Source organism: Scyliorhinus torazame, chromosome 10 (genome assembly GCF_047496885.1).
Source record: "Scyliorhinus torazame isolate Kashiwa2021f chromosome 10, sScyTor2.1, whole genome shotgun sequence".
In the NCBI taxonomy this organism is placed as follows: Eukaryota; Metazoa; Chordata; class Chondrichthyes; order Carcharhiniformes; family Scyliorhinidae; genus Scyliorhinus; species Scyliorhinus torazame.
The window spans coordinates 196,151,633-196,223,313 of NC_092716.1; the positions used below are offsets into that span (position 1 = coordinate 196,151,633).

The 71,681-nt window shown below is 50.9% G+C and overlaps 1 protein-coding gene and 1 long non-coding RNA gene across 2 annotated transcripts; one reads left to right on the forward strand and one right to left on the reverse strand.

Annotated features, from left to right (window-relative positions):
• Positions 1-29,910: 29,910 nt before the first annotated feature.
• LOC140430279 (uncharacterized) lies at positions 29,911-55,185 on the reverse strand. The gene is made up of 5 exons (XM_072517700.1): positions 55,080-55,185; positions 48,242-54,471; positions 45,249-45,407; positions 42,943-43,137; positions 29,911-31,961 (listed from the first exon to the last, which is right to left on the reverse strand). Exons 1-5 carry the CDS (start codon positions 55,183-55,185, stop codon positions 31,839-31,841), a joined length of 6,813 nt encoding a protein of 2,270 aa, XP_072373801.1. The 3' UTR covers positions 29,911-31,838.
• LOC140384913 (uncharacterized) lies at positions 43,947-45,077 on the forward strand. The gene is made up of 2 exons (XR_011933212.1): positions 43,947-44,186; positions 44,794-45,077. It is a non-coding gene; the product is annotated as an uncharacterized lncRNA (long non-coding RNA).
• Positions 55,186-71,681: the final 16,496 nt, after the last annotated feature.

Here is a 71,681-nt window from a genome sequence, read left to right on the forward strand (position 1 = left end):
CTCCTCATAGCTAATGCCCTCCATACCAGGCAACATTCGATAAATCTCTTCTTCACCCTCGCTAAAGCCTCTGGTAGTGTGGCGACCAGAATTGAACACTATACTCCGAGTGTGGCCTAACTCAGGTTCTATACAGACCTGCAATCAACCTGACGAACAACCACGACTCACATCCATGGTAACCGACCAGTCCAGACCACACACTCTGACCAACGCATCCACCAGCGTGAAAGTCAACGGCCACGTGACCTCCTGCCTACTGGACTCCGGGAGCACCGAGAGCTTTATACATCCAAATACAGTAAGGCACTGCTCCCTTAAGGTACACCCTACCAATCAAAATATCTCCCTAGCCTCTGGATCCCATCGCGTAGCGATCCGGGGGTATTGCACGGTCACGCTCACAGTCCAAGGCGTAGAGTTCCACGGTTTTCGCCTCTACGTCCTCCCTAACCTCTGCGCTGCACTTATCCTTGGCCTGGATTTTCAGTGCAACCTCCAGAGCCTGACCCTTAAATTCGGCGGGCCCTTACCACCCCTCACTGTGTGCGGCCTCGCGACCCTAAAGGTCGATCCGCCTTCCCTCTTTGCCAGTCTAACTCCAGATTGCAAACCTGTCGCCACCAGGAGCAGACGGTACAGCACCCAGGATAAGGCCTTCATCAGGTCCGAGGTCCAGCTGTTGCTTCAGGAGGGAGTCATCGAGGCCAGCAACAGCCCGTGGAGAGCTCAAGTGGTAGTGGTTAAGTCTGGGGAGAAAAATCGAATGGTCGTGGACTACAGCCAGACCATCAACAGGTACACGCAGCTCGACGGGTACCCCCTCCCACGCATATCTGCCATGGTTAACCAGATTGCGCAGTACCGGGTCTTCTCAACGGTGGACCAGAAATCAGCTTACCACCAGCTCCCCATCCGTAAATCGGACCGGCCATACACCGCCTTCGAGGCAGATGGCCGGCTATACCACTTCCTTAGGGTCCCCTTCGGCGTCACCAATGGGGTTTCGGTCTTCCAAAGGGAAATGGACTGAATGGTCGACCGGCACGGCTTGCAGGCCACGTTTCCATACCTAGACAATGTGACCACCTGCGGCCATGATCAGCAGGACCACGACGTCAACCTCGCTAAATTTCTCCGCACCGCCACTCTCCTCAACCTCACGTACAACAAGGGGAAGTCTGTGTTCCGTACAAACTGCTTAGCCATCCTCAGCTACATGGTCCAGAACGGAGTTCTGGGGCCCGAACCCGACCGCATGCGCCCCCTCATGGAGCTCCCCCTCCCCCACTGCCCCAAGGCCCTCAAACGCTGCATGGGGTTCTTCTCGTATTACGCTCAGTCCCAAACTATGCAGACAAGGCCCGCCCACTCATACAGTCCACTCATTTCCCCCTGATGGCAGAGGCCCAACAGGCCTTCGCCCGGATCAGAGCCGATATTGCCAAGGCCACAATGCACGCTGTAGACAAAACACTTCCTTTCCAAGTAGAAAGTGACGCATCGGACATCGCCCTTGCCGCCACCCTCAACCAGGCAGGCAGGCCCGTGGCATTCTTTTCCCGCACCCTCCATGCCTCCGAAATTCGGCACTCATCCATCGAAAAGGAGGCCCAGGCTATCGTTGAGGCTGTGCAACATTGGAGGCATTACCTGGTCGGCAGGAGATTCACTCTCCTCACTGACCAACGGTCGGTAGCCTTCATGTTCAACAACACGCAGCGGGGCAAGATCAAAAATGACAAAATCTTGCGATGGAGAATCGAGCTCTCCACCTAACTACGAGATTAAGTATCGCCCTGGGAAACTCAACGAGCCCCCAGATGCCCTATCCCGAGGTACATGTGCCAGCGCACAGGTAGACCGACTCCGGACCCTGCATGACAGCCTTTGTCACCCAGGGGTCACTCAGCTGTACCACTTCATTAAGGCACGAAATTTGCCCTACTCCGTCGAGGAAGTAAGGACGGTCACTAAGGACTGCCAGGTCTGTGCGGAGTGCAAACCGTACTTCTACCGGCCGGACCGCGCGCACCTGGTGAAGGCCTCCCGCCTCTTTGAACGCCTCAGCGTGGATTTCAAAGGCCCCCTCCCTTCCTCCGACCGACACACGTATTTCCTCAGTGTGATTGATGAATACTCCCGTTTTCCCTTCGCCATCCCATGTCCCGACATAACGTCTGCCACCGTCATTAAAGCCCTAATTCTATCTTCACTCTGTTCGGCTTCTCCGCCTACATCCACAGTGACAGGGGATCCTCATTCATGAGTGATGAGCTACGCCAATTCCTGCTCAGCAGGGGTATCGCCTCCATCAGAACGACGAGCTACAACCCCCGGGGAAACAGACAGGTAGAAAGGGAGAATGGGACGGTATGGAGGGCCGTCCAGCTGGCCCTACGGTCCAGAAATCTCCCGGCCTCCCTGATACACTACATTCCATTCGCTCATTACTTTGCACTGCCACTAACAGTACACCGCATGAACGCCATTTTGCCTTCCCCAGGAAGTCCACATCCGGGGTATCACTCCCAACTTGGCTCACAGCTCCGGGAAACCGTGCTTCTCCGTAAACATATGCGGCTCCACAAGGCGGACCCGTTGGTGGAAAGGGTGCACCTGCTCCACGCAACCCACAATACGCCTACGTGGCGTTCCCCGATGGCCGCCAGGATACCGTCTCCCTCAGGGACCTGGCACCAGCAGGTTCCGCCCCCACACCACCCCCGTCGCTCCCGGCGCCACCCTCCCCTCCCCCGCCGACCCGTCACCCCCCCAGGACCGTCCGTCCTCCCCCTGCCCACCCCCGTTGATGAAGAGGATTTCAGCACGCTCCCGGAGTCAACTTCAACCACGACAGCACCAGCATCGCCGGCTCCACTTCGTCGATCCGAGAGGACGATCAAGGCGCCGGACTGGCTGAACCTCTGACCGGCCCACCGGATGACCAGAGACATTTTTTTTTCACTGTTCTGTAAATATTAAATATTGTATATAGTTATCCACCACCTCTGCCGGACTCAATTTTAACAGGGGGTGAATGTGGTAAACCACTGTGTTCCTATATTGAGGGTTGTACGGTAGAACCTGCACTACAGGTTCACCTGGGCCCCTGCATGCTAGCTCCGCCCAGGAGCCGGGTTATAAATATGCGTGGCTTTCAGCTAGCAGCCATTTCGTCAGCTGCTGTAGGAGGCCACACTTCAGATACCAATAAAGCCTCAGTTTGAATTCAACTTCGTCTCCAGCCAAATTGATCGTACCTCACAGGGCACCCCCATTCTCGATCCCTGGCATGGCAACCTGCCATGGATCCCGCTCATTGAGAGGTGAGATCCAGATCGCGACACCCTTCGAGATCTCAGTAGATCTCACGAGGCATGGGCTGCACGGTGGCGCAGTGGTTAACACTTCTGCCTCCCGGCGCCGAGGATCTGGGTTCTACCCCGGCCCCAGGTCATTGTCCGTTTGTAACATCTGCATGGGTCTCACCCCACAACACAAAAAGATGCGCAGGGCAGGTGGATTGGCCATGCTAAATTGGCTCTTAATTGGCAAAAAATTATTTTAAAAAGGTCTTACGAGGGGTAACGAGTATCGTAAATCTTGCGAGAGGCCTCTCATGAGATTTAACAGCCTCATTGGATCACCGAGTCGAGCGCAATGAGGTCATTCGATCGCACCCTATAAGTAAAAGGCAGGAATGTGGGGCGCGATTCTCCGACCCCCCCACCGGGTCGGAGAATCACCGGGGGCCAGCGTGAATCCCGCCCCCGCCGTGTCCCGAATTCTCCGCCACCGGAGATTCGGCGGGGGCGGGAATCGCGCCACGCCGGTCGGCGGAAGTCATGCCAGTCGGCGAGCCCACCCCCGGCGATTCTCTGGTCCGCGATGGGCCGAAGTCCCGCCGCTGTCAACCCACGGCAGCCGGCGTGGATTGAACCACCTTTCGAACGGCGGGACAAAGCGGCCTGGGTGAGCTCCGGGGTCCTGGGGGGGGCGCGGGGAGATCTGGCCCTGGGGGGTGCCCCCACGGTTGCCTGGCCCACGATCGGGGCCCACGATCCACGGGTGGGCCCCGATCGAGGGAGAATTCCGCACCTTTGGGGCGGAGTGATGCCGGACTGATTCGCGCCGTTTTTGGTGCCGGTCGGCGCACATCGCGCCGATTGCGGAGAATCCCGCCCGTGGTATTTGAGCCAGATCAGCTGATGATAATAATAATCTTTCTTGTCACAATTAACGATGCAATGAAGTTACTGTGAAAAGCCTCGAGTCGCCACATTCCGGCGTCTCTTTGGGTACACTGAGGGAGAATTCAGAGCATCCAATCCACCTAACAGTACGTCTTTCAGGACTGTGGGAGGAAACCGGAGCACCCGGAGGAAACCCACGCAGACACGGGGAGAACGTGCAGACTCCGCACAGACAGTGACCCAAGCCGGGAATCGAACCTGGGACTCTGGCGCTGTGAAGCAACAGTACTAACCACTGTGCTACCATACCAGCCAATTGAATGGTAGAGCAAGCTCGAGGGGTTAAATGGCCTATTGCTGCTCCTGCTCCTTATGCTCTTCTGCAAAACAGATCCAGAGGGAGGAAATCCTCCAATATCGGAGAACTTCAGGAGTCATTGGCTCAAAATCACCTCGTTCATCCTGAGCACACTATACTCACTGTACGTTTTGATTCAAATTCCTCAGACTTGGTTTCAAAATAATATTTTGATTGAAATCAGTGACTGAATCAGCATGAACTGCTGCCACCTGCCCCCTCAGGAGCCTGTTCCAAACGCTGATATCACGCACTCACTGAATTTCCACTGAGGAGTTTTGCAACCCCCTTCGAGCACATTCTCTCATCTGGACGAGGTGAAGTTAGGAAGCACAGGTGCTGCACTCCCTCACTTTATGTGTCACACTGGTGAGCTGATTGGGAGATTGGCCTTTCCATTCTGACACTTGACAGTTTTTTTTAAAACGGGGGGAAAATGATTTGTGGTAAAGAATTTGTAAAAATTATTTTGGGAGCTACAGTAATGGGCCTAAGCAAAGGGTTATGGGAGGGAGGACTATTCACAATGTTAAAACGTTCATCTAATGAAGCATCTCATTTCTGACATGGATGCCTTGTAGTTTAATGTAAGGAACCTGGGGCGACATTCTCCGACCCCCCGCTGGGTCGGAGAATCGCCGGGGTCTGGCGTGAATCCCGCCCCCGGCAGTTGCCGAAGTCTCCGGCACCTGAGATTCGGCGGGGGCGTGAATCGCGCCGCGCCGGTTGGCGGGCCCCCCTCTCGATTCTCCGGCCCGGATGGGCCGAAGTCCCGCCGATAAATTGCCTGTCCCGCCGGCGTAAATTAAATCACCTACCTTACCGGCGGGACAAGGCGGCCTGGGCGGGCTCCGGGGTCCTGCGGGGGTGGGCCGATCTGGCCCCGGGGGGTGCCCCCACGGTGGCCTGGCCCGCGATTGGGGCCCACCGGTCCGCGGGCGGGCCTGTGCCGTGGGGGCACTCTTTCCCTTCCGCCTCCGCCATGGTCTCCACCATGGCAGAGGTGGAAGAGACTCCCTCCACTGCGCATGCGTGGGAAACTGTCAGCGGCCGCTGACGCTCCCGCGCATGTGCCGCCCGGAGATGTCATTTCCGCGCCAGCTGGCGGGGCACCAAAGGCCTTTTCCGCCAGCTGCTGGGGTGGAAATCCCTCCGGCGTCGGCCTAGCCCCTCAATGTTGGGGGTCGGCCCCCAAAGATGCGGAGCATTCTGCACCTTTGGGGCGGCGCGATGCCCGTCTGATTGGCGCCGTTTTGGGCGCCAGTCGGCGGACATCGCGCCGTTTCCGGAGAATTTCCCCCCTGTTATAAATCAGAACTGGAACAATGAACAGTGATAGAGCCCCCTCTTCTGGCAGCTCAGTACTATTGTTGGAATTACTGAATTAAAGAATGAACTTGAATTTATGTAGCATCTTTTATAAGACCATAAGACATAGGAGGATAATTAGGCCACTCGGCCCATCGATTCTGCTCAGCCATTCAATCATGGCTGATATTTTATCATCCCCATTCTCCTGCCTTCTCCCCATAACCCCTGATCCCCTTATTAATCAAGAACCAATCTATCTCTGTCTTAAAGACACTCAGTGATTCGGCCTCCACAGCCTTCTGCAGCAAAGAGTTCCACAGATTCACCACCCTCTGGCCGAAGAAATTCCTCATCTCTGTTTTAAAGGATCGTCCCTTTAGTCTGAGATTTGTTCGTTTGGTTCTGGTTTCTCTTCCAAGTGGAAACATCCTCTCCACATCCACTCTATCCAAGCCTTGCAGTATCCTGTAACTTCATGATGAAGTCCCAAAGCACCATACTGTAACTGAGGTGTAGTTACTGAACTGACCCTGGGCGGAGGCAGGCAATTTTCTGAATGAGAGAAAAAGAGAAAGTGCATACGCTGAAAGAAAGAGTGGGAGGGGAAGAGAGCATGAGGCAAAGAGAGCACGAGGGGAAGAGAGCATGGGGGAGAGAGAGCACGGGGGAGACCACGCAAGAGGGAAGACAGCACAAAGTGGAGAGAGTGCAAGGGGAAGAGAGCTCAGGGAAGAGAGCATGAGGTGAAGAGATTACGGGGGAGATAGGATGAGGCGGTGAGAGTGCGAGTGGGAGTGAACGGGATGGAGATAGAGTGCAAGGGGAGAGAGTGTGAGTTGGAGAGAGTGCAGGGGCAGGAGGTGGAGAGAGCATGTAGGGAACAGAGAGAGAAGGGGGAATGAATGGGAGGGGAGCGGGATGGCAGGGAAGAGACCACAAGGAGACAAGAGCGTAAGGGGGTGAGAGTTCTTGGAAGAGTGCGCGAGGGAGAGTGAGTGTGAGGAGAAGCGAGCATGAGGGGGCGAGAGTGTACTGGGAAGAAAGCATGAAGGGGGAGAGGAGAGGGGAAGAGACTGCGATGGGGGAGAGAGTATAAACGGGAGGGAGTGCATGGGTAAGGGAGAGTGAGAGGGGCCAAGCTTGAGGGGGAGGACAAATACGCAAAAGCATGAGGGGAAGGGAGAGCGAGGGGGAAGAGAGCATGAGGGGGAAGAGAGCATGAGGTGTGTTATGGGAGAGGCGTTTTCAGAACCCCAAAATGTATCATGGAGTTCAACCAACCTCTCCCTTTAATGGATTTGTTGCTTTTCCTAGCACACGGCCTTTTCCCTAGGTGTGATATTACAATTATAGACACGTGGGTTTTAAACACAAAACACTGTTTATTCCATGAACTCAACTTAACATCTTAAATAAACATTGGATCTCTTAACACCCCTTACTTCAAAGATAACTCAGAAAATATTGCAACAGTAAATAATTCCTCAAAATGTTCCTTCAAACTTCCAAGAGACTTAACACCTTTAAACAGTGTCACATCAGGTTAAAGGATATATATATGATATATATATTTTCTGTAGAATGGCAGAGATATATTAGCTTGGTTGATTTCAGCTCCAGCACCTTGTTTTTTTCCTGCAGCTCTCTGGGCACACACAACCTGCTTTCTCCAACTGCAAAACTAAACTGCAAAACTTGCAGCTCTCTCGAAATACACAGACACACACACTGCTTTTTAAACTGCAACTAAAAACCTGCAAAATGGCTGACCTGAGCTGAGCTCCACCCACTCTATGACATCACTGTTTTCTTAAAGGTACATTGCTTAAACATCCAATTCTTAAAGGCACTCTCGCATGGCAGGGGGAAGAGAGCGCGTATGAGGGAATAGAGTGTGAGGGGAATAGAGCATGTGGAGGAAGAGAGTGCAAGGGGGAAGAGAGTGTGAAGGGGAAGAGAGTGTGAGGGGGAAGAGAGTGTGAGGGGGATGAGAATGTGAGGGGGAAGAGAGTGCGAGGGGGAAGAGAGCGTGAGGAAGAAGAGAGTGCGAGGGGGAAGAAAACATGAGGGGAAGAGAATGTGAGGGGGATGAAAGTGTGAATGGAAAGAGAGCGTAAGCTGGAATAGTGAGGGGGAGAGCAAGAAGGAAGAGAGCATTTGGGGAACACCAGCATGCGAGGGAAGAGAGCGTGCGGGGGATGAGAGAGTGAGGGAGAAGAGGGTGTACTGGAGAAGAGAATGTGAGGGGAAGAAAGTATAAGGGGGAAGCGAGCAAGAAGGGGAAGTGAGTGTAAGGGGAAAGAGTTTGGTGGGGGGTGGGGGGGAGTGCACCATGGATACTGAGCAAAAGGGGAAGAAAGTGCCAGGGGAAAGAGAACTAAAGGAAAAGTTCGTGAGTGGAAGAGAGTACATGGGGGAGAGAGAACCAGGGAAAGAGAGCATGAAGGGAAGAGAATGCACGCAGTAGAGAACACGAGGCAGAAAGATGGGCAGGGGAGAAAATGCATGAGGAAGTAGGTGCTAGGAAGTGAAAGGCAGAGAGAGAAAAGTGGGGCAGACAGCTCGAGGGGAAGACATCACCGGTGGTAGAGAGTGTGAGGGGAAGAGAGCATGAGGGGGAAGTGTGAGAGCAGGACAGAGTACGAGGGCAAGACAGCGCAAGGCAAGACAGCGCAGGGGAAGAGAGGGCTAAGGGGTAGACAGCATGTGGGAGAGCGTGCAAGGGGAGGAGAGCACAAGCGGGGGACAGTATGTGGGGAATAGAGCGCAAGGCGGGAAAGTGCAAGATGGGAGAGATGACGAAGGGAAGATAGTACAAGGGGGAGAATGTGTAAGGGGAACAGAGGACCGGAGAAAGAGCGCGAAGGAGAAGAGAGCGTGAGGGGGAGGGAGCATGAGGGGAAGGTAGTAGGGAAAGAGAGTGGCGAGGGAACAGAACATGAGGGGGAGAGAGCATTATGGGAAGAGTGCATGAGGGGCAGTGAGCATGAGGAGAAAAAAGCTTGGGGAATAGAGCTCGATAGGAAGGGAGCTTGAGTGAAATAGCACAAGAGGGAAGAGAGGGTGAGGGGGAAGAGAGGGTGAGGGGGAGAAAGGATGAGGGAGATGAGACCATAAGGGGAAGTCGCACAAGGGGAAGAGTGCACAAAAGGGAGAGAGCGCTAGGGTGAAGAGAGTACAAGGGAGAGCATGTGCGACGGCTAGAGAGCATGGGGAAGAGAGCATGAGGGGACGAGTGCACGAGGGGGAGAAAGAGTAAGCGGAATATAGAGCATGTGGGGAAATGCGTGTGGGGGAGAGAGCTGGAGGGGAAGAGAGCATGAAAGGAGTGAAAGTGTGAGTGGAGGGAGCACGGTAAGAGTCCTTATTTATTTCCTTTGTTCCAATTTCTTTCCTTTTATTATTTTTGGTCCATGGATCCATCATTGGAACTTGCCTTTAAGCAGAAGAGTGCTTGTCAGGACAGTGTGCTCCTAGGTTTTGTATTTTGGAGAGGAGAAAACAGACCCATCGGCGCCAAATGGATCTTAGAACCAGTTTTAGATACTGCCTGTTCGATTGGCTAACTGGCAACTAGAATTCCCTACCTTCTGTGTTAGAATCCATGTTGATTACCAAAGGGTTATGACCACCAGGCAAGCAGCAATAATAGCTGGTGATTATGAGCTGATGCATAAATTTAAACCTTAGTTCCATCACCCCATAATTTTGAAAAAGATACGAAGTGGAAGAGTGAAAGGAAGACAGGTAGCCAAGGTAAGGAATAGATATCTGGGAATGCTCCGAGATCTCCTCCTCAGACCAGGAAGGAAGGTACTGAGGTTGAAGGTGAGGCTTGAAGGTTACCATTACAGTAAAGTTCAGCATGTTGGAAGTTGCGAGGAAAGCCCATGGAGCTTGTTGGGGTTCATAAGGAGGATTCTGAAAAGGGAATGAACATGGAGAATATTACAGGGCCGGCTGTAACTCTAGCGAGAACTAGGAGACCTGAGGAAAACACTGCTGTGGGAGCAGGTGTGACAACTAAGGTAGATGAGAGATATGCAGGGTTTTTGTTGAAGGGAATATCACCCCATTTCCATCCAATGATGTAGCCAAACCCATAACTATTTTAAGAGACGCAAGTGCTATGCAAATTCTCTTACTGAAGAGGGATTTGCTTTTCCCTCCAAAGAGTTCAATGAAAGCTAAGATATTAGTGAATGGGATAAATGGAGATTATATCCCAATTCCATTGTATAAAGTACAGTTAAAGTGTGAGTTATTATCAGGTTCAGTAGTTGTTGGAGTGGTTAAGAAGTTACCAGTAGGTGGAGTAGACTTACTTTTGGGGCACGATTTGGCAGGAGTGAAGGTTGTTGCGTACAAGATTACAGAGTCCGAGGGAAGATAAGGAGACAGAAAAGCTACAGGAACAGTTTCCAGGTATTTTTCCATCATGTGGTGACCAGGGCAATGGTTCAACAAAGTCCACCACCAGAGATTGAAGTCACCACCATCGGATGGTAGAATAGCCAAAGCTATCTTTGAGGATGAGAATAATTCTGAGCAAGTTCTTGAGACTTCATTAATTGAGGTCCAGGAGGCACACCCAGGGTTGCATAGACTAGCGCAGTCAGCTCTCACAGTAGTTGAGGCTGAGGGGGTTCCAGAGTTCTATTATGCTAAGAACGGAGTACTGATGAGGAAGTGGAGACATCCTCATAGATGAGGAATGGACAGTTCTTCATCAGATAGTGGTACCGCCCAAATATCATCCGGAAATACTACGGGTGGCACATGGGATACCAATGGCAGGACATGTGGGAATTCGGAAAACTCAGGCATCAGTCAACAGGCATTTTTCCTGGCCAGAACTGTATAAGGATATAGTGGAATTCTGAAGAACCTGCCATACCTTTCAGGCAATAGGTAAACCACAACATTGATTAGACCAGCACATTTAATACCCATGCCAATGTTTGAAGAACAATTCTTCAAGGTATTGGTATATTACCTAAAACAAAGGCAGAGCATTAGTGCATTCTTACTGTCATGGATATGACCATCCGATTTCCAGAGGCTATACCTTTACAGCTGAGGTAGTAGTGGAAATGTTGACGCAGTTCTTCACACACTATGGCATTGCCTTAGAAGTACAATCTGACCAGGGTTCTAACTTTATGTCTAAAGTTTTCCAGGGCATAATTCATAGTTTAGGTACCAAGCAACTAAAGTCGACTGCCTATCACCACAAACTCAGAGAGCTTTGGAGAGATATCATCAGACTCTCAAAATCATGATTAGGGCCGATTGCCATGATTATCCAAGAGATTAAAACAAAAGATTCTGGGCGTCATTCTCCGACCCCCCAGAGGGTCGGAGAATGGCCGTTGGCCGCCGTGAATCCCGCCCCCGCCGGTTGCCGAAGTCTCCGAAGGGAGAAAAGTCGGCGGGGCGTTAATGTCGCCGCTGCCACGGAGAATGTCACGGGTCTGCGCAAGGTTGCCGATTTTCGGCCTGCCGATATTCTCCCTTCCGGATGGGCCGAAGTCCCGTCGACGTGATGACCGTTCACGTCGACGTAAATTAAACCTCCTTTTCATCGGCGTGACCCTGTGCTTCAGGTTCACGCCGACCAGCGTGGAGGTGAGTGACGGCCTGGGGGGTTGGCTCTGGGCAGGCGATGGCGTGGCCGCAGTCTGAATGCGTGAGGAGAGGTGTGTCTCGGGTTGTGTGTGTGTGTGTGCGGCGGGGGGGGTGGTTAGAGTAGGCTGGGCTCCGGGGGAGTGCCGGGAGGGGGTTCGTGCCGGGGAGGGGGATGAGGGGGGTCCGTGCCAGGGAGGGGGATGGGGGGGGTCCGTGCCGGGGAGGGGGATGGGGGGGGTCCGTGCCGGGGTGGAGGAGGGGGATGGGGGGTCCGTGCCAGGGTGGAAGTTGGGGGGTCCATGCTGGGGAGGAGGTTGGGGGGGGGGTCCGTGCCAGGGTGGAGGTTGGGGGGGGTCCGTGCCGGGGTGGAGGTTGGGGGGGGGTCCGTGCCGGGGTGGAGTTGGGGGGGGGGGTCCGTGCCGGGGAGGGGGATGGGGGGGTCCGTGCCGGGGAGGGGGATGGGGGGTCCGTGCCGGGGTGGAGGAGGGGGATGGGGGGTCCGTGCCGGGGTGGAGGTTGGGGGGTCCATGCCGGGGTGGAGGTTGGGGGGGGGGGTCCGTGCCGGGGTGGAGGTTGGGGGGGGGGTCCGTGCCGGGGTGGAGGTTTGGGGGGGGGTCCGTGCCGGGGTGGAGTTTGGGGGGGGGTCCGTGCCGGGGACGGGCATGGGGGGGTCCGTGCCGGGGAGGGGGATGGGGGGGGTCCGTGCCGGGGTGGAGGAGGGGGATGGGGGGTCCGTGCCGGGGTGGAGGTTGGGGGGTCCGTGCCGGGGTGGAGGTTGGGGGGGGGGGTCCGTGCCGGGGCGGAGGTTGTGGGGGGGGTCCGTGCCGGGGTGGAGGTTGGGGGGGGGGGTCCGTGCCGGGGTGGAGGTTGGGGGGGGGGGTCCGTGCCGGGGAGGGGGATGGGGGTGTCCTTGCCGGGGTGGAGGTTGGGGGGAGGTCCGTGCCGGGGTGGAGGTTGGGTGGGGGTCCGTGCCGGGGTGGAGGTTGGGGGTGGGGTCCGTGCCGGGGTGGAGGTTGGGGGGGGGGGGTCCGTGCCGGGGTGGAGGTTGGGGGGGGTCCGTGCCGGGGTGGAGGTTGGGGGGGGTCCGTGCCGGGGTGGAGGTTGGGGGGGGGTCCGTGCCGGGGAGGGGGATGGGGGGTACCGTGCCGGGGAGGGGGATGGGGGTGGTCCGTGCCGGGGTGGAGGAGGGGGATGAGGGGTCCGTGCCGGGGTGGAGGTTCGGGGGTCCGTGCCAGGGTGGAGGTTGGGGGGGGGGTCCGTGCAGGGGTGGAGGTTGGGGGGTCCGTGCCGGGGTGGAGGTTGGGGGGGTGTCCGTGCCGGGGGGGTCCGTGCCGGGGAGGGGGATGGGGGGGGTGTCCGTGCCGGGGGGTCCCTGCTGGGGAGGGGGATGGGAGGGCAAGTGAGTTGGTCCACCTGGCCAGGTGCCAGCCTCCAACAATTGGACCCATGCGGTCCATGCCACCTGGCTGGGGGGAGGAGGGGATATGGGCAATGATGACATGTCGTCGTTCCCCTCCCCCCACCAGGCCGTCATGTTTTCAGATCATCCAGCGATGTTGGCCGCCGTGGCGGCAGCCGTTCATGTCTATGATGCCCTGGATGAGGAGGAGGAGGAGAAGGAGGAGGAGGAGCGTGCCAGAGAGGCGGCGCAGGCTGCTGCAGAGGGGCAGGCGGCAGCCGCCCAGGCTGGAGGGACACCCGACCAACAGGATGAGGAGGGGGAGGAGGACGTCGCGGACCCACGGCAACGGAGGCACCCGAGGGCGCCCCGTGTGTACCGGCCCAGGCAGTCATTCCAGGACCTCACGGACCGGGAATGCAGGAGGAGACTCCGGATGAGCTGGGAAACCGTGGCACACATCTGCCACCTGCTGGCACACCTGTCACCGCGTGGCACTGGCGGGGGACACCCTCTCCCCATGTCCGTCAAGGTTACGGTGGCACTGAACTTTTATGCAACGGGGTCATTCCAGGCACCGAGTGGGGACCTGTCCGACATATCGCAGACATCGGTGCACCGGTGCATCCGGGCAGTGACAGATGCCCTATATGCCATGGCGCACCGCTACATCCGCTTCCCTGTGGACCGGGCCAGCCAAGATGCCCGGGCCGTGGGCTTCTCTGCCGTGGCCGGGTTCCCCATGGTCCAGGGCGCGATCGATGGGATGCACGTCGCCGTGCGGCCACCTGCAGATAACAGGGCCGTGTTCACTAATAGGAAGGGGACCTATTCGATGAACGTACAGGTGGTCTGCGACCACCGCATGATGATCCTGCACGTCTGCGCCCGTCATCCAGGCAGTGTACACGACTCATTCGTGTTGTCGCGGTCATCCATCCCTGGCATGTACGAGGGACGCCATCCCCGGCTGAGGGGCTGGTTGCTGGGCGACAGGGGCTACCCATTGCGATGGTGGCTGATGACGCCAATACGGAGGCCACGCAATGAGGCGGAGAACCGCTACAATGATGCCCATGTAGCGACAAGGGGAGTGATAGAGAGGTGCTTTGGTGTGCTGAAGATGCGTTTAAGGTGCCTGGACCTCTCTGGGGGCGCCCTCCAGTATCAGTCAGATAGGGTCGGCCGCATCATTGTGGTGTGCTGCGTCCTGCACAACATAGCCCAACAGAGGGGCGATGTGCCGCAGGCAGAGGAAGGCGGAGTGGAGGAGCAGCAGGAAGAGGCGCAGTCCTCCCCAGATGAGGGGGATGGGGGTAACGGTCAGGGCAGACGGGGTAGACACAGGCGGGTGGCTGTCCACCGTTACCGGCTGGCCCAGCGGGCACGGGACAGACTGATAGACGCCCGCTTCACTGACTAGGTGGGCGTGGGAATCGGGTAGTATGGCCACAGACCGCACACCATGGCAACAGCCGACCACCCACACCCCCCACCCATCCACCCACCCAGCACCCTCACCCCCCTCCCCAACCCCACCCACCCCACCCGCATGCACATCACCCCCTCCCATTGCCGATCCACCTGCGGCACAACGGGCCGGGCTCACACAGTTGCGGGTGGACGCGTGTCTATCGCAGGCCATGGAGGATGATGACAACCCGCCCTGCGGTGAGCTCCTGGCTCTACATCGTTGGACTATGTCTGACCCATGGCCACAGTACCACCATCCACCCGGACCATCCCTGCATGCGGCTGTGACACTGCAACGCACGGTCCCGTCCTCTGCCCGGGGGATGTTGATGGCAGCCCAGGGGGAAGGGGGCAGACTCACCTGGGGCTGAAGTAAGACCACCCCTCACACACACACTTGCGCTCAACGTACATGACACCCCCGCACACTTTGGACAGAGCACCAAGGCAGCTTCTGTAGGTGTAACATTGACTTTAATAACCAAAGGAGTTCATGCACGTGCCCTAGCCCCTAAAATTCATCTGTGCCCTGCAACCGTGCCAACTTACTCAGTGTCTAATTGTTTGGCCTTACGTGCCCTTTGACTACGTCTACGTGGTTCCCCAGACGGTACAGCAGAACTGGAGGTGGACTCCTGTGATTCCTGCTCTCTGATACTGGATCGCTTTGGCGGCCGTTTCCTGGGGCGTCCTGGCCTAGATGGGCCAGGCTGCGACCCGGGCGACTGGGATGGCGAGCTGCCAGCCTGTCCTGCCCGTTGCCCACCCGATGCACCTGGGACGGAAGGGGGGGAGTCCGAGGTGTCGCGGTGTACCGGGACCTCCCCTACAGAGGGAGCCGGGACGGACCACACCACCTCCTCCTCCCTCGGGGCGCCCGATGGCCCCCAGGCCTCTACATGGGTGGGGGATGCGAACGGACTGGCCATCCGACGCCCCCCCGACATCTGGCGCTGCCAGTCCTGGAGGCCCGTGCTGGTATCGACAGGGGTCTGCAGGTTTGCAGCCATGGAGCCCAGGGGGTTGGCAAACCCTGTCTGTGACAGTGCGACGCCGGCTCGCACATGGCCACTGGCGCCGATGCCCTCAGCGATGGCCTGCAGAGACTGGGCCATGGCCTGCAGAGACTGGGCCATGGCCTGCTGAGACTGGGCTATGGCGTTGAGCGCCTCTGCCATCTGGCGCTGGCACTGGCCTCATGGCCTCCTGTGAGAGGGCAGCCATTTCCTGGGCCACAGACGCCGCCTGCACGGAAAGCCCCAGGCCTCGCAAACCGTTCCCCATGTCTGACACCGTCGCACCCATTGCCTCCACCGCGGACGCCACCCGTGCGGTGTCGGCCTGGGTGGCACGCATGACCGGCACCACTCCCAGCTCCTGGACGCGGGTGGACTCCTCCACCTGCGACCGCAGCCGCCGCAAGCCGGCCGTCACCCTCTTCGCTCGTCTCCGGGTCGGTGGTTGCATCGGATCGATGTGTGGGTGTGGTAACTCCAGGAACCCGGGATCCATCTGGGCGGCAGATGTTCGCTTGGGCTGGGCTGCCCTCCGACCGCCCGGCCCCTCTGCTGCTCCTACCTCCACCTGCTGTACCGGGACGGCTGTGTTGTGCGCACCAGTGAGTGTACCAGACGCCTCATCACTAAAGTGCCCAACCGAGGTGAGTGTTTCTGCGATGGTGGAGGGTGTTGGTGACAGCAGTGGCGTTGTGTCGTGCTCTTCGTCCCACTCTGAGTCCATGGCACTTTGGGGTGGGGGTTCGTCTCCACCCATCCTCTCTGAGTCACTGTCCGGTATTTCGTCTTCCTGGGTAGTGCTGTCCCGGGTACTGCTGTCCCGGGTAGTGGTGTCCCGGGTAGTGGTGTCCTGGGTAGTGGTGTCCTGGGTAGTGGTGTCCTGGGTAGTGGTGTCCTGGGTAGTGGTGTCCTGGCCCGGATGTGACGGGGGCCTGTGGCTGCCCCCCTCATCGCTGGGTGGTCGCTCCCGCACGTGACGGGGGTGTCGTCTCCCTGTTGCTCCAGGTCTCTCCGTCTCCCGTGGTCTCCGAGGGGCATCCTGCGGACGTTGCATGCCGGAGGGTCCGGGTCTCTCCGTCTCCCGTGGCCTCCGAGGGGCATCCTGCGGGCGGTCTGCATCTGCGGGGATGGGTGCCTGGACGTTTGGTCCTGCGATACACAATGAAGCATGCATGGTTAGACATCAGGCAGTGATCAGGTGATACGGGGGAGGGGGATATAGGGGAGGGGGGATATGGGGACGGGCTGTCGGTGGCTCACTTGCTACTACGCCCCCGACCTCTGCATCAGCAACCTCCCGGTCCTCAGGTCCACCAGCCAGTTTCAGGGCCCTTTCCTGGTGTTCGGTCAGTGGCCTCTCATCAGCGGGGCCTCCTCCAGTCCTCACATGCTCCCTATTGTTGTGTGCGCGCTTCTCCTGTGGGGGGGGGGGGGGGGGTGGCAGGGGTAAAAGGCAACACTGTTAGGCAGGTATATGAATGCACGCCATCGGTTGCGCGTGCATTGCAGAGGTTAAGGTTAGGGCTGGATTCACTTGGGGATATGGGGGAGGGGGGGATATGGGGGAGGGGGGATATGGGGGAGGGGGGATATGGGGAGGGGGGATATGGGGAGGGGGGATATGGGGAGGTGAGATATGGGGAGGGGGGATATGGGGAGGGGGATATGGGGGAGGGGGGATATGGGGGAGGGGGGATATGGGGAGGGGGGATATGGGGGAGGGGGGGATATGGGGAGGGGGATATGGGGGAGGGGGGATATGGGGGAGGGGGGGATATGGGGGAGGGGGGGATATGGGGAGGCTCACCCTGCCTGCTCTGACGAGGTCGTTCACCTTCTTGTGGCACTGGGTGCCTGTCCGTGGTGTCAGGGCCACAGCGGTGACGGCCTCTGCCACTTCCCTCCACAGATGCCGGCTGTGGCGTGGGGCAACTCTGCGGCCGTGCCCGGGATACAGGGCGTCCCTCCTATGCTCCACCGCGTCCAGGAGCGCCTCCACATCGCGTGACTCGAACCTCGGGTCTAAGCGGCGGCCAGCCATCCAGTCGGGTGTTGCGGTCGGGTGTTCCGGTCGGGTGGGGGGGAGCAGCGCGGCATTATGAGCCGTCACGCCGTGCGGCGCGTATGACGCTGCACGGCGTGAACCACTGCGCAAGCGCGGATCCCGTTACGTCGCTGCTAGCCCATTTCGGGCCGGAGACTATCGACCCATTTTTCCGACGTGACGCAAGTCGGATTTGCGGCGTTTTTTGCGCCGATCGGCGGACTTTCCGCCGATAACGGAGAATTTCGCCCTCTATCTTTTACTATTTGTCACAAGGGATTCTCCGAACGGATCTACTGGGTTTAGCCCATTTGAATTGGCCAATGGCCATGAAATACAGAGTCCATTAAAGTTGATGAAACAAAAGTTTCTAAAACAAAGAAACAAATCCGCAACGTTGAATTATGTGCTCACGGTTCTGGAAAGACTCACAGGAGCTTGTCAGAGAGCCAATCAGCATTAAAGGTTTCGGGAGCAAGAATGAAAATGTGGATAGACAACTATATCAGGTCAAGAACATTCCAAGTTGCAGATGAGGTACTAGTATTGTTGCCTTTTCAGGGTGAACCCCTGAAAGGGAATTTCAGTGGCCCCTATAAGGTGGTTAGGAGGGTGAGTAAGGTAACTTACCTAATAGATATTCCAGAACAAAGGGAGAAGGATCGATTGAAAAAATGTCATTGTAGGAAAGAAGATAGGGAGGAACCAGTGTGTCAGGTGGTAGAAGTAACGGAAGAGGACTGAGATAGTCAGAGTGAGGTAGGGGAGGAAGTCAACAGTTCACAGAGTGACCCTCCTGTGGTACGACTAGCAAATACGGTGATACTAGAACAGTTACATACTGAGTTTTGTAAGGAAGGTGTTAAATCGTTGTCTGTTCCATGTTTCTTTTTTTTTAAATTTCGGTCCTGGAACATTGCAGATTTTGTTTTAAACTGCAGAATTTGGTCAAATTGAAAACACCCCTGGTCTAATGTAATGGCCTACACCTCCCCATTGATGCTCTGTGGCGTAGCCACAGTGTCATTTTGATGGACTTGGCAAGCAGCCAATCAATGCCTCTGAGATTCTGGGACATCTTCTGTTCTTGATTGGGATTAGTGGAGCTTTTCAGAAAATTCTGGAAAAATTCAAGCCTGCTCCATTTTGTCTCTCAGTTCTGTACAGATCTGGAAGATCTAGGCACACAGCAAGACTCTCTAGCAGTTAACGGCCTGGTGTTTTAAATGTTTCCAGCCAGCCTGGCAAAGTAACTTCTGCCTTCAGTGTCTCCAGCCAAGTCAGTGAAAGTGTAAAACTCTGTTTGAAAGGCCTGAAGGTTCTCGACCACCATTAGATAATAATAATAATTTTTTATTGTCACAAGTATGAAGTTACTGTGAAAAGCCCCTAGTCGCCACATTCCGGCGCCTGTTCGGGTAAGCTAGTACGGGAATTGAACCTGCACTGCTGGCCTTGTTCTGCATTACAAACCAGCTGTCTAGCCCACTGAGCTAATTAGAAGATCACTGGCTTCAAAGACCGCTACCTCAGCGGTCCCTGTTATTTTCAATCCTTTCCATACCCCTATCTGTCTTGTGTTTATGGGTGGATAGTGGGGCGGTGTTTTGGAAATTGTTAGATTCACAGACCATTGTTCTATTCTTACCATTATATATTCATCTTTTTCCTTTTTATAAATAAACAGTTTTTGATGTTTTACTTACAAATCTGGTGCCTGTGACTCATTGGAGCAGTCAAGGATCAAAGAAAATACACAAATTATTTCTTAATTCTCTCATGTTGGGTCTCCGGGGTCTGTGGGGCTGGGATTGACCACACACACGTCCAGGTGTTGTAACAGTTTAACATACTTAGAAGAAGAGCAATGAAAAGGACTCATAAGGCTATTGCAAAAGCATAAGAAGATTAATAGATACACACCAGGATGCACTACACTAACTGAACATGATGCGGACATAGGTGACTCCAACCCGATAAAACAGCACCCATATCGACTGAACTCACAAAAACGAGCTCAGATATAAGCGGAAATCCAATACATGTTGGAGAATCATTTAATTCAGCTGAGTAAGAGTAGCTGGAGTTTGCCGATTGTGTCAGATCCTAAGCCTGATGAGAAGACCTGATGAGATTGCCGCAAATGTCAATGCCATCACCAAAAACGGATTCCTATCCGATTACCAGGCTGGAGGACTGTATTGATAGAATTTGTAAAAGGGGTATTGGGAGGTTCCTTTAATGCCCAGGGATGAAGAGATATCTGCCTTTGTGACTCCAAAGGGAATGTATCAGTGTAAAGGGATGCCGTTTGGATTTAAAATGCACGGGCTACATTCCAACAACTCATACATCAAGTAGCGGCTAGGTGCCCAATTGCGTGGTCTATTTGGATGACATGGTCATTTACAGTGACATATGGAAGGAGCATGTAGGACACTCAGAGGTTTTATTTAAACAGCTGCAGCTGGCCAACTTAGTCATCAATTTGGCCAAAAGCGAGTTTGCCGAAGCAGAAGTGACCTACCTAGGGCATGTTGTTGGACAAGGATGAGTGGCACCCAGAACGGTCAAGGTAGGAGCGTTAATAAATTATCCCATTTCCAAAATGTAACAGGAGATATGAGGTTCCTAGGCATGTGCAGGTGCTACAGAAAATGTGTACCTAACTTTAGTCCCATAGCGGTCCCTTTCACTAATCTATTGTAGAAACAAGCAACCATGGTGTAGTCTGCAGAAGGCCAAACAGCTTTTGAGAAATTGAGGGCCATATTGGTAATAAACCAGTGATTGGTAATAAACCATCCCTGATTTTTCCAATCTCTTTAAAATGGCCACAGATGCTAATAATCTGGGGGTGGAGGCAGTGTTACTATAGAATGATGAGTGAGGAATAGAGAGGCTGGTGGGATACTTTTCAAAGAAACTAAATCCGTGCCGAAGAAAGTGCTCCACCATTGAAAGGCTACTAGCCCTTCAGCAATTTGAAGTTTATGTCCGGCATGGTAATAAATAAAGCCTAATCTGCTTGCATTTGTGGAAAAATTTAGACCTCAGAATGCAAAATAGTTCCATCGGGGTTTATTGTTGCAACTTTTCAATGAAATATTTGTGCATATTCCTCGAAAGGACAATATTATTGTGGATGCATCATCACGCGTTTAAGTGCTGATAAGTAGTAGATGTAAGAATTGGGAGGACCTTATGCGGGGGGAAAGAAAGGATGAATGGATGTGTGTTTTGTGTTTTCTGCCATATACCTTGTGATGAAGAGTCCTTGCAATGATGTTTTATCCCTCTAAGTGGGGAGGTATATAAGAGTCCTTCCTGTTTATTCACTTTGTTTCCAATTATTTTCTTTTATTTTGTGGTTTTGGTCCGTGAACCCATAACTGGATGTGCATTTAAGCAGAAGACTCAAAATTGAAACAGCCTGCTTGTCAGGACACAGTGTTCCAGGCTTTGTGTTTGGGAGAGATCACTCCTCAGCACTGGGTGGATCTTAGGAACCGGTTTTGGAGAGAATCGATTTGATTGGTTAACTGGCAGCCAGTGAGTTGGTCAGGGACAGTGTTCTCCCTGACAACGGTCAGTAATTGGCATTCTGAGAGAACTGGGCCTTGGAAGGGAAAGGACCGCTCTCGCTCTCTCTCTCTCCTGCTGGCAGAAGTCAAAGAACGGTTCCGAAAGCAGTGAGTGCCTGACATATCCTTTGCTTTAAACCTGTCATGATGCTGAGTCTGCAGAGAAGGTAGACAACCTAGCCAGATGAAAATCATCTCAAGCCTAAAAGGAAGGAAGTACCAAAATGAAAGCCTGAACTTCAGAAGGACATTGACTGGAAGACATCCCAGTGCATCAAAGATTCCTATCCTCTTATTTCTATCAAAGTGTTATTTCCCTTTCCACCACCCTTTCCCACTCTGTGTTTGTCTGTGTGGGTGTGTAGAGAAAGTGGGGCGAGTTTGAAAGGGGTGGGGTGGGGAAAGGGATAGTATCTCCGCATCTTTGGGGGCCGAGCCCCAACCTTAAGGGGCTAGGCCTGCGCCGGAGGAATTTCCGCCCCGCCAGCTGGCGGAAAAGGCCTTTGGTGCCCCGCCAGCTGGCGTGGAAATGACATCTCCGGGCGGCGCATGCGCGGGAGCGGCAGCGGCAGCTGAGGGCATTCCCGTGCATGCGCAGTGGAGGGAGTCTCTTTCGCCTCCGCCATGGTAGAGACCGTGGCGAAGGCGGAAGGGAAAGAATGCTCCCACGGCACAGGCCCGCCCGCGGATCGGTGGGCCCCGATCGCGGGCCAGGCCACCGTGGGGGCACCCCCCAGGGCCAGATCGCCCCGCGCCCCCCCCAGGACCCCGGAACCCGCCGGAGAATCACGGGTGGGGGGGCCCGCCAACCGGCACAGCGCGATTCCCACCCCCGCCGAATATCCGGTGGTGGAGAATTCGGCAACCGGCGTGGGCGGGATTCACGCCCGCCCCCGGCGATTCTCCGACCCGGCGGGGGGTCGGAGAATCTCGCCCCTGGTGACTGCAGTTTTTTGGGCTAAATCAACGACCTTGTGTATTTTAAGTAAAAATCTAATTTCACCTGTGACTCCAGGTCAAGTGGGGCTGGAATTGACCGCACACTAGCGACACCTGCTAGTGGATGAGTACAGGAGCAAGGCAACAATGACCGACATGGAACTTAATAGACTGATTATTGAGAGAGCATTTCTACAAAAGACCAGGCTCACAGACAGTGGGGGCGAAATTCTCCCAAAACGGCGCGATGTCTGCCAACTGGCGCCCAAAACGGCGCCAATCAGATGGTCATCGCGCCGCCCCAAAGGTGCGGAATGCTCCGCATCTTTGGCGGCCGAGCCCCAACATTGAGGGGCTAGGCCGACGCCGGAGGAATTTCCGCCCCGCCAGCTGGCGGAAACGACCTTTGTTGCCCCTCCAGCTGGCGCGGAAATGACATCTCCGGGCGGCCGCTGAAAGTTTCCCGCACATGCGCAGTGGAGGGAGTCTCTTCCGCCTCCGCCATGGTGGAGACCGTGGCGGAGACGGAAGGGAAAGGGTGCCCCCATGGCACAGACCTGACCGCGGATTGTTGGGCCCCGATCGCGGGCCAGGCCACCGTGGGGGCACCCCCCCGGGGTCAGATCGCCCCGGGCCCCCCCCAGGACCCCGGAGCCCGCCCACGCCGCCTTGCCCCGCCAGTAAATAGGTGCTTTAATTTACGCCGGCGGGACATGCAATTTATGGGCGGGACTTCGGCCCATCCGGGCTGGATAATCGAGCGGGGGGACCCGCCAACCGGTGGGGGCGGGATTCACGGCAGACCCCGGCGATTCTCCGACCTGGCGGGGGGTCGGAGAATGACGCCCTGGATCACTGAAAGGAAAGCATTACACAATCAGGGGTGAAATTCTCCCGAAACGGCGCGATGTCCGCCGACTGGCGCCCCAAACGGTGCCAATCAGACGGGCATCGCGCCGCCCGAAAGCATTGAGGGGCTAGGCCGACGCCGGAGGAATTTCCGCCCCGCCAGCTGGCGGAAACTGCCTTTGTTGCCCCGCCAGCTGGCACGGAAATGACGGATATTCGGCGGGGGCGGGAATTGCGTTGCGCCGGTAAGGTAGGTGGTTTAATTTACACCGGCGGGACTGGCATTTTAGCGGCGGGACTTCGGCCCATCCGGGCCAGAGAATCACGCGGGGGGGCCCGCCAACCGGCGCAACGCAATTCCCGCCCCCGCCGAATATCCGGTGCCGGAGACTTCGGCAACTGGCGGGGGCCGCTTTGGGCACCAGTCGGCAGACATTGCGCCGTTTCCGGAGAATTTTGCCCCAGGAGTCACTCACTCTCTCCTGCTAGAGTGCAGTCAAAAGTCTGTTCTTCTGCCCGCTTCGTCAAAACAAAGACCATCGTGGTTTTTGTAGGTATGTTTCTATTAAACTTCTTAGAAATGTATTAGAAATTAATATGAGATACTTTAAGATTTTCCATGTTCAGATATATCCTTCTCTTAGAGAAGTTAGTTTGTTAGCAGATAAGAAAGGACTGTTAACTGATTTATATTTTTAACAGACAACAAAGGACTGTTAATCAATTTATATTTTTAAGGACTTCCGGGTGCGGCTATGCAGAGCTAGGTCGCATATTCGGTAGCTCCTGCTTGGAACGGACTTTTGGGCTCGTTACAGGGCCCCCACGGCATTTGTTTGACATTTCCCGGTGTGGGAAGAAGGCTGCAGCATTCCCCCGACAGTGTCCCCCAGGAATGGTATGTCTCTTGGTTGCCAGACCCGGCAGAAACAGTAAAAGACTTGGCTGCAACAGGATAAACAAAGCCTCTTCCAGCATGCAGGCAGGGGAAGGGCAAGCTTAAAGCTGCAAGCTGACCTGAGGGCCTTTATCAAAGGTGAATTCCAGCAGCAGAGAGAACAACTGTGAAAAGGTCTCACCAAGGCCACTGAAGAAGCGGGGACGAGGCTTCCGGTGGCGGCCATGGAGGAGCAGGTCGCGCATTCGGCAGGTCACGTCTGGAACAGACTCTCAGACCTTTTTCAGGAGTTTCCACAGACATTTTGGGGCAGATTGGTGAAGCGAACACTGCCAAAAGGATTCCCTCTCGAGACTTCCTGTTGCGGCTATGCGGAGCTAAGTCGCACATTCAGCGGCTCCCGCAAAAATGGACTTTTGGGCTCTTTTCAGGGCCCCCAAGGGCACCTTTTCGACGTTTCCCGGTGCGGGAAGGAGTTAATAATAGCTCCCCGTCAGTATATGGCTTTAACTAGGAGCGGGGCGACAAAAAAGGTGATGGTGGACCAGAAGAAGGGAGGGAAGAAGGACAAAATGGCGGTGGGCGGAGACCAGGTAGCGTGGAGGCAGTGGGCGGAGGAGCGACAGGAGGGTATCCAGTGCTGCCTCAGAGAGATTAAAACGGATCTGCTAGAGCCAATGAAGGCTTCTATTGATAAGCTGCTGGAGCCACAGACGGCCCAGGGGGTGGCGATCCGAGAGGCTCGACAAAAGATCTCTGACAATGAGGATGAGATCTTAGGCCTGGCGGTAAAGGTGGAGGCGCACGAGGTGCTCCACAAGAAATGGCAGGAGCGGTTCGAGGAGATGGAGAATCGGTCGAGGCGGAAGAATCTGCGGATTCTGGGCCTCCCGGAGGAGCTGGAGGGGCCGGACGTGGGGGCCTATGTGGTCACCATGTTGAACTCGCTGATGGGAGCGGGGTCCTTCCAGGGGCCCCTGGAGCTGCAAGGGGCCCATAGAGTGTTGGCGAGGAGGCCCAAGGCTAACGAGCCTCCGCTGGTGGTGCCGGTGCGGTTCCATCGGTTCGTCGATCGGGAGTGTGTGCTCAGGTGGGCCAAGAAGGAGAGGAGCAGCAGGTGGGAGAACGCGGAGGTTTGGATATATCAGGACTGGAGTGCGGAGGTGGCGAAGAGGAGGGCCGGGTACAATCGAGCGAAGGCGATCCGGCACAGGAAGGGGGTGAAGTTTGGCATGTTGCAGCCGGTGCGACTGTGGGTCACCTACAAGGACCGGCACCATTACTTTGAGTCTCCGGAGGAGACGTGGGCCTTTGTTCAGGCCGAGAAGCTGGACACAGACTGAGAGTCGGGATGGACGATTGGGGACTGCGATTGATATGTTATGCCTATTTTTGGTTCGGGGGGGGGGGGGCTTTGCATTGTTTTGGGTTTCTTTTTCTGTGTTTTTCTCTTTCGGGTTGGGGAGGGTGGATGGGGCGGGTTGGGCACTGTTTTGGTTGGTGGCGGGCCTGGTAGGTGGAGAGCGCGGGCTTTTTCCCCGTGCCGAAGACTGGGGGGGGGGGCGGGGCCGGGGCGGGGAAGCGAGGATTGTTTCCTGCGCTTAGAACGGAGGGGGGAGGGGGAGAGCCTGTGAATGGGGAGCAGGAGAGGAGGGTGTGCCACACAATGGGAGGAGCCGAAGGGGAGGCGGGAGTGGCCGGGGTCAGCAGGAGTCAGCTGACTTGCGGAAGTGCAATGGGGGGAGTAAACCAGCCAGGATGGGTCCTAGCCGGGGGGGCGTGAGGGGTGGGGGGGAATCGAGTTTCTGCTGCTAAGGTCAAGGAGGAGCTGGAGCGAGTGGGGGGCGGTCGCGACGGGGGTATGCCGCTGTGGGGAACGGGCAGGATGTGGGGTGTGGGGTGCGGGCGCGTGGCTGGCCGAGGAGGGCCCATGGCTAGTCGGCGGGGGAGGGGGGCGGGTAGCCCCCTGATCCGGCTGATAACCTGGAATGTAAGGGGACTGAATGGGCCGGTTAAGCGGGCCCGCGTGTTCGCGCACCTGAAGGGGCTCAAGGCGTATGTGGTTATGCTCCAGGAGACACACCTGAAGGTGGCAGACCAGGTAAGACTGAGGAAAGGGTGGGTAGGTCAGGTGTTTCACTCGAGGCTAGATGCCAAAAATTGAGGTGTGGCGATCTTGGTGGGAAAGAAGGTGTCATTCGAGGCGTCGAGCATTGTGGCAGATAATGGCGGTAGGTACATAATGGTAAGTGGTAAGTTGCAGGGAGAGAGGGTGGTACTGGTCAATGTGTATGCTCCGAACTGGGACGATGCCGATTTTATGCGGCGTATGTTGGGTCGGATCCCAGACTTGGAAGTGGGGGGCCTGATAATGGGGGAGACGTTAACACGGTGTTGGATCCGGCACTGGATCGCTCCAGGTCTAGGATGGGTAGGAAGCCAGCGGCGGCTAGAGAGTTGAGGGGATTTATGGACCAAATGGGAGGGGTGGACCCTTGGAGATTTGCAAGGCGGGGGGCTAGGGAATTTTCATTCTTCTCACATGTCCATAAGGCTTATTCTCGAATCGACTTTTTCATTTTGAGTAGGGCGCTGATAGCGAGAGTAGAGGATACCGAGTATTCGGCAGTAGCCATTTCGGACCACGCCCCGCATTGGGTGGACTTGGAGATGGGGGAGGAGAGGGACCAGCGCCCGCTGTGGCGCTTGTAGGTGGGGCTGTTGGCGGACGAGGAGGTGAGCGAGCGGGTCCAAGGAAGTATAGAGAGGTACTTGGAGACCAACGACAACGGGGAGGTCCGAGTGGGGATGGTATGGGAGGCACTGAAGGCGGTGGTGAGGGGAGAGCTGATCTCCATCAGGGCCCACAAGGAGCGGAGGGAGCAGGGGGAGAGGGAGAGCCTGGTGGGGGAGATGGTGAGGGTAGACAGAAGATATGCGGAAGAGCCTGAGGAAGGATTGTTGAGGAAGAGGCGCAGCCTCCAGGCCAGATTCGACCACCAGGTGACCACCAGGAAGGCGGAGGTGCAGTGGAGGAAGGCCCAGGGGGCGGTCTACGAGTATGGGGAAAAGGCAAGCCGGATGCTGGCGCATCAGCTTCGGAAGCGGGACGCAGCTAGGGAGATCGGGGGAGTTAAGGACAGGGGACGGAGCGTGGTGCGGAGTGGGGTTGGCATCAATGGGGTCTTCAGGGACTTCTATGAGGAATTGTACCGATCCGAGCCCCCACTGGAGGAGGGAGGGATGGGCCGTTTACTGGACCAATTGAGGTTTCCAAAGGTGGAAGAGGGACTGGTGGCGGGACTAGGGGCCCCGATTGGGCTGGAGGAGCTGATCAAAGGGATAGGAAGCATGCAGGTGGGGAAGGCACCGGGGCCGGACGGTTTCCCAGTCGAGTTCTATACAAAATATATGGACATGTTGGGCCCGCTGTTAGTTAGAACCTTCAATGAGGCAAGGGAGGGGGGGGGGCTTTACCCACAACGATGTCCCGGGCACTGATCTCCTTGATCCTGAAGCGGGACAAGGATCTCCTGCAGTGTGGGTCTTACAGACCGATTTCCTTGCTAAATGTAGATGCCAAGGTGCTGGCGAAGGTCTTAGCCAGGAGGATTGAGGATTGTGTGCCGCAGATCATCCATGAAGACCAGACGGGGTTTGTGAAGGGGAGACAGTTGAACGCGAATGTGCGGAGGCTTTTGAACGTTACCATGATGCCGGCGAGGGAGGGGGAGGCGGAGATAGTGGTGGCGATGGACGCTGAGAAAGCCTTCGATAGGGTAGAGTGGGGGTACCTGTGGGAGGTGCTGAAGAGGTTCGGGTTTGGGGAGGCATTTGTCAGGTGGGTTAGGCTGTTGTATGAGGTCCCGATGGCGAGTGTGGCCACAAATAGGAGGAGGTCCGAGTACTTTGAGTTGCACCGAGGGACGAGACAGGGGTGTCCCCTGTCCCCCCTGCTCTTCGCACTGGCGATTGAACCCCTGGCTATGGCACTGAGAGAGTCGAGGGACTGGAGGGGGTTGGTACAGGTAAGGTCGTTTGCCAGATGGCAGGTGGTGGAATTCCCGCGGCTACTGCCACACACAGTACAGGACAGGGTGTTCTCGGGGGGGGCGGAGTGGGGAAGATCTCGGAAACTTACCAGGTGATGCAGGAGGAGGAGGTGGCCTCCGTGGTGGAGTTGAAAGGTAAGTGGGAGGAGGAGTTGGGAGAGGAGATCGAAGAGGGGACGTGGGCAGATGCCCTAGGGAGGGTGAATTCTTCCTCTTTGTGCGTGAGGCTCAGCCTCATACAGTTTAATGTGCTGCACAGGGCACACATGACCGGGACAAGGATAAGCCGGTTCTTTGGGGGTGAGGGCAGGTGTGTTAGGTGCTCAGGGAGCCCAGCAAATCACACCCATATGTTCTGGGCATGCACAGCGCTGGAGGAATTTTGGAAGGGCGTTGCGAGGACGGTGTCAAGGGTGGTAGGATCCAGGGTCAAACCGGGCTGGGGGCTCGCAATATTTGGGGTGGCAGAGGAGCCGGGAGTGCAGGAGGCGAAAGAGGCCGGAATTCTGGCCTTTGCGTCCCTGGTAGCCCGGCGAAGGATTCTCCTTCAGTGGAAAGATGCGAGGCCCCCAAGCGTGGAATCATTCCCCCAGTGTGATAAAATGCAACGATTCTCATTTGGAATCACTTCACACTCCACTCAAGGCATAAAAATGCTAAGGTACAATTTGCCAATATTTCAGCAAGTTAACAGTGAGACAGTTTTACGTGATTTTTAAAAAAACATGTTGGAGAGGGGTGAAGATCAATCACCCTTTCGCCATTCTCAACGGGGTCCTGTGCTGTCAGTACTTTTCAGTGTTTCCGATCGTTTTAGGGTCGTTCAACCTTACTGGTAGCGACTGAACTCATTTACGGTCGAAGGTCTGGATTTACATTTCTAAACCACACTGATGAATGAGGAATAATGCAATCAACACAGGTTATAGGTTTTGAATGATCAGAGTACGCTTATTACATAAAGCAAATCTAAATTTGGCACAACTGATGCAAACCACTCTTATGTGGCTGATGACAAAATGTACTGGGCAGGATTCTCCGCTTGCCGACGCCGATTTCATAGTCGTCGATCAGGTGGAGAATCCCTTTTTACGACTGAATCGGGGGTGCGCCTGTTTTCGGATGCTGCGCCCCCTCCAGAACGGCGTCATTGGGGAGTACGCCGCATGCCTTTGGGACGGCCTCGGGACGATACCTGAAGGCCCTCCCCCAATGCTCCACCCCCGATGGACCGAGGTCACGATGGCGCGGTTCACTTGTGCTCTCAGTTTTCATGAACCTGGCATGGCGGCTGCGGACTGTGTCCAGCACCGCCGCAGTCGCCGGAAGGGGGGGCCGTGCCGCTAGCCGAGGTGGGGCTTCGGCGAGGGGGACCGGTGGGGGGTAGTCTGGGGGTCTCGAGGACCAGGTCCAGGGGGGCACTATCTGGCAGGTCTGGTCCGCACGCGGCTGGCGCCATGTTGTACGGCTCGACTGCTGCAGGTCATCGTTGTGCGCATATGCAGCAAAGACCTGGCAATTCTCCAGCTGTTTATTTCATGAAGGCCGTGTGTTTTACGTGGCACAGCTGCTAGCCCCTCACTGGTCGGAGAATTGGGGCCTCACCAATTTTTTCATCGTACAACTAGACACATTCTCTGGACATAGCCTCAAAATCGGAAAATCCAGACCATTATTTCCCCTTGGACTTTACCAAACGAAACCCCTTCCCTCTGGGAACCACCTTGTCTACCTGCCCTGCCGTCTTCAGGGATCTATGGAAATCCAGGCCAAGGCCCCTCTGATCCACTGTACTCCCTAGTGTCCTGCTATTCATTGTGGATTCCTCTGCTTGTTAGTTCCCTGTCCACTCCACTGCTCTCTGCTGTGGGCTGTCAGTATAGATCATGTCCAGAATCCATGGCTGCGCCACATTAATATTCACGTACACGAATTAAGAAATTCTTTCCTCCATAATGAAAAATCCACCTGAAACCATATTCATATCTTTCAGTGAATTCTCTACCCAACCTCCTACCTAATTCGCCAGATTTGTAGGGTGTTTCCGATGGCGTGAGGGTCGTACAGCTTTAGTGGTCGTAACCAAACTCATTTACGCTCAAAGATCTGGGTTTACTTTTCTAAACCACGCTGATGGATGAGCAATAAGGCAATCGACACAGGTTTCAAGTTTGAATAATCAGAGTATGTTTATTGCGTACAGCAAATTAAATATTCAACAACCAATGCTACCCATTCTTATGTGGCCGATACCAAAACAGATGACTTCCCCTTGGATTTCAACAAACTATGTCCCTCCGGGTTCCTTCAGTTATTAAACCCCCAAAATTACCTAAGGTTTGGTCGGGGAATGAGAGGCGACTCTCCACATTGCTTTGGGCTGAGTATTCTGCAGGCTACAGATGACACGCTCACCCCACCGTGTCCTCCCTGGTCAAACCCCTCAGGGCCGAACTCGTTCCTTGGGATATGCGACTTCCTTCGGTCCTGGCTGTAAAAGAGGGTGGGGCGGGTGGAGCTGAGAGAGGATGTCAGGCTCTGCACTGATATACCGATCTTGTCGCGTTGTCTGCCTCGTGTTTCTTCCTTTCATTTCACACTGCGGCTTGACCCCCTGTTTTTTTCAGAGACTCCCAGTTATATTGTTTTCTGCCTGATCTACCCAGACGAAACAAACCCCAAATTGTATCACTTGGTTGGTTGGACAGAATGTTCGAATGTGTATTGTTTTCCCGCCCCTCGTCTAGCTGGTCTTGTGGAACAAAGGGAACTCCTCACCTAGAATGTGATAGCATGAGTGAACGGCTTTCGAGGGGCTCCATTGTCTCCATGATCACATTAGGCCAGTGGATGTCGTCTCACTACACAATTTGGAGCTGCCGATTAGGTGAACACAGTCTCTCTGTTGGGTGGGTTTGGGTTTGGTTTAGCATTGGAAAAGTTTGCTCTTTCTGGTCTTGGAACCAACACCCTGTGGTTTAAACAGGGTCCCCTTTCCCAAAACTAGGATATTTCCTGGCGAAAACCAGGATTTAAAAATGACCCATACAAGTGTAGACTCCATTCGCAAATTGCAAATGCGTCCTCAGCATATTATCAGTGGCAGGATTGGAATTTATTGTCCATACTTGAGTTGCCCCAAGGTGCTCTTTTTGAACCACGTTGGACTGGAATCACATGTAGACCCAGACTGGATCCCCATTTCAACCCAGTCTTCCCACTCGCCATCCACTGTCTCAACTTCTCAGAAAGGCTTAAAAGCCACCCCCACCACACTAGTCCCCCACTCATCCCTAGCTGATTAAAACCAGTAGAAGCTTTGCAGACATTCCTTTGCTTATTATTCCGAATCTTTGATTATTAGTCCATCAACATAAGCAGGACACGCCCATAACCATAAAATACTTGACAATAAGTGAAGATAAAAATTAATTGCTTGCTAGGTCATAGCAGAACTAATTTGGAATTTTTCAATAACGAAATCTCAACCAGAGATGTAGACAGTAGATTGTATCCCAGAGTCCATTCAAAGAAATATGCATGATCTGCTCATTAATAGAGTCATAGACTCATAACATCACTCAGTACATTCCTACCCTAGCCAAGCTATAACAAATATGCTCATCAGAGCGCATTGCTGCTAAAGAAGGATCCAAATTACAGGGTAATTCAGGCAATTTACACAAATGCATCTAAAGAATGCGTGAGTGTGAAAGGACTAAAACGATATGCTACTGGGGTGAGCTTTGAAGAAGGATGAGAGGAGGCTTGTGTGGTGCTAAAGACCAACAGGAATCAGCACTTGCTGAACTGTACATGCTCGGCAATTCTGCAGAAGAAAGTAGAAATGTGTCTTTATGATTCCCTACGAGAAGGGTAATGGTCAAACTTCAAGTCGATGCGATTGCGTGAGCTGGTCAGAGCGTTAAACAGCCGGCTGATGTGTGGCAAGACAGGCTGCCCACTTGCAGAGTTGATCAGACACTCACCTCCTGATATCTCGGAGATCTCTGCAGCTCTTGCTCAGCGGAACCCCCATCATGTCTGGGGGGGGTGCAGCAGAGGCAGATTCTACTTCCGAGGAGCCAGCTTCAGGCGAGTGTGGTCACAGAGGCTTTAGGGGGTGACCTTCCCTCCAACAGCCCCATCTCGATATCATCAACTCTCTGTTCCCTTTCTTGGAGGTGTATAAGATCCAAGGCTTCTGCTCGCTCCTGCGGCAGTAAGGAGAAGAAAGAGTAAATTTACAGCACAGAAACAGGCCATTTGGCCCAAGGGGTTCACATTAGTGCTTACACTCCATACATGTCTCCTCCATTCTTACTTCATCTCATTCCAGCATCATACCATTCTTTTTCTAACTCCCTCATGGATTTTCCCTCGTGCTCAAACTCTCCGTTTGGTTGCATGTTCCACATTCTCACCACTCTCTGGGTAAAGACCTTCCTCCTGAACTATAGTGGTAGTGTCCTGTCTGGAGATTGGCTGCATTGTGTTGTGTGCTTACTGGTCATCATTAATGATGGTCTCATATTTACAATCTCTGGTTCGGATTCCCCCACATTTCTTATCGGTCAAATGTTCTATGATCAGAGAATCCCAACCATGTTATTTTAATATTATTTTCAGTTTGCTGCAACAAATTCAATCCATCTGAAGCATGAAAGTCACACCACAGTTCCAGTGGGCGATAGCCTGCTTTCCTATTTTGAGAGAGGGAGAGAGCTGAATGGTGGATGATTTGATCTGAGGTTCACCATACCTCAGGCGAGGGCTAAGCTTGGGAAAGTAGGCCCTCCATGGATAGCCTCAGCCAGTACAGGAATTGAACCCACACTCGTTTTTTCAATAAATTTAGAGTACTCAATTAATTTGTTCCAATTAAAGGGCAATTTAGTGTGGCCAATCCACCTACCCTGCACATCTTTGGGTTGTGGGGGCGAAATCCACACCGGCACGAGGAGACTGTGTAAACTCCACACGGCCAGTGACCCAGAGCCAGGATCGAACCTGGGACCTCAGCGCCGTGAGGCAGCAGTGCTACACTGCGCCACCGCTCTGCCCGAACCCACACTCTTGACACCGCTGCACATCATAAACCAACTGAGCTACCCGACCCCCTTATCTGTATAATATCCTTAACTAAATGGAAAAACACATCCCGTATTTAAAAGTGTCTCAGTGACAGGCTTGTTTGTTTCCATGTATTAAGGATGATTAATTGTACTCTGCTTTAAATTCATCTAATTAAGCAGCAGCCCAATCATCAAGTGCTTCAATCTTTAGTCTGAATGTGTATCTACAGCCAGCCTGGAGACTACATCATCTAGAACTCTATTTATATAAATTAGAACGTCCAGTGGAACTCTCACTAATAACTCCCATGTATAAAAATTTGCATTTATATAGCACCTTTCATTGATGTATTAGGCAGGTCGGTTCAATGTGGACTGCACTCGATGCAGGGAAGCTAGAAACTGACGTCTAACACTGGAGAAGATCCAACACTGTTTTACTCAACAATAGAACTGATATACATATTCAGCTGTGGGTCGACACTATACTGACCTGACTGGAGTAGCCTGACCAGACTTATTAGCTACCGCATGGTGTTTGCACTTGCTAGCTCGTGGACTCTGACTGTCTCAGTGGCTGGGTCCCGAGAGAGCGGGAAACCTAGTGCCCTCTGGCTTTATAGTGGTGGTGTCCTGTCTGGAGATTGGCTGCATTGTGTTGTGTGCTTACTGGTCATCCTGTGCGTCAATCACTGCCTGTCCGCATCTCATTATATACATGAGTGGATATTATGACATCTCTCCCCCTTTTTTTTTAGATAAATAAATACTAAGGTGTGCGTGCGTATGCCTGACTATATACAAAAGGTGTCTAAATGAACGTATATACATAGGAAGGTGTCGATAGTGCAGATACATGGTAAACGAAACAATATTTACAGAGGTTAAATCGATGAAGTCGCAAAATGTACAAAAGTTTCAGTCTACAGATTCAGTCTTTGTGGTGGGTGACGAATTCTTCCTGATCGCCACAGAGGTGGATCAGGAGCCGCCTGCACGTGAATAGGCGGGATCGCTGCCATCGTGGTGGTCGCATTGGCCGGCAGGATTGCTGGTAGATCGGTGGCCTCCTGGCAGGGTACGTCCGGAGAAAGCATTGTAGGCGGCAGGGCACTTCAGTCAGGTAGCGGGCGTGGAACTCTTCGCAGTGCCCGTCTGTTGCGCCGTAGCAGGGAGCCATGCGGACAAGGAACTATCTTGGAGCCACTTGTTTGATCACAACAGCTGTGGCTGACCAGCCGCCCTCAGGCAACTGGACACGAACATGATCAGAAGGGGCCAGCTCGGGTAGATCCGTGGCATGAGCATCGTATGTGGCCTTCTGTTGGGCCCGTGACTGCTGCATTTTCTGTAAGACCGTGAGGTGGTCAAGGTCCGGAACATGGATGGCTGGAACTGTGGTCCTCAGAGTGTGATTCATGAGCATCTGTGCTGGGGACAACCCAGTGGACAGTGGGGTTGCCCTGTATGCCAGCATCGCCAGGTTGAAGTCGGAGCCTGAGTCTGCAGCTTTGCACAGCAACCGCTTTACAATATGGACCCCATTCTCAGTCTTCCCGTTTGACTGCGGGTAGTGGGGACTGGAGGTTACGTGACGGAAGTTGTAGAGGACTGTGCAAAATCAGACCATTCCTGGCTGTAAAAGCAAGGACTGTTGTCGCTCATTACCGTGAGCGGAATCCCATGCCTGGCAAACGTTTCTTTGCCGGCTTTGATTACCGCCTTTGACATGAGGTCGGACAGTTTCACCACTTCTGGGTAACTGGAGAAGTAGTCGACCAGGAGTACGTAGTCACGCCCCTTGGCGTGGAAAAGGTCTGCACCTACTTTGGACGACGGAGAGGTCACGATCTTGTGCTGTTGCAGCGTTTCCTTGGGTTGAGGTGGTTGAAACTTCTGACATGTAGGGCAGTTGAGGATTGTGTCGGCAATGTCCTGGCTGATGCCCGGCCAATAGACAGCCTCCCAAGCTCTGCGTCAGCATTTCTCGACCCTAAGGTGACCCTCATGGAGTTGGCCCAGCACCATAGCCCACATGCTCTGAGGAATTATGATCCTGTCGAGTTTCAGAAGGATTCCCTCCACCATCGTCAGGTCATCCTTTACGTTATAGAACTGGGGACATTGTCCCTTCTGCCAGCCATTGGTAAGGTGCTGCATCACACGCTGCAGCAGAGGATCCTTCGCCGTCTCCTCACGAATTTGGACCACCCGTTCGTCAGAGGCCGAAAGGTTGGTGGCACACAACTGCACCTGCGCTTCTATGTGGCAGATGAAGTCACTTTGTTCACACGGTGTGGTAATGGACCTGGATAGGGCATCTGCAACGATCAGCTCTTTGCCTGGCATGTCGACAAGTTCGAAGTTGTAGTGGCGTAGCTTAAGAAGAATTCGCTGTAACCGAGGTGTGTCATTTCAATTCTTCTGGATTATATGGACTAGAGGCCTGTGGTCCGTTTCTACCGTGAATTTTGGCAGGCCGTAAACGTAGTCATGAAACTTGACAATCCCTGTCAGGAGGCCCAGACACTCCTTCTCAATCTGAGCGTACCGTTACTCAGTGGGCGTCATGGCCCTGGAGGCATACGCCACTGGAGCCCAGGACGAGGAGTCATCTCGCCGAAGGAGCACCGCCCCAATGCCTCCTGGCTTGCATCAGTCGATATCTTGGTTTCCTTGGTTGGGTCGAAGAATGCTAGAACTGGGGCTGTGGTGAGCTTTGCTTTCAGCTCACGCCATTCCTCTTCATGCGTGGGCAGCCTCTGGAATTCCGTCGACTTCTTGACGAGATGGCGGAGGGCCGTGGTGTGGGATGCCATATTTGGAATGAATTTCCTGAGGAAGTTGACCATCCCGAGGAAGCGGAGGACCGCCTTCTTGTCCTCCGGGGTCTTCATGGCGTTGATCGCCGAGACCATGTCGGCATCTGGCCGCATACCGTGCCGCGAGATGTGGTCGCCTAGAAGCTTTATATCAGATTGACCAAATGAGCACTTGGCCCTGTTGAGCTGGAGACCATGTTCATGAATTCTCTGAAATACCTTCTTGAGGCGAGCGATGTGTGCCTGGGGCGTTGTGGACCAGATAATTACATTGTCAATGTATACTCGCACCCCCTCGATGCCCTCCATCACCTGCTCCACGATGCGGTGAAATAGTTTGGAGGCAGATATGATCCCAAAAGGCATCCGGTTGTAACAGTAGTGACCGAACGGGGTATTGAACGTGCACAGCGTCCAGCTGTATTTGCCAAAAACCCTTGGAGGTGTCCAGGTTAGTAAAGAATTTGGCATGAACCATCTCACTGGTCAACTCTTTACGTTTTGGTATCGGGTAATGCTCCCGCATGATGTTGCGGTTTAGATCCTTAGGGTCAATGCAAATGCGAAGCTCCCCTGACGGCTTCTTTACGCAGACCATGGAGCTGACCCAGTCTGTGGGCTCTGTGACCTTCGATATGATGCCCTGGTCTTGGAGGTCCTGTAATTGCTTCTTCAGACAATCCTTGAGGGTGCCGGCACCCAGCGTGGTGCATGAATTACAGGGGTGGCGTTCGGCTTGAGCAGGATTTTATATCGATATGGGAGCGTCCCATTCCATCGAATACGCTGTGGTACTGCGTGTTGATGTCATCGATGTCGGCTTGCAAAATTCCATCAGGCGAGGCCGACGCCGGTGATGATGACATGGTGTGGACTCGCTGAACCAGGTTCAGGAGCTTGCAGGCTCGAGCACCGAGCAGGGACGCTCTGTCAGGCCCGACAAATTCAAACCGCAGTGTTGCCTTGATCGCCTTGTTGAATACCCCCTAGTTGACAGGAGCCACTGACAGCTACTGCATTGCCAATGCGGTCAAGGAGCTGGCAGGTTGGTGGAAGAATGCTTGGTCTGGCGCCGATGGTGTCGAGGTCGGATTTTGAGATGAGGTTCGCTGATGCGCCGGTGTCGTTTAAATCGGATGCGAGCCTTGTTAACTGTGAGGACAGCACACCACTCATCATCGGGATCCACATTGAGGATCGAGAGGCGTTGCGTAGGTGTGGTGGAAGGCAGCGCATGTGTAGTTATGATGCCCACCTGGTATGGGGACTTGAGGCACTCAGCAACAGGGTCTGTCGGGATCGGAATCTGGCATGCCTTGTTGTGTTGAGCGGACTCTTCTGCGCCGCAGCTGGGATCGCTGGCTGCTGAGCGATGGAGCAGATCTGCAAAGGGCTGCGTAGTGGCCAACTTGCCACACTGTAGACACCGGCATCCTTTTGCCGGACATTGCCGCTTTAAATGGACGGAGCCACAATTCGGACACATCATGAGGCCGACGTCAGCGCGTTCTGTGCGCCATCGCGCATGCGCAGTGTGGTCGGTCGACGTACGCACCTGTGCAGTCGGGTTGTCGGGCTCGTCGTCCACTCGGTCGTGGCGCGCATGCGCAGGGACCCAGGAAAAGCGCGTGAAACGGCAACTCTCCTCGATGCTCAGGGCCTGCATTTGTGCAATGGTCTGCACCCGTTCCGCCTCGTGGGAGGCCAGCTTTGCAGTCTCTGCCGCCCTGATGTGGGAGTAACGATTCTTAGCATGCTCATGGACAACGCGCGTCTCGATAGCGACAGAGAGGGTCAACTGTTTGACTTTCAGGAGCTGCTGCTGAAGGGAGTCGGAGTGGACCCCAAAAACGATCTGATCCCGGATCATGGAATCAGCCATCGAGTCATACTTACATGACTGCGCTAGGATATGGAGATGGTTCACGAAGGACTGAAAAGGTTCATCCTTATCCTGAAGCCTCTGCTGGAAAATGTACCGTTCAAAGCTCTCATTCACCTCAATGTCGCAGTGGCTGTCAAACTTCAGCAGGACTGTTTTGAATTTTGTTTTGTCTTCGCCGTCAGCGAACGTAAGGGAGTTGTAGATGTGGACGGCGTGGTCCCCGCAGTGGAGAGAAATAGTGCAATCTTCCTGCATCCGATGCTGCTTCGAGGTCGGAGGCCTCGATGTACAAGAGGAACCTTTGCTTGAAGATTTTCCAATTGGCGCCGAGGTTGACGGAGATGCGGAGCTGCGGAGGAGGCTGGATGTTTTCCATTTCACCGGATGGCTGCTTGCTGGTCAATGCTGATTCACTCAAGGTAGGTCCGTCAAGATCAGTATCACTCTGGTACCATGATGTGTTAGGCAGGTAGGTTCGATGTGGACTGCACACGATACAGGGAAGATAGAAACCAACGTCTAACACTGGAGAAGATCCAACACTGATTTATTCAATGATAGAACTGATATACATATTCAGCTGTGGGTCAACACTATACTGAGCTGACTGGAGACCTTGTAGTAGCCTGACCAGATTTACTAGATACCGCATGGTGCTTGCACTTGCTAGCTCGTGGACTCTGACTGTCTCAGTGGCTGGGTCCCGAGAGTGGGAAACCTAGTGCCCTCTGGCTTTATAGTGGTAGTATTCTGTCAGATGATTGGCTGCACTGTGTTGTGTGACTGGTCATCCTGTGTGTCAATGTTATGGGCGAGGTGTTTTCAGAACACCAAAATGTATCCTGGAGTTCAACCAACCTCCCCCTTTAATGTATTTGTTTCTTTTCCTAGCACACGGCTTGTTCCCTAGGGTGGGATTACAATTATGGACACGTGGGTTTTTAAATACAAAACAATGTTTATTCCATGAACTCAACTTAACATCTTAAATAAACATTGGATCTCTTAACACCCCTTACTTCAAAGATAACTCAGAAAATATTGCAACAGTAAATAAGTCCTTAAAATGTTCCTTCAAACTTCCAAGAGACTTAACACCTTTAAACAAAATCACATCAGGTTAAAAGCTTTACTATTATGAGTTTAAATCACCCAAATGATCCAGAGATTGTCTTTCATGGCAGAGATCCAGCTCACTGCAAAACACAGACACTCCCAAGCTCTTTACAAACTGCAAAACTAAACTGCAAAATGGCTGACCTGACCTCAGCTCCACCCACTCGCTGACATCACTGTTTTCTTAAAGGTACATTGCTTAAACATCCATGTCTTAAAGGTACTCTCACATGACAGTCAATCACTGCCTGTCTGCATCTCATTATATACATGAGTGGATATTATGACATTCATGACCTCAGGTTGGCCAAAAACGCTTTACAGCCAATTAGGTGCCTTCTAAAATGCACTCAGTGTTGTATTGTGGGCAACACAGCAGCTAATTTCAGTGCATTCCAGACATTTTCCCTCGTTCTTTCCTTTGCCAATTACTTTAAATCTGTGCCCTCTTGATCTCAATCCCTTCACTATTGTGGGAAAACTTTCTCCCTATCTACTCTATCCAGCGCTCTCGTGATTTTGAATGGCTCTATCAAAACTTCACTCAGCCGTCACTTCTCCAAGGAAAACAACTTCTCCAATCCACATCAGGACTGAATGAAGTTCCTCATCCCTGGAACTATTCTCATGAATCTTTTCTGCACTCTCTCCAATGGCTTTACCTCTTCCCTAAAGTGCCGAGCCCAGAACGGGACACAATACTCCAGGTGAGGCCAAACCAGTGCCGTACACAAGTTCAACATAACCTCCTTGCTCTTGTACTCTATGCCCCAATTAAAAAGCCTAAGATACTGTATGCTTTATAAATAATATGTGCACAACAAGCTCTCCAAATGAGCAATGTGATAATGACCAAATAATCTATTTTGGTGATGTTGATTAAGGGGTAAATATTGGCCAAAGGTACTGGGAAGAACGCCCCTACTTTTCTTCAAAATAATGGCTTATAACGGATCACTTATTCTACCAGTACTGTACAGAAGTGCCAGCCTAGATTTTATGTTCGCAACCTCTGATTCAGAAACAAGAGTGCCACCAACTGTGTTGACAATCGAGTTAGCTAACTCGTAGGCATTTGCCATGGACAATTGTCATGGTCAATGAGCTCATACCTATACTGGAACATCTGTAGTTGGCTCCTTTTTCCTGTGAGGCCCACAGATGACACTGGAGCACTTGCATCATGTTTGGCTTGTCTCAACAGTTAATTTCCTGCAACAATTCCTTAAGTGAACCCATGCTCTGCTTGTTTCATTTGAAGTTTGTTTGGAATATAAGCACTTAACCATAGTTGCTGATCAGGAAAAACTTATGTAAATTCTGTAAATGTGAAAATTTGGCTTTCATCATTGCACTGTGAGTGCTTTTGGGAGGCAGAGGATTTTATTTTCATGAAAAATACAAAAATATGTTTTGGTGATGTGAAAAAACAACCTAGTAAATAAACCAATTTCCTGTTGACTCTAAACTTTGGCTCCCAGATCTGCTGAAACCCATTTGGATCAGAAGAAATACTTTTTTTTTCACTCAACGAGTGGTTTGAGTCTGGAATGCACTGCCCGGACGTATGGGGGAGGTGGTTTAATTGAGGCATTCAAGAGGGCATTAGATGATTACTTGAATCGAAACAATGAGCAGGGTTACGGGAAAAAGGCAGGGGAACGGCATTAAGCCATGATGCTCATTTGGAGAACTGGTGCAGACACGATTAGCCACATGGCCTCCTTCTGCACCATAGCAATACTGTGATTCAGTGAAAGAAATATGCATTTACATGGCACCTTTCACAACCACAACCAATGAAGTAGAGGAGCCACTGTTGTAATGTAGGAAACACGCCTGTCAATGTGGGGAATCCCACGAAACAGCAATGTTGATCAGCTAGGCTGTTTTTGTGGGGTTGACTGAGGGGGGTGTCATAATATACACCAGTACATCATGGTGCAGACACACACTGATGGACACACAGTGGGACCAATCAACATACACAACACCGCAACCAATCACCAGTGAGAGCACACGCACTATAAAGACAGGGGACATCAGAGTTCCTGCTCATTCGAGTAGCAGCTAGCTAGGAGCACAGAGCTCACAGCCTGCAACACAGACATTCACTATATGCTGAGTGCATCAACTGGTTAGGACAAGGCAAAGGTCTTTAGTTAAAGCTGGTATTGTATTTACCCACAGTTCAAGTATGTTTAAATAGTTAACCATTTAATAAAATAGTGTTGCACTACTTCAAGTGTTGGTGACCTGTATGTGATCCAGAACACCCAACACATCGGGGGAGGGGGGTGGGGGGTTAATATTGGCCCAGGACACCGGGGAGGAATCCGCTGCCCTTGTTTGAAATAATGTCATGGGGCCTTTCATATCCACTCTAGGGGCTGCAAACGGGGCATCGCTTTGACTCGTGAAAGATGGTTTCCTCTTCTCTTGCATTGAGAGTAATGCAAAAAGTAATTTCAAGCTGAAAGGATTGCCCTTTGCTAATGCAGCCTGTCGGCTCATTAAATAAACAGGAGAAAATGGTGGTGGGCGGGTCATTTTCTTCCATGTTAACCCAAAGAACAGGAACATTTCCCCCCCTGCGCTCCATTCACTTTTTCCCGTTCTTTCAGGGCAGACCTTTGGGGCAGCACAGTGGTTAGCACTGCTGCCTCACAATGCCAGGGACCCGGGTTCAATTTCGCCCTCGGGTGACTGTCTGTGCGGAGATTGCACGTTCTCCCCGTGTCTGCGTGGGCTTCCTCCGGATGCTCCGGTTTCCTCTCGCAGTCCAAAGATGTGCAGGTTAGGTGATTGGCCATGTTAAATTGCCCCTTAGTGCCCAAAGATGTGCAGCTTAAGTGGGGTTACGGTGATAGGGCGGTGAAATGGGCTTAGGTAGGGTGCTCTTTCAGAGTGCCGGTGCAGACTCAATGGGACAAATAGCCTCCTTCTGCACTGTAGGATTACAAGCACATAAATCTAACCAACTTGTTTATAAAGAATAGTATGGGCTTTAGCCACCCCATGTTCCCCTCGGAGGATTGTGCTGGCAAGGATGGGAAAGGAAAAGATTCAAATGATAAAGTAGATGGTCGCCATCCAATGTAATTCCATTTAAACTTGAATTTAATTTCATCATGGTTCTCTGATGCCACCTGCTGGTGATGTAACATAAAGCAGGCCGTTTGGCTACATTTCCCTTCACGTTCCAACCAATAGGTTTTATCTGCGTTGCTCTGGAGGGGATTAGTCAATTCGTCTGCAATCCTGACATTTTGGGTAAAGCTCTGCTTTTAATAACTGATTTCTCTTTGCTCTAGTGGGGTTTAATTCCATTCTTGGGGCTATCACTCTGTGTTGCAGCAGGAAGGGTGCAGAAAAGATTTTCAGGGATGACGCCAGTAATGAGAGGTTATGTTGTGTGCGATGGAGAGTGGTAAGAGGAGGCTCACGTGGAAGATGCACACTGGCTTGGGCTCAATTCGCTGTTTCTGTTCTGCACTTTTTATGTTCAACCATTCAAATATCAGCTTCTAATCTCCTCAGTCTGTAACTGCAGAGGTTCAAGAAGGCATCTCATCACCAGCTTCTCAAGCGCAATTAGTGATGGGCAACAAATGTTGGCCTAGCCAACGATGCCCAAATCCCGGGTTGAATTTTTTAAAAAGAGTAAGCAGAAACATTGAAAGTCCGAATTAAAGAGTAGTGGATAAACAGAGCATTCAATAAAGAAGACTGGCATGATTAACAAAAAGTTTACATTTATATGGCAGCTTAAATGAAGAAAAGCATCCCAGTTGGCTTCAGAGGAGCGCGAGAGGACAAAATGTAACATGGAGCCACATAATGGGGCAGATGACCAACATCTTGGTCAAGTTTTAAGGGGTACCTTAAAAGGGGGAAAGAGGGACAGAGAGGTTCCAGAAGGGAATTTTGTAATAAGTCAGGGAATCATGGGTTATGGGGATAAAGTGGAAAAGTGGAGCTGAGGATTATCACATCAGATCAGCCATGATCTGATTGAATGGCGGAGCAGGCTCGAGGGGCTGAATGGCCTACTTCTGCTCCTACGTCTTATGGTTTTATAGAGCTTGGAGTCTTGGCAGCTGAATGCACAGTTGTTAAAGAGGGGGTGAAGAAAATCAGGAATTCACAAGAGGCCAGAATTGGAGGCCTAACCTGTGGAATATTAGCCTGCAATTTTCTGGTTTTAGTTCAGATTCCTAGCAGTTGTTGTAAGCCCCAGTTTGGATTGTGCTCCTTCCCTGCCACCCCTAAAAGAAATTTGGCAACGGAATCTTACCCTCCTGAAAGTTCCTTGTTGACTGATGGGAATACCTTCTCCGTTTTTCCATCCCTTCTTCATGCAATAGAAGAGAAGGGCCAGTAGTGCCAGACAGAATGATACCAGCGCGTACACGGCAACCATCCACCCCACCCCGTTGTGCGTCGGTGGCTGTGGGAGGGGGCTGGCCACAGGACAGGGAACCTTAACAACCTGTGCAAGACAATGGTACGCCAAATTATTTTCTTCCTTTGTTTAGCACGTGCTAGTCATAACGCCAAGAAACAGCCTAGTCAGTAGCTCTTTACACCCACCTTCAGATTCAGCGCCTGTTCGGGTACACAGAGGGAGAATTCAGAATGTCCAAATTACCTAATAGCACGTCTTTCGGGACTTGTGGGACGAAACCGGAGCACCCGGAGGAAACCCACGCAGGCACGGGGAGAACATGCAGACTCCGCACAGACAGTGACCCAAGCCAGGAATTGAACCTGGGACCCTGGTGCTGTGAAGCCATAGTGGTAACCACTATGCTACCGTGCTGCCCATATGATAGGATAAGGCAAAAGGAGCTTCACTGTGTAACCACATCAACAGATGACGCTGGCAACAGTGCAGCACTCCCTCAGACTTGCGCTCAAAATGGCAGAGGAGATTAGATATTCAAGTCCTGCATGAGAACAGAGCGCACAGCTAACTGATTCAGAGGCTGTTCTCTTTTGGTGCTGGAATAGAGCACATGATGGAAGGGGCCAGACTGCTAATGATGCCTGAGCGAGGTCTTTGAAGAAACTACACCAGAGTCTTATGTTCATGTTTCCAGCCTGGGGCATGATTGAACCATCTGACTCAGAGGCAAGTGGGCTAAGCAGTGAGTCATGGCTGACATCATAAAACACCATTTCCCCTCGCCCCATAATAAAATTGTTCCCTCAAGACACCCAAGTTGGCTCCAGGTTGTCATATGCTATATTTTCAATTTGATGTCAGCAGGTATTGACCCATTTCCACGTGGAGGAGGAGCTGTATCAGTGAAGTGGTCATGTTGTGAGTTCATGGACGTGCTATCCAGGCCTGTTCCGCTGCTGAATACAATGTCAAATGCTCGGGTGCAAAATTAATGTGGTCGAGGCCAGGAGATTTAGCATGTTTTCCCACCTACTGCCACAGTGGCAAACCCTCCATGTTCCTATCACCACCACAGCACCTAGTCTGAAAAGTGGGAGAATCCAACCCATGGTCTGCGTGGTATTATCATAAATGTAAGAACTGCAAGGGTTAATGAAATGTCTAGAGTAGCCACTAGAGGGAGCTACAGTTACAAGTATATAAGGCATTGATGCTAAGCCTTGTGGGGGAGAGTGTGCAGGAGTTAGCTAGAGAGAGTCAGAAGTACAGACAGTATGAGTAAGAGCAGATCATAGTTTATATCAGTATAAAGATTAGTTGTAGATGAGTGTAGTTTATATATTAATGATCAACTGTGTATTCTTTAGGAGTACGTGTTGAATCCAAATTAGTAGTGTTGATAAATTTATAGCTTTGTTCAAGTTCAAGCTATTTTGTGGTCTTTGTAAACACTACGCCACCCATCTTGAATTTAGCAACTCTATTACTCTGAAATGTAAAAAAATGGATGAACGAACCTGATGACCCATGACCATAAGGCAGGAGTTGTTAGCTTTGGAATAACTAGCTTGAAGGTGGGCTTGTGCATTGAGTAATTATCACAACTTTGCTCATTTGTGTGAGACAAGGAGCATCAATAATTTACTGTTCCCACTGCATTTATGCACTTATGTATTTTGTGAAAAAATGATCAATTATTGGTTTGCAGTCATGCTTTGCATTGATAACATTGTTTTTCAGTCCATCCTCCAGAAAAAGAGAGGGAAGAAAAGGCATGCAAAGGTGGACTCAGCAAGGATTCATTGGTTACAATTATGATTTGATGAGACAATTGGCCAGAAAGAGAGCACTCCAAGGGGCAACAGATCTGTTTATTAACCTGACGAAAGATGCGGAACCTGTGAGAACATTGAGTGTAAAAGTATGACAACTATAGAACAGGCATTGTAATTTCATTTTTTTTCGAACTGGATAAATAAATCGTGTCCTGTACGCGGAAGCAGATTGCAGAACATGCTGATAAATGTGGAAGAAATATTGATTAAAAACTGCATTTCACAGCACTTATATTCCCAGTGAAAGCTGACCTTATCAAACTATTAATAATTGTAAAACAAATTACAGCCCAGGATTAGATGGCACACAAAACCCTGGACAAGCAGCTTAATGTACTCGAGGGAGTACTCATTTTGTACCTGGTACGGGAGCTTTCCACTGAGAATATGAATCGAATTTGCAAGTCTTTTAAAAGTCACTGCGACATCTGAAGCTTTTAGAAGTTGGCCGTTGCTTAATACAACAAACTGAACACCAATTACATCAGGGGTCTGCCGCCTGACAGACTCTACCACCACCTGTAAAAGGAGAGAAAATGGTGAACGCACGTATTTGACTGTCCATAACAATCTGACAAAAGAACCTTCCAGTCCCGTCGACGTCTATGGCACTTTGAGTGGTTTGCCCGCCCCTCTGCCGGAGAACCCTCCGCATGGGAGTCACCTTCAGCGGGATGGGAAGATCCCATTGGCGGGAAAGGCCGGAAAACCCCAATATGATCACTACAGCAACTAGGGAACAGCGGGGAACATTTTCTCTTTGGGCAGACAGAGGGGGAAAAAACGAGGGATAAGAGAATTAAGAATGTAGGAAATAAACAACAACCCAAAAGAAATAGGAACAGGAGTAGCCCATTTAGCCCATCAAGCCTATGTTGCCATTCAATAAGATCATGGCTGATCTTTTACTTCAATTCCAACTTCCCACACAATCCTCATACCCCTTAATTCACTTAGTATCCAACAATCTAACAACCTCTGTCTTGAATATGCTCAGCAACTCAGTACTTACAGCTCTCTAGTGTAGAGAATTCCAAGGATTAACAACCCTCACCTCAACTGTTAATAGCTGATTGCTTACTATGAGACAGAAACCCAATGAGGGGACACATTTTTGCAACATATAGCCCCCAAGTCTCTTAATGATTTTATGGTGTTTCAATTAGATAATCTCTCTTTCTTCTAAACTCCAGGGAGCGTAGGCCTAATCTATTCAGTCTCTTCTCATAGACAATTACCAAGCCGGGAACCAGTCTCACAATCCTTCCTGGCATTTTCTCCAGGCCAAATCTTACTTTCCATAGAAGGAGACCAAAACTGCACAGAGTGCTCAGGTGTAACCTCAACAATGACCTGTATTGCATTTTAAAAGTACTTTCCTTGACTTCAGGACAACAGCCACTGAAGTACAGTCACTGTTTTAATATGCAGACAGCAAGATCCCACAAACATTAAATTCATAAAGACCAGAGGATCTGCTGACTGAGGGATTAATTATTGGTCAGGATGTTAGGGAGAACTCTCTGCCCTCCTTCATTGGGATCTTTTATCCAGATGGAACCTCCGTTCAAAATCCTGTCCAAAAGACAGCACCTCCTGCAGTGCAACATTCCCTCAGTGATGTGTTATGTACTCTGGGGTAACACAGGCTGCAACTGGATGCAGCTTTAACCAAAAAATACTCCAAACCTTGAAGTTAGTTCAATCTGATTTATTGAATCAGTAGCACAGTTAGCACAGTTCTCTATGAGTTCGACTCTCTGCTAACCTAAGTGTGGTTACTCTGTCTGACTGAACCAGACTAGCTCTTAGCCACGTGCTGGAGGTCTGATAATGTACATACACCCTGACTCACTCTGTAGATGTTCATCAGTGGAAAGAGGCGGAGTGTGAGTGCCTCGTACCTTTTATAGTGAGATACCACCCCTGAGTGTCCTGCCTGCTCATTGGTCATGTCCTGTTCTCTGTGTTCATTAGCTGCCTGTCTGTATATCATTATCTGCATGTCTGCATATCATGACACTCAGTACTGTCCTGGGAGTGTCAGACTAGGTTTTATGATCAAACCCTGGAAGGAGACTGAAATCCATAAGCTTCTGACTCACAGGTGAGTGTGATATCCACTAAGACATGGCTGGTCTGAAAAGAATAGAGCACTGGGCAGGAAAATCAAGCAGAAACAATTGTGTATGGGTCGCTGAACATGCCAAATTACCATTCCTCTTGGGAGAATGGGGATCTAAATTAACTTGATATGACCATGTGATTCTTCCCATCCACTTTCCCTCAGTGGCTACACTCAATAATGCTTTACAGCCAAAAGACAAAGACAAAACCTCATCCCTCCACTACATGGTTGATGTCCTTTGTTCAAACATGATGGATTCGTGAAAAGTAAAAAAATTGGCATAATGTTACTCTGTAATCAACAGCTTGGATGCTGTCTATCTCACTATCTATTAAAGTATTAATAATTCTTTACCTGGCAATAGTGAGGCATTCCCAGCTCATTGAAATCAATGGGAAAACTCCATTTGGGTAACAGTAACACTTCTCTCATTATATTAAGTGGAGTCACAGAACATCTTATAATATACAATATAAATATCATATGATGCACAGATAAACTCATAAAACCTTTATTAATGAAGCCAAGAGAAATTCAATTGAAACTCAACAATATTATACACTTATAAGCTTTTATTCATAGAGACACATATCACAAGTGCGCTCTTCCAAACCCACCAGAGTTTCAATCTGCTCTGATTTATACTACTTCAATAAATAAATAAAATAAACTAATTAACAAATTAAAGTGACAGCCCCTTATAAGGGCATTGTAACGAAAAGACAAAACTTCAACAGAAACTTAACAAGTCAAATCAAAATGTGATATCCGGGGATGACGATGCACTCCAGCCCCCATGGCGCCCACCGCTCATGGGACAATCTTTCTTTATACTCTTTTGAGGAGATTAAACAAGTATAATAAATTAACCAATTGAGTAAAAAGCCAATCAAACCAATTGATAGCCACTAAAGGGTACTGTAACTGAAGGAAACATTTAAAGAAATCTTACTGAATTAAATCATAATGTTATTTTAGGGATGGTGAAACACTCCAGCCCCTGGAGTTGACTGGCCGTGGAAGCTGCTCCTCTTTAGAACAGCACAAGTGAATCCCCAGTTAATGACCACCTCAACACAATTAACCAGCCAATTAATATAAAATTAACAATGACTACTGACAACTTGCAATGTTACCACCAGTCAGCACAATGCACTAGCCAGCTCATATACATTTGCAAACTCCATTCACAAAAATGACACAAATACATTTAAAAAATACTCACTTGAATATTTTCAGAAGAGTCTCCCCTTCTGCGAGTTTTATTTGATTCCCCTGTAGAGGGCAATGCCTGAAGATACGTTTCCTTTAGCGCTTTGCTGACCATCTGCCAGAAAGAGTCTTCAAAAATTGGGATGGATCTGTTGACTTGCAGCATGACTTCTAACAAATTCTCCTCTTTTATCAAAGCAATCATTATCCTGTTCCTTTCTGAGCTGGATATTGGGCGAGGAGAGGATACTGGGAAAGTGGGATTCTGAGGGGCTACATCCGTTGGGTGGCTGGTCACCTCTAATGTGGGTTTCAGCATCTCCCACATGGCAGAAGGTGGCACACTATGTGTGGATGACAATATGGTATTTAGTCGAAGTACAAAGGTCGTCACAGGAAGAGACGGCTCAATAATTGAAATGAAAGGAGGTGTGGAGGAAGATTGAAGTGTGGCTGTTGGCACAAAGGATGGATCTTCAGAAAGTATCATATCAAATTCTGGACAGGTAACCTTCGATAAGACAGAAAGAGCAGGTAGATTTGCCCAGGAACTGCCTTCCAATGGTAAAAGAGCATTTATTGCAATGGAAGAGAAATCAGTCAAAGACGCTATGGACTGTTCCAGTATTTGAGATGAAGGAGGAAGCCATGTGGAGATTAATAAGGTTTCCTTTGGTGTCTGTTTGGATTTTGATCGAACAATGTAAGTCTTTGCATCTAGATGTGATATTGGCAATAAATTTGGTTCTGAGATTGTAGGAACTACGGTAATTGGTACTGAACTTTCCACAGGCAAGAACAATCCTGGTGAAGAAATCATGACCACAGCATCTAGAATATTCTCTCTCGTCGCCACAGCAGTTCGAAACTTTGTTGATGGTAGGTTCTCTCGCAAAGTTCTGCTAAACTGGAATTCACTACCTCCAGTATCATGGTTTGATCCCAAAGCTATGGTGGGCTTTGTAAAAACCTCCGTCAACTTTGGATCTCTGGAAACTGAGCCAGTGTCCGTGCTCATTGTCATCTTTACGTCTGATGGTTGCGACAATGGGAAAGGTAAAATCATATCTACCGCTGAACGTGTGACGAAGGCACTGCTGCCTAAAGCAAGTATACCAATTACTGATAGAAATATATTTGTCGAAAAATAGCTGGACATGCCAGAGGAGACAGTTACCGGCACCAGGGCATCGCTGATCTGAATGCCGAGGGCATGAGAATCTAATTCAGATTGCTGAGATGTCAATTTTGAATGCCACAGGGATTCAGGATAAAGCTTGGGTAAAGTTTCAGGAATGAAGCCATCTCCATATAGCCCAGAGAGCGAGCCAGTCATCGGTCGTGTTGGGGATAATGCCACTGAACCGGAGACTGATGTGCTAAATAACTCTGGAGTTAGAAGATGGACAGAGCTTTTAACCAAATTGGAAACATCTAAAAACCAGGAAGTGTGCACTTCACTAAGTGCAAAATACTCTGACAACATTGCATCTGACTTTATTACAACTGGGGATTGTGTAACAAAATGCATGTCAACAAAAGAGGAAGACATTTTCATAGTTTCCATTAATGCATTGGACACATCAGCAAGGACATGATTATTTATGACCACTGTGTTATGTGCTTCCAAAGAGTTTGTTGATTGCAGTGCCAAGTCCACAATGCTGCTTGAGAAGTCCTCAGAACGAATTACATCCAGCGATGTACAAGGTGTTCTTTTGATAAGAGTGAAAAAACATCCAGTGTTCAGTTTATTTGCTGATCGTATCCCAAACTCATCAGTCAAAAGGAAAGAGGCTTCAGAACGCAAAGCGATGCTGGGATCTCCATAAGCATTCAGATCAATAGAGGACAGCAGAGTAGAACAGGTGGCTTCTTTTGAAGCCAGCATCAATACTTTAGTCAAGTCCTCATTGCCCAGATGAAATATACTCAAAGAGAGAGATTCAGACAACAATCTGAAGTTGTCAAACCCCAAGTGTGAATGCTGTATCGTTGATTCATGGCATAAAATACCTTCAGGTTCCAAAGCCGATGTTTCTTGCTGGGGAGACAGAGAAACCCAAGATCCAGATGCCAAGTGAGTAATGTCTTTTGAAGGCAACACAAATTCTGATTTAATTGTAAATGTTGGCAGTGTGCTGTCTCCACGATAGGATGACGGATGTTCTGCTGGAGCAGCCATTTTTCTCAAACTGAATATTGTCTTCATCTTTGACGACACTTTTCCAAACCCATCAAGGTCTCTCCCATAGGAATGACTGCTTGCTGAACTAGGAACATGGAGTGGAAGGAGTTCTAGCTCTGAAAAAGCTGGAGTATGCAGATCATGACTCATGGGGAATGCAACCTGCATCGTTGTACTAGTATCCTCAATACTCATATCATACCATGTAGCTCGGTTACCAGGAGGTAGAGAATGCAGAAACCAAATTGGACTGGTATCATCCTGAGTAAAATCTGGAAGTTGTAGTGAAGGGGAGCAAGCACCCAGTAAGGAAAGCACAGAATGAGATTCCAATTGGGCTGAAGGCAGGCTTTTATCACCAGTTTGGACGAAGACTCTTTCTGGTTGAGTAGTCACATCCAAACTGGAGAACGCCATGCTAGTCAGTGGCAAAGGTTTTGTATCTTCTTCAGCTACTGAGGTATATGTGGGATGTATGTGTGATTTTATCAACGCCGGAAACATTGTGGGCTTTATTGAGACCACATTAGTTTGAACAAGGTTGGCCGGGTGCACTAGGGATGCAGGCCCATCTGCAGAAAAATATTCTAAATCTAAGTGTGTTGTTGTATTTTTCTTATCCAATAAAGGACTTTTATGTGTACTGACAATGTGCAGCAGTGGGGCAGTTACCTCTAGTTCCAACGATACACCAGGAAAAGCAATTACGTCCACGCTATCTGTTGAGCATGCTAATGAACCGGATCCATGCAATGGAAAAATGGCAGATTCCAGTAATTCTTTCTTATGCTCAAAATGATCAAAAGTAAATGAAGATGGTGTTTTCCAAAGTAACACACTGCTGGATTGGAAAGGAATTCTCTTATCTTCCAGAAAGAGGCTGGGGTGGGTCGGTGCAGACTCGATGGGCCGAATGGCCTCCTTCTGCACTGTATGTTCTATAAATGATGATTGTAAAACTGAGTTAATAATGTTCAAGGATGTCAAGGCAATATCCCTATCTGTGTGTATGATTGAAGACTGTAGCTTTAGACTGCTGCCATTCAATAATGAGATATTGTTTCCAGACTCTGCAGTGAATGGACTCACTTCACTGTTACTGGAATGGACTGAAGTCTGTGCTGTTGAGCGATGCAGGTTGCTGAAGGGTGAGAAAACCATAGTTTCCACTGGAAGCCCAAAAGATTCCTTTGCTTCCAGAGTATGCGTCATTTGAAAGAATGATTTCATTGCCGATAGCGATGCGTATCCAAAGCTCAATGATGTAGAAAGATCCATATTCCTGATGTCTTGTGAAGACTGTTTTGTTAAACTGTCGAATTGAGAAATAAGCACATTTTCTCCCCCCAAAATGGCCGAGGGTTGATTTGCATTTGCATCAGGGATACTGGTTGACGGAATTAAAACAATAACTTCATTGGCCTCCAAATATTCGAAATCCAAGGACGCTTTAGTAGATTTTACCTTTGTAGATATATGTCTGGAATTGAAAAGCACATCAAATTGGAAAGCCGAGCTTGTAGACACGCTGCTCGCTAGAATCAGTGAGGGCAGCATTGCAAAGTTGATCATGTTCATAGATGGCAAAACTGTTCTGAATTTGAGTGATGCCAATGCAGAGTTGGCATAGCTTCTCATTTCCTGGGGCAACATACCTGGAGAGCTCACAAGCACAGTGTTCAGTCCATTGGGTTCAAGAAGGAATGAAGCTTTGATCACTGAACCAAATGTTCCCAAGTTAGAAATCTTAGATGAAACTCTTTGATATCCATCATTCCAAATATATCCTGGCAGAAATGATGGATTCACCTCAGCCTGTAAATTAATTTCAGGTGGTTGTGTTACATAGAGTGGGAATTCATCTGCTCTGGCAGATGATGATTCAACATTGTTAATGTTAGGGGTGTGTTTCTCTATTGAATGGGACACTGTGTCAGATCCCCCTAATAGAGAGATAACTGTAGAAATATTGAAGAGAGGCATAGTCCAAGAAAGGGGCTGAATGGCCTCACTGGACACACCAGATACAGCAGGAAAAGCATTTGATTGTAGATAATTACTAATGAGATACGTGTCTGAATAAAATGATGTTAATAGGTCAACCATTGAAGCAGTGCTAGATTCAAATTGTGTAGTAGGTAGCATTGAATGGACATTAAAATTTATTTTTCTAACAAAATCAGAACTGGTTCTGTTAAACCATTGGGTAGTAGGTAAATCTCCAAGTGCCGTGTATGGGGACTGGAATGTGGTCACATCGGTTACAACAGATGCATGTAGAACTTCAGTGAAATCCATTTGTTTTGTGTTGGTCTCTTGCGAATACAATACACCATTGCCAGCAAAAAAATGATGCAAATCGTCAGATATACTGGTTTTAAAATGTTCCTCCTGTTCCCAGCGTTCTTTTTGCAATATATGGCAGCTAAGAGCCATCAATTGATTATTCACAGGACTGGTCTCAAATCCTCCAGTACTTACTGGCTGCCATCTTGCAGTAACCATTTCAGTAACTGATCCCAAAGGCTGCAGCCTATCAGAGCTCTGAGGTACAACCTCCCCTGCCAGCAAAGTCTCCACAATCACACATTCAGAGACAAGCAAAGGGGATTCTGCAATGGTATCAGCTGTTCCCAATGCTGCCTTCAAGAGCATGCGACCACGTTGACTTTGAAACTTTGAGTGATGAATCAAAGTGCCAAGCGCCACTGAATGAAGGTGACTTGAGTGCAACAATTGATCTGCATTGTTGACCAAATATGCACTAACACTTTGCAATTCAATAATGGAAAGTTTTTCCATGCTGTGTGCTCCATCTCCAGATGGGTTCCCATTGTTCGTATGATGACCCACAGTCCCAGATTCCTCTGCAGTCTGAAAGTTTTCACTTACAACGGTTGGAGCAAAACCACTGGCTGACAACTCAGTGCCATCAGATCTAAGATGGATCCCCCTGGATCCAAAGGCATCCACCAAAGACCGATAGCTATCTGCAGTCATTGTTCCTATAAGCCCAGGCTCATCGGTAAAGAAGCTGCTGAGATGCTCGACTTGCACAGACTGGGTGGTAAAGACGTGAAGAAAACCAGTTAGCTTTGTCGATAGTTTCTCCAATTGAGGGGCAGCATTGGGAATTAGTCCATCTCGCGCCTGGTCAAAGGGTTGCAATGTCATCTTAGAGTTACTCACAGTAACAGAGTTTGTATCTGTATATGTGTTCACTGACTTCAATAAAACAGAAAGAGGAATCATCTTCACAGGGCTGAGGCTAGTTATAATGAGGGAATCTGTTCTAGCTGAATGCTCTGTCAAACAAAAAGCAGAAGAAGACATGACATTGGTTGCCACTTCAAGTGCAGTTGTTCTGGATAAATCATGCATGTGACTGGAAACATCTGGAACATTCCCATTCCCTTGCCAGCTGTACCTTACAGTCTGAGATCCATCAAATGCTGATGGCGTTTTTACAGAAAATGTGACCATATTTTGTTGGCTGAAGGAAGGAGACAGATGGGTTTCACTGGGAATACTTACTCCACCCATCACTCCCATTGAAGTGGATTGTTGTGAATCCTTTCTGCGCATCTGAAGAAGAGGCTTTGTTGACATCCTCAGGTTTTTAAAATCAATAGAGGCTGCATTCTCAATTACTTCAAATACGTGAGCCGTTGGAAGGTCAGCAGATGGTTCAAGACCTGGGTATTGCCCAGCACCAATTGACCCCAGTTGGGATGTTGCATGATCAAAGCCATCCACCATTTCAGAGTGAGCTACGTGAAGCAAAGGTTCATGGGATGTATCAGGGATAAGTGACTGGAGACTGCTGGCAACAGGAATGGTGAAAAAACTGTACACTATCTGGGAATTCTGTTCAGACAATGTACATGGCTTCGCAATTGCACCTGAAGTCTGGCTGATCTCTTTAACTGATTGTGTGGTCCAATTTAACAAGGCTGAGGAACCCTGTGCAACAGAGGCTGCTGCTTCTTGGGAGAACAGAGTTACATTGTCAATGTTTGCGCTTCTACGAGACCTCCAGCGAGACTTGTCTAATTCTGAAAGCATAGAGATTTCAACCATAAGAAAGCAAATTAGAGAAAATGTATTGCACATTCAATGGTATTCCACATGAAACTAAACTTCCATTGTTGCATTTACTAAAGTAATTAGTTGGAATCTTGACTCAGTATGAAATTCATGTCACAAAACAGTCCAGAAGGTAGATCATACAGCCCAGGAAGAAGCCATTCAGCCCATCATGTCTTTTTGCATCAGCTACCTAGTTAGACCCACTCGTCTCTGATCTTTCCTCATAACCTCAGAGCAAATATTCCCTGTTCAAATATTTACCCAATTTCCTTTTGAAAGTTAATATAGACTCTGCTTCCACCATCCTTTCCGGTAACATTCCAGATCACAACAACTCACTGGTTTGAAAACATTTCTCTTAATCTCTTATCTGGTTCTTTGGCCCATTATTTTTAAGTCTATGTCCTCTGGTTACCGACCCTTCTGCCAGTGGAAGCTACTAAAAGAACAAACTATCAAACTATACATAATTTTGAACCCTTCTATTTCATCGCCGCTTAAACTTCTCCTTCTGGTGGAACAATCCCAGCTTCTCCAGTCTCTCCACGGAGCTGAAGTTCCTCATCCCTGGTACCATTCCAGTAAATCCACATTACATCCTCTCCAAGGCATTGGCATCCTTTCTGAAGTCCGTGCCCATTATTGGCTATTGTGTGGTCCCATTTTGCACCAGAGACCATCGTAAACCCTCCAAAATCAACTTAAGCATTAGAAAATCATGGCCAGAACTTTCCGGCCGGTCCTGCCAACGGCGCACCCCCTCCACAGGTTCCCCGGTGGCAGGGGATGCATACAGCAGGAAACCTCGTTGATAACAGTGGGACCAGAAGATCCCACCACCGGCCAATGATGGGCCAGCCCAACCACTGCGAAACCCCACGGCCTCTCCCGGTATTTACCAGCTGTGTCCCGCTCTATCAAACTCAGGCTCTGTCCGCCAATGCAAGTGGCAATGAAGGTCCCGCAAGACTATTAGGAAGACAGGATGAATGCCAACCCTTTCCTCCCAAGAATCGAAATGAACCTTCATTGTGGCTGTTCGACAGGACATCTTTCTTTCATTGAGTAAGGAGAACAGAACCACGGTAATACTCCAGCTGTTATCGCTTCTCGGCCTCTTGGCTAAGATGAGCATGAGGTCAGGTGTAATGCCTGGATCTGGTATGTCTCTCTTATGCGGACTATGAATTGGATTCAATTTGAATTGCGTTTTGGAGCAGGCAAGGAGCTGGATTAGGGGTTTGCCCCTGTCCACACTCTGAGCTCTGGCTTTGTAACTCTGATAAAGGAATTTTTAAAAATACTCCTGCTATGATCTTACAAAAGCCCTCTAATAGCATGATGACTTCCTTACTCTTGTATTCCAGACCCTGTACAATAAAAGCCCACAATACTATTTGCTTTTTCAATTGTTTTCTGTGCCCTGTGCTAGTTGAATAGAGCTTGTCACATTCCAATGCATTAATTCATACCTTGCTTATCGGAGGATGCCAGTTCTCTGGAGAGAAGGTCCACCAGCCTCATCTGACGCCATTTCCGCAATGGAATTCTTCCTCCCTAAGAGGAAAGAATAACCAACTCTTGCAGACCAGCTCATTTATTTTTATTTTACACCAGCTGAAAACATTGGGGTCAATTTTATAATTTAGCACATCAGGCTAAAAATGATGAATGGATCCTTGAAGTAACACTCAACCCATTTCAGTGACGTTTTTCTGCATCATATTTTAATGTTGACCTTCTTATGCTAATAAACTCCCCATGTGGTTTTAACTGAGGGTACATGTTATCCTAATCTCACATGAACAGGCAGCGTTTCATCTCTGAAGGACTGGCTTTACTCTGCTAGTAAGTCTCGGCCGTTGGTCAGGAAATCTCTGGAGCACTGCCAAAGATTCCTGATCACCGATTGAGAGACAATCTAAGTCTTGTCGGTAGTAGAGACTTTGAGAGATCAGCATGTCAGATATTCATGAGCTGTTCTCTTATGCTGTTTTATCCTAGCATTGAACAGGTCGCGGTAGCACAGTGGGGGGTCGCGGTAGCACAGTGGGGGGTCGCGATAGCACAGTGGTTAGCACAGTTGCTTCACATCAGCAGGGTCCCAGGTTCGATTCCCGGCTTGGGTCACTGCCTGTGCGGAGTCTGCATTTTCTCCCCATGTCTGCGTGGGTTTCCTCCGGGTGCTCCGGTTTCCTCCCACAATCCAAAGATGGGCAGGTTGGGTGGATTCGCCATGCTAAATTGCCCTTAATGCCCACAAAGGTTGGGTGGGGTTGCTGGGTTACAGGGATAGGGTGGAGGTGTGGGTTTAGGTAGGGTGCTCTTTCCAAGGGCCAACGCAGACTCGATGGGCCGAATGGCCTTCTTCTGCACTGTAAATTCTACGATTCTATAATTAAGCTTTATATTAGTAGAAAACCAGAATGTTGATGGTCAGAAACCTGCGTGATTTGTGATTCCATTGAAGATATTACAGTTTTGTAGTGGTCTTTGCCTAAAACCAGTGGTATCAATCGTATTTTCCGCTTGCCAGCTTGGAGCCAGACTGATGTGGGTTTATATCGCAGCACGGTAGCATTGTGGATAGCACAATTGCTTCACAGCTCCAGGGTCCCAGGTTCGATTCCGGCTTGGGTCACTGTCTGTGCGGAGTCTGCACATCCTCCCCGTGTGTGCGTGGGTTTCCTCCGGGTGCTCCGGTTTCCTCCCACAGTCCAAAGATGTGCAGGTTAGGTGGATTGGCCATGATAAATTGCCCTTAGTGTCCAAAATTGCCCTTAGTGTTGGGTGGGGTTACTGGGTTATGGGGATAGGGTGGGGGTGTTGACCTTGGGTAGGGTGCTCTTTCCAAGAGCCGGTGCAGACTCGATGGGCTGAATGGCCTCCTTCTGCACTGTAAATTCTATGATAATTCTATGATATCACAATCCAGAGAATGGGGGATTACAGTGCAATAATGAGGACAGTGGGCGCGATTTAAAGGAAACATTTCTAAGTGTCATTCTTGGTGTGATTGACGGGTGTTTCTTGACGGCCGGGTTGACGAGACCACAGCCCATATTTACCGTCTGTTAGTGCCGAAATCGAGCCCCCAAGAGCTTCTCGCAATTACTGGCTGTCTCGCCACCTGAATCGCCAATGTCGCGCCTCAGCGTCTTGCTGCTAACAAGGGGGTGCTGCTTTTAAACACTCCCTCACCACTCACTCCAAGTCAACACGCAAGCCTGGCAGTGCGCAGACCTGCTCCTCACTATGGGGATGCCAACCTGGCCAGACGCCCCCCCCCCCCCCCCCCCCCCTCCCAGATACAGATATATTGCCGGGGCATTATAGAGAATGGCCCAGGCACTGAGGACCTTCGCTGAGGGCGTCAAAACCATGGTGCAGGCAATGGGGAGCCACCAGGACTGGCAGTGCCAGAGGACTCAAAGGCCTCTGGAGCTCACTCCAGCTGCCCCTCCGTCCCATGGAGTCCCCCAGGACCCTATGGGTACTGTCAGGGAGGACATAGCGCTGGAGGCCAACCGGGTCTGCCACCAAGGAGATGACGGCGGTCTCCAGTTCTTCCGAATCGCCAATCCTGAGAGCGCGCATCTCAGGGGCAGTCGGCGGAACAGGGTGGAACGGTGCCGCATGGAGCACCGGTATGTCGGCCAGGGCCCCCCCGGCTCCAGGCCCTGGTGAGGATGAAGGCCTTCCTGGTCCTCTGGGTATGCCTGTCCTCCATCCTCCGGCTCTTTCTGAGGGTCTTCCCCAGGCTTGTCCTCCAGAACCCTCCTGGTCCACCTCCTTTTCCTCAGACGAGGCCACATGTCCCTCCTTCTCCTCCTCCAGCATGTCACCCCGCTTCTGTGCCAGGTTGTGGAGAGCACAGTAGACTACTACAAAACAAGGGGCTCTCTAGGGTTGCACTGCAATGCACCGCCAGGTGGTCCAGGCATCAGAACTGCATTTTGCGTAGTTCAATGAACCTCTCAATGACAGCACGGGTGACAACATGGGTCTTATTATATCAGGTCTCCGCCTCGGTCTCCAGCTTCCACATTGGCGTAATCAGCCAGGACTTTAACAGGTACAGCTTATCCTCCAAGAGCCAACCCATCATCCTGGGCTGGTCCTCACAGGCAACCGGGATCTCTGAGGGTCCCAGGCTGTAGCTGTCATGCACATTCCCTGGAAAGCGTACACACACACGTGCATGATTCTTAGACGGTGGCTGCACTCTATCTGAAAATTCAGGGAATGGAATCCCATCCTTTTAATGAAGGGCATTCACTGATGTCCAGGTGCGTACAAGGCAACATGCATGCCACCAATTACCCCCTGGACCAGGGCATCCCAGCAATGGTGGAGAATCCTGCAATCCAGCCATTTGGTGGGCTTGGTCCAGATTGAAGGTCATGTAGTTGGATGCCTGGGCATACAGGGCATCCTTGACCTGACGGACGCACTTGGGCGTATGAAATGCCGCTCACATCCACGCCTGAGCCCTGGAATGATCCAGTTGTATAAAAGGTCAGGGCTGCGGCAACCGTCATGGCCACCGGGAGCATGTATACTCCTTGTCTAAGTCCGCAATGACATTTCACAGATGCCGTTCTGTCACTTTGTTGAGGCGGAGTTTCTTGTGGCACATGCTGTCTGTCATCTCATCGAAAGGCCAACAATCCTTTATACCTTGGGCCGTCGCCGGCATCCCCCTCTGGGTTCTTGCGAGGCCTGATGCGAGGCCAGGTCTTCAGGGTGTGCAGTGGACCCCTGCACATGGGGTGCTACCTCCAGCCTGCGTCAACGCTGCTGCTGCTGCCTTCTCCGGTGTCTGTCCGCCTGGGCCACCAGCAATGCGAGGGCAGCCTCTGCAGGACCGACATAACCAGCCATCTTAGTATCTGTAAGGAATTGGAGAAGGAAAGAGACTGACAATCAGTTAGGGCTTCTTTCCCGGGGTCCCTCCAATCCCCCAAGCCTCCCTCTTTCTTGCTTGTCCTGCTCTCCCTCAGTGCTGTCCACCAAGCCAGTTGTGCTGGAAAACCATGGTCTGCACACTCCCTCCAGGCCACATCACGAGCTCCTAGGCCCCAGGCCGCAGACTTCAGTTGGGAACATTAGGGAGACCATGCTCAGGTACCCTCCCGTGTTCCACACACTTACCTTTTGGTCGTGAGAAGATCTCCAGTGCTGAAGCGCTGTTCTTAAGTGTTTGATCGTTGGCTGCTGCCTAGAGTTCAGGTACCGTGTTCAGGCTTCAAAGTTTGATTGAAATGCAATGCACTAATCACCCTCTGAGACAAGGAAAACCTTGCTCTGCACACTCACTCCAGGCCCCAGACCTCTGCCGGGAACATTCAGGAGACTGTGTAATTACGCCAGCTTCACGTTTTTAAAAAGGAGTAATGGACACGCACTCGTGACTTCCACTGGGGAGCCAGTTAATTCCTGGGAGGCCGCTGCATTCGACTTCAATCTTGTTAATGAGATGAAAATGAATGCATATTTGAGCGTGATCGGGAGTAGGCTGGTTAAGTTACAAACTGATTTGCACCTGGCGCGAATGACAATTTTGGCCTTTCTCGCCCAGATCCACGCCGGGCACAACGTGGTGGTTAAGTCTCGCCCAGCCTTTTAGATGTGATGTTAAACTGAGACCCCATCTGAGCCCTAAGCTGGACATATAACGCCCATGACACTCTTTCAAATGAGAGCAGGGAGCTCTCCTGATGTCCTGGATAGTTATTTATCCACAAGAACACAAGAGAAAAGAGTAAGAGTAGACAATACAGCCTGTCAAGTCTGCTGCACCATTCATTGCCATCATGACTGATCTTGGGCCACAACTTCACTTTCCTGACCATTCTCCATATTTGTTGATTCCCAAAGAGATCAAAAATCTGTCGATCTCAACCTTAAATATATTCAATGATGCAGCACCATCTCTATCCCTATGGAATAGAGAATTCCAAAGATTCACAACCCATTGAGTGAAGAAATTCCTCTGAACCAAATGATCAACCCTTTATCCTGAGACTGCATGTATCCATGTGTTCTAGGTTCCCCAGCCAACAGAAACAACCTCCCAGTGTCTATCCTGTCAAACCTTTTCAGAACCTTGTATGTTTCAACTGGATTACCAATGATTCTTTTAAACGGCAGATAATATAAACCCAATTTACTCAACCTCTCACAGGGCAGCCCTCTCATCCCATGGACCAATCTAGTAAATCTTCAATGTACTGCCTCCGGCACAAATATCGTCTTCCTTAAAAGTGGAGGGACCAAAATTACCCATGCTATTCCAGGTGTGGCCTCAGCAAAGCTCTGTACAATTGTAGCAAATAGTCGAGGCCTCAGCACTGAATCTTGTGGTACTCCTATAGTCACAGCCTGTCAACTCGAAACTGCCCTATTTCTGCCTGCTCTTTGTTTCCAGGCCATTAATCAATCCTCTTTCCATGCTAATTTAATCCCCACCTCCAAATTCATGAGCCTTTCATCTTGCCTATTGACCTTATTTATGACACTTTATCGATTGCCTTTTGGGAATCCCAGTTTGTTACATCTACTGATGTCCCCTTCTCCACTAGTTACATCGTCAAAAATCACTGACAAATTTGTCAAACACGATTTCCCTTTTATAAAAGCATGTTGATTTTGTCTGATCATATCATGATTTTCTAAATGTATTGTTAAGACTTCCTGAATAATAGATTCCAGCACATTCCCAAGGCTGAAGTAAGTGCAGCAGTAGTTCCCTGTTTTCTCCCTCCCGTCTTTCTTGAATAGCGGTGTTACAATAGCAAACATTCAGTACGGGATTCTCCATCGACCGACGCCAGAAACGGGAAAGTCCATCGGGCGGAGAATCATGCCGAAAATTGTGGCCTACGCCGGGCACCAAACGGAATGCCATGTTTGAGAGCAGCGTGAATGCATTCTACGTCGCACATCGCACATCGGCGTGGCCATGCATATTGTACAGTAGACATTAGCATATCATAAGCGGGCCTGCCCCGGTATTTCCTGGGCCTCCAGCGATGCTCCGCCTCCGCCAGGAGCAACTGCCGCCGGTGAGATACACTTGTGGCATATAAAAGCGAGAAGCAGTCGCCATGGCTGCTGAGAGAGAGAGAGGAGGTAAGACATTTTCCCAAAGATGCAACCGTGGGTTGCTAGTGCTGGTGGGGGGGGGGGGGGGGGGGGGGGTCTGTAGTAGATACCACAGGAGGTTACCGGACAGCTGGCCACAGAGCACACAGATACCCCTGCCACAGCGACGGGTGCTGGGGCCAGAGGCCCCCCAATACAGGGCACGAACAGGACCAGGGGTGCGGTGCGGAGGGTAGAATTCCAGGGAGTACAGTTGGGGGTGGGGGGGTGACAGGAGGGGAGGGTGGGGAGGAACTGTGCAAAATCTCTGCCCAATCATGGCGCATCTGCAACCATGGGAGTATGGGGGAGGCCACCTCCTCCCAGTGGCTGTCAAGGTGTCAGTCGCCCTGAACTTTTATCCCATGGAGTCCTTCCAGGCGCCGTTTAGGAACCTGTCTGGGATCTAGCAGACTTCCTCTTGGAAGTGCAGCCATGCTGTAACCTGCCCTATACATTACCTTCAGCGTGGACCGTACCCACCAGTTTGCCCAGGCAGCAGGGTTCGCCACCATTGCTGAGATGTCTCAGGTTCTGGGGGTGATCGATCAATGGGACGCATATTCCCCCTTCGAGTGCTGGCGCATGAGATGATGGACTTCACAAACCAAAAGGGGTTCCACTCCATGACCATGCAGCTGGTGTGTGACCACGAGATGCACATCATGCCGTCTTCTTCCGATACCTGGGCATTTTGCACGACTTCTTCATTCTAGAACACTCGACGGTTCCCGACACCTTTGAGGCACACCCCGAGGTGAGGGGTTGGCTCCTGTCGCCCAGGGGTTATCCGCTGCGGTTGTGGCTAATGGCACCTATCCGGAGTCCACAGATCAATGCGGAGAACTGCTACAATGACGCTCATGCAGCAAACAGGGGCATGATCGAGCGGCACTTCGATGCCTGGTCCACTCTGGAGGGGCCCACCAATATAGCACTAGGAGAGTCACCTACATCGTGGTGGCCTGCTGTGTCCTCCACATCGCACAGCAGAGGGGCGGCAATCTGGAGGAGGAAGAATGCCAGGTCGCTGTAGATGAGACAATCTAACCGCCTCCAGGTTCACCGACTAGGGGCCCTGGCAACCGGCACCCTACAATCCCGTCCCACCCACCCCTCACCACCCCTGCTCTAAAACCCCCTCCCATGTTCACCCTCCCTGCGTCCTACACCCATCACGACCATTCCACCTTCCCGGCCCCCACCACCAACCCATACCTATGCCCCTCCCCGTTCTGTGCTCCATACCTGCTTCACTATATGGTACTGGCCCTGGGTTGGCAGTATCACAGGTTTAGTCCACGTGATGGAGGATGATGACGACCCGCTCCATGATGAGCTGTGGTGTTCCGCATTATTGGACAAAATCTGACACCTGCCCTCGGTAGAACATTCCACCATCCACCCGGGTGACCCCTGCATGCGAGCTGACAATTCCACCGCATGGTCCCATCGAACCCTTGGGGTAGCTGAGGTGGGAAGAGGCATCTGGGTGCGGTTTGGGGGTGGTGGGGCTTGGCGAGAGTGGGAAGGGGCAGGGCTGGGGACTGGGGCAGGGCTGGGGACTGGGACGGTGTACATTGACTGCCCTGCAGGCCCTAGCCAATGCCCACCTCTGACGCTCGCGGACCCACTAGTGGCCTCCCCCACCTGGTACACCCTCTGCTCCCAGCCCAGCCCATCCCTCACATCCTGCAGACAAAGCACCGAGGCAGTCGGAACGTCAGTGTACAGAGGTATTTATTGTGGTATATATATATATGTGCCCTAGACTCTAACACTATCCGCTCTGCTGCACCCGTGCCAACTTAAATGGTGTCTAGCTTTCTGGCCTTACTGGCCCTAACGCTCCGTTTAGGTGGTTCCCCAAGCGGAACAGTAGGAGTGGAGGCGGTCTTCTGCGAGTCCTGCTCTGTGACCTGATCTCCCTTTGGGCAGCCGTTCTCTGGAGCGACCGTGCCTGGACTGGCTTGGCAGTCATTTGGATGTCCCAGGTTGTGTGCTGTCACCTGCTTGTTTCTTTTAATGTAAATGTAAAGTACCCAATTCATTTTTTTTTCCAATTAAGGGGCAATTTATCATGACCAATCCACCTACCCTGCACATCTGTGGGTTGTGGGGGTGAGACCCGTGCAGACACAGGGAGAATGTGCAATGTCATCGGGTTCTGCCCGCTGCCCATCAGATGCACCAGGGATGGGAGGGATCAGTAATGCTGCGATAAGCCGGCCCCTCTCCTGCAGGAGTCACCAGCATGTGTCCAGCAGCTTCTTATCCCTTGGGGTGCCTGATAGCTCCAAACTAATCTTGGAGATCGGGGTGTGGATAGAGAGAGCTCCAGGGCTCCCCCGCCATCTGGCACTGCCAGTCCTGGAGGCCCACTCTCATCTCAACCAGGGTCTCAATGTTCGCGGCCATGGAGCGTACAGACTACGCCATGTCCCTCTGGGACTGGGCCACAGCACGCAGTGAACGTGGAAGGTCCCTCTGTGACTGGCTCAGGTCAACCAGCACCAGGCCAATGCCGTTGATGCCCGCAGCCATGGCCCATTGTGACTAGACCAAGCTCGAGAGCACAGCAGCAGTGGCCAGGTGGCTGCCTGTGATAGGGCTGCCCTGTCCTGTGCCTTGGCCATTGACCCCAGTCCTTGGACATCTTGGCCTGTGGCCAATAACTTTGCCCCCTAGATGGTATGTATCGTCCCACTGCCTCCTGCCTCTGCAGGTGATTGAACTCCTCCAACTGCACTCGTAGGTGCTAGATGGTTGCGGACACCCCCTCCTATAGTCCCCGGCTCTACTCCTGCATCTCCAGCATTGATGGGACTGCCGATTCCAGAAGCCCGAGACCCAGTTCGACGGCAGCTAGTCCCTGAAATTTGGCCGCCCTCTGACCTGCCACCTTCTTGACGGTTCCTACCTTCACCTGCCGTACCGCAGCTCGTGTGTGGTGCGCACCAAATAGTGTCCCTGGAGTCTCTTCACTAATATGCCCAACCGAGGTGAGTGTCTCTGAGATGGTGGAGAGTGTTGGTGACAGTAATGCCGCGGAAACGGTGTATCCTCTGGGATGTCATGAGGCTCATGAAGCCCACAGGTCCCACCTCATCACTGGATGCGTCTTGAGGTTGGGGCCAAGGGCGAGGGACGCCGGATGCACCTGCTCGTCACCAGGTGATCCTGTCAGACCTACGACAAGACGCATGATTAGAAATTAGGGGGGCCGGCAGGTGGGGTTCAATTGCCCTCTGTGGAGGGGCACGAGTGTGTGGGGGTTTGCCCACCCGCTCCCAGCGCTGCCTACCAGTCCGCCTGAGTGGGGGAGCTATCGGTGTGGAGGGTGTGGGATGGGGGTGGTGCCAGGGGCACGGGGCTGGTGAGTCACCCTGACCACCCTGAGGAGGTTGTGCAGCTTCTTGTGACACTGCAGGCGGTTCCTGGCTGTGGGGCCCATAGCGCTCATGGTTTCTGCCACCCGAACCCAGGACTGGTTGATGTCCACGGGTGGCAGCCGCCTTCCCACCCCAGGGAACAAGGTACCCCACCTCTCCTCCAAGACATCCAACAGGGCCTCAGGTTCCGCAGCAGCGAAATGTGATGCCACTCTTCGGGGTGCCATCTTGTTGGCTGGAATGAGTGAGTGTAGGGTGTGGAATGCTTATATGCAGCTGCAGCTTGTCTGCCTCTCGAGTGACAGCAAAATCCTTCTCTCTGCAGCTATCCCTTTTAGAATCCTAGGGTGTAGACCATCAGGTCCTGCGGTTGTCAGACACACAATATTTGCTTGAGGTCTCTGCAAATTCCTCATGCCCCACCATCTTGCCCCTGCTTCTCAGGGACCAATGGTTACTTTAGCCAGTCTCTTCCTTTTTACATACTTGGAAAACCTATTACAGTTACTTTTAGATCCTTCTAGTTTACTTTTGTGTTTCCATTTTGGCCAGCTTTGTGGTTGTCTTTTGCGCATTTTGAATACACTCCCAATGCTGAGACATATTCGGGATTCTCCCATCGGGCGGCTAAGTGCCGACGGCGGCGTAAAAACGGGAGTGTTTTACACCGGCGGCGGCGCCCGTTCCGGGACCCCATTCTGTGGCCCACAGCGGGCTAGCATGGCACTGGAGTGGCCCACCCCACTCCAGCTGCCGATCCCTTCGTGAACCCAGCACCGTGGGGTCCGCGCATGCGCTGTTGGCCCGGCGCCAACTAGCGCATTCGCAATCGCCTTCTTCCCCGCGCCAGCCCCGACGCCAAATGGCACAGGGCTACAGGAGCCGGCGCGGAGGAAAGGAGGCCCTACCACAGAGAGGCCGGCCAGCCGATCGGTGAGCCCCGATCGTGGGCCAGGCCACTACTGAGGCCCCCCCCAGGGGTCTTTCCCCCCTCCCTCTCACAGGCCGCCCCCGGACACTTCAACGCCGAGGTCCCGCCGGTTCAGAGGATGTTAGAATGGCGCCGGTGGGACTCGGCTTTTTGTTGACGGGCGCTCGGCCCATCCGAGCTGGAGAATCGGAGCGCCGGCCCGTGCCGGCCTAGGGCCGGAGAGTCGCCGCATACCCCGACTGGCACCGTGTCGACCACGCCGGCCGCAGTAGCAACGTTTCTCCGCTCTGCGGAGAATCGCGTCCCGGCATCGGGGCGGCGTGGTGCGATTCGGGCGGCCCGCCGGCGATGCTCCGACCCGGCGGGGGTCGGAGAATTCCACCCAACTTACTTTTATTTGCAACATTGTACGTCTCTTTTACCATCCTGGGCTTTCTGATTGAGTCACAGATGGATCTTTCTTGCTGAATTTTTGTTTTTCAATGGAATGTATTTTTGTTGTACTTGTTTTTCTATGTTTTGCACTGTTTATTTACCACCATACATTTTAATCTATTTGTTAATCAGCCTTAGCCAGACTTACCCTCATACCTATGTAATTGACTTTGTTTAAGTTAATGATTGTTGTTTGTGATTATAGTGTTGCTCTTGAACTTAACACGGAATTCAATTTTATTATGATCACTAGTTCGCAATGGATCTTTTATCATGAGATCACTAATTAATCCTGCCTCATTTTACAGAGTTAAGATAACTTTATCCTGAATTGGTTTCACAATGCATTTCTCCAAGAACCAGTCATGAAAACATTAGACAAATCTATCTCTAAATCGCCCTTTGCCAATTTGATTGACCCAGTCTACATGAAGGGTCAAGTCCTCCACAATTATTCCATTGGTTTTGTTGCGCACCCCAATAATTGTTTAATGCTTAATCCAACAATTACTGTTAGGGGGGCCAGATAAAATATTTTCATTTTCTGACTCATGCTATTCCTGATCCCCATCCATGCCGATTCCACTTCATGATCTTCTGAGCCAAGATCCGTCCTGACAAAACTTAACTTGCCATTGTTGAATGCGGGAGCTTGCTCTGTAGAAATTGGCTGCCTCAATCCAAAAGTACTTCATGAACCAGATTAGAATGATGATGGCACAAAAGTCAACCATTCAGCATAGAGATCTTGCTAGGTGTTTCAGGATGTCCTCAAGTTGCTAAATCTGTGCTACATATGCAAGATACTTTGGGGATTTTTTCTGAGTGAGGGAAGGGAGGGAAGACTTATGGTGACCTTAAAAACTCTGAGTCAAACAAATAGGCTGGGTGCAACACATTTGAATCAGATTGGGTGACATGGTGGCACAGTGGTTAGCACTTCTGCGTCACAGTGCCAGGGATCCGGGTTCAATTCCAACCTTGGGCCACTGTCTTTGTGGAGTTTGCACATTTTCCACATGTCTATGTAAAGTTTGCACTTTCTCCCACTGTCCAAAGATGTGCAAGTTAGGTGGATTGGCCATGCTAAATTGCCCCTTAGTGGCAAAAAGTTAGGTGGGGTTTCTGGGTTATAGTGATAGGGTCGAAAAATGGGCTTAAGGAGGGTGCTCTTTCCAAGGGCCGGTGCAAACTCGATGGGTTGAATGGCCTCCTTCTGCACAGTAAATTCTTTGATGTCTGCTTGGAGTTCCTCCCAACGTCCAAAGAAATGCAGGTTAGGTGGATTGGACAGGCAAAATTATCCCTTAGTGTCCAAAGCACAGATTAGGTGGGGTTATGAGGATAGGACAGGGGAGTGGACTTAGGTAAGGTTCTCTTTCAGAGGGTCGGTGCAGATTTGATGGGCCACATGGCCTCCTTCTGCACTGTAGAGATTATATGGATTAAAAAATAAATAAAACTAGAACAGCATAGCACCACAATAAATACACATGCAGCAATAATTCCTAATGTTGCATCCTCTTTTCACTGCAGCAAGCAATAGAACAACCACATACCTGCAGGTATTCCAAGAAGCTGCATCCTTGCCCAATGCAGAAGGTAATGCACTTCTGAGCTAATATGGCATTCTCTTTGGTTTGGATCTGGATCAATGTACAGAGCTCTTGTGGCAACGCATATGTAATCTTTGTACTCTGGGTGGTACACTTGACAGCACCCCCATAAAAATCCCCTAATACAAACAAAAATACTGCAGTTAGTTACCAAGAAACGGGCTTGGGCAGTTGCACTAATTCTACACCTTGTATAAAACTCTGACACAGAGTACACAGTACAGAATCAGCCCAACCGGTCCAAATTATAGTTTATATAAAATTCCTCCTACTCGAGTTACCCAACAATGACATTTGGTATTGGTAAGCGAACACTCGGTGATCTCCTGAAAGAATAAGTGTATTGTTAGCCATTACATTCATCTTTTATTGTTTTGGCGGAATATTCCGGAGGAACTGGAAATAAAAGTGAAAACAAAAAGTGCTGGAAAAACTTGGCCGATCTGGCAGCATCTGTGAGGAGAGAAACAGTGTTAAAGTTTTGAGTCCGACACAACTCTTCTTCAGAGCTGAAGAGAGGTGGAAATGTAATGTCACAGAGGGACCTGCCACGATCACTGAGTGCTGTGGCCCAGTCCAGGGATATGGCACAGTCTCTGTGCTCCATGGCCGTGAACATTGAGCCCTAATTGAGATGAGAATGGCCTTCAGGACTGGCAGTGCCAGGTGGCGGGGGACACCCCCATCTCCAAGTGTAGCTCAGGGCCATCGGGCACCCCGAGGGATGAGAAGGTGCTGGGCACGCGCTGATGATTCCCACAGGAGAGGTGCCGGAATACCGCAGCATTTCTGATCCCTCCCATCCCTGGTGCATCCGATGGGCAGCGGGCACAAGCAGATGACATTGCACATTCTCCCCATGTCTGCATGGGTCTCACCTCCTGTGGTAGTCTATGTAGAGGTATTACGGTACCTGATAATGCTGGGACACCATTGGTAGATATTGTATGTTTCCTATTGGTCAAGCTGTATGGTAGCCCTGCCCTGCAAGATTGGGTATAAGAGCCCGTGCTGCCCCAGCAGCCTTCTTTCTGTACCTGAGCTGCTGGGGGAAACATCTAGCTTATTAAAGCCTTCAGTTGGACTACAACCTCGCTTTATTGGTCACTGATCGTGCATCAATTTAATAAGCTAGATTTAAAGGGATGGAGCTCCGAATCAAGCCGGAGTGTCTGCAACTCAGCCCCCACGCGGCAAACTCAGCGGCAACCTTCAAGCACTGGCTGGCGTGTTTAAACGGATATCTCGGAACGGCCGAAAACACACCCACGGGAGAACAGAAATTGCAAGTCCTGAAGTCGAGGGTGAGCCTGGAAATTTACACCCTCATTGAGGACGCGGATGACTTTGATGCAGCAATGGAGCTGCTGAAAGGACATTATATTCGCCCGGTAAACCAGGTCTACGCCCGACATCTGCTAGCAACGAGGCGACAAATCCCTGGGGAATCACTGGAAGAAGTCTACCGTGCACTCCTGGTGTTGGGGTGAAACTGCAGCTGCCTGCAAGTTTCGATGAGCGACCACACAGAACCTTTGCTCCGGGACGCTTTCGTTGCAGGTATGCTGTCCTCCCAAATCCGCCAGCGATTGGATCTTTCTTGCTGAGTTTCTTGCCCCAGTCCCCAGCCCTGCTCCCTCCCACTCTCCGCAAACCCCCCCTCCCCTAAATCGCACCCAGATGCTTCTCCCCACCTCAGCAACCCCAAGGGTTCGATGGGACCTTGCGGTGGAATTGTCAGCTCGCACGCAGGGGTTACCTGGGTGGAAGGTGGAATGTTCTACCGAGGGCAGGAGTTGAGTAAAGGGAGTGGTTAAGGTGGACCACAAGGGGTGGGTTAGAGTGTGGGTAACTTCACCATCTTGCTATCATACTCACTTTTCTATCCTCGGCCTGCTACAATGTTCCAGTGAAGTCAAAGCAAGCTGGAGGAATGGCGCCTCGTCTTCCAATTAATCACTTTACAGCCTTCTGGACTATGAACTCCTTGCCCTCCATTTTGAACTTCATTTAACAAATGCCAGGCTTTATATTGTTTTTGCTTTCAGACGGAGTTGATCTGTATTCTGCTATTAGCACCACCACTAAACGCATGCGTTGTTTCTTTGTAACTACTCCTTTTGCCTTTTGTTCCATGACATCTGTGGTATTTAATCTCCCCACCCTCTAGCCCATCACCGGCCTTCTCTTTTGTTCCACCTAGTCTTTCCCCACCCCAAACTTCCTCAACAGCATAATACTCACCACAGTCCTACCTCTCTTCATTTCCAAAGAAGATTCAGACGGTCATGAAACTTTAACTCTGTTGCTCTCTCCACAGATGCTGCCAGACCTGCTGAGTTTTTCCAGTATTTTCTGGCCTGAAATATATGCTTATTGGGTAGGCGCACTTGGTTAGCCCGGAAGCAGGTGCAAAACGCATACCCAGCCGCAGTCGGCTTAATTAACGGTCATCCAGTGTGGAATATGCTCTGTGAAAGGCTAGGTGCTATTGTGGCGGGTGGGAAGAGGGTACCCACCCAGAACAGGAAGAGTGTGGGCTGTCATTTCTAACATGCTCCCTCAGGGGGTCAGCCCCCAGGGATCGGTCTCAGGGAGCTGCTGGCCCATGAAAAATAAATAACGATGTCAAAACTATGCCACGAGTGTCTAGGCAGCACAACAGGCCTCAGTTCCCGGACACATTTGTTAATTTTATTTCAGCTCTGACAGTTCATCCCACCCTGGTTCCAGGTGACAGCTAAAACATAAAAGCGGCCCAGCCAATCGGCCCGCCTGTTAACCTAGAAGAAGGTACGCCATGTAGAATTGCATTCAATTAGCCCCTTCATGGGCTAACTTGCAACTTGATTGTCGGTGGGCATGCATCCCGGTAGCATAGTGGCTGGTACTGTTGCTTCACAGCTCCAGGGTCCCAGGTTCGATTCCCAGCTTGGGTCACTGTGCGGAGTCTGCACGTTCTCCCTGTGTCTGCGTGAGTTTCCACCGGGTGCTCTGATTTCCTCCCACAAGTCCCGAAATATGTGCTATTAGGTCATTTGGAAATTCTGAATTCTCCCTCTGTGTACCTGAACAGGCACCTGGGTTGGGTGCTCACTCGCCCAAGCAACTTAAAATTCTGGCCTCTGTTTTTATTTCATATCTCCAGAATCTGCAGTATTTTGCTTGAATGGAAATAAAAAGTATCTAGTTATCACTGCATTGATATGAATGGTCATTGTAATGCAACCAATGACTTTGGAATTCTTATTAAACTTAACTAGAGCCTTAGGATACTGTGCTATTAAGTCTTCTATTCCCATATTTAACATTTGTGATCCATAATCTGACATAAACAATGGGAATAGATGAGGCATTTTCCTTCAATTAAAAAGTTAAAGCAGCCTTCGAGCACATCCCAATCAGTGACAATGAAACTACAATTCATCCATGAAAGAGGTCCAATTGAAAGAAGAACGAGTTACCAGTATAGGGAGGGCAGCCATCTCGGAATGAAGATTAATAGCGAGGACACTGCTGAGAAAAACCCGGGAGAAAAGCTATTGGAATATTAAAAATAGGGAATTCTTTTTTTCTCCCATTTTTGAACTCTTTTGTTTATTAGTTACAAAGACACTTTTCCCATGGAAAGAAAGGCTGAGAACCAGAGTACACTG

Bases quoted from the DNA above. Each gene is read 5' to 3' on its own strand.
- LOC140430279 (XM_072517700.1), bottom strand. From the start codon at position 55,185: ATGGTCTCTGGTGCAAAATGGGACCACACAATAGCCAATAATGGGCAC. The intron at 54,472-55,079 runs GTACCAGGGATG...CTATGCTTTCAG, and splicing joins AATGTGGATTTACTGGAATG to AATTAGACAAGTCTCGCTGG. The intron at 45,408-48,241 runs GTGAGTATTTTT...CTCCTTTTACAG, and splicing joins ACTCTTCTGAAAATATTCAA to GTGGTGGTAGAGTCTGTCAG.